The sequence below is a fragment of the Hordeum vulgare genome, chromosome 1H (assembly GCF_904849725.1).
Source record: "Hordeum vulgare subsp. vulgare chromosome 1H, MorexV3_pseudomolecules_assembly, whole genome shotgun sequence".
NCBI classification, from domain to species: domain Eukaryota; kingdom Viridiplantae; phylum Streptophyta; class Magnoliopsida; order Poales; family Poaceae; genus Hordeum; species Hordeum vulgare.
This window is the reverse complement of record NC_058518.1, coordinates 15042484-15114572: the sequence shown is the minus strand read 5'-3', so window position 1 is coordinate 15114572 and position 72089 is coordinate 15042484. Positions and strand designations below refer to the sequence as shown.

The 72089-nt window shown below is 42.7% G+C and overlaps 3 protein-coding genes across 4 annotated transcripts; 1 reads left to right on the top strand and 2 right to left on the bottom strand.

The window, feature by feature from the left end:
* The first annotated feature begins 13095 nt into the window (after nucleotides 1-13095).
* LOC123449558 lies at nucleotides 13096-13777 on the top strand. Its single transcript, XM_045126855.1, has 2 exons — nucleotides 13096-13389; nucleotides 13497-13777. The coding sequence occupies exons 1-2, from the start codon at nucleotides 13122-13124 to the stop codon at nucleotides 13541-13543; spliced, it is 315 nt and encodes a 104-aa protein (XP_044982790.1). The 5' UTR covers nucleotides 13096-13121; the 3' UTR covers nucleotides 13544-13777.
* Nucleotides 13778-20058: 6281 nt separating this feature from the next.
* On the bottom strand, nucleotides 20059-23941 carry LOC123449325. Of its 2 annotated transcripts, none has more exons than XM_045126622.1 (8): nucleotides 23663-23941; nucleotides 23290-23419; nucleotides 22269-22935; nucleotides 21619-21786; nucleotides 21278-21512; nucleotides 21107-21190; nucleotides 20812-21020; nucleotides 20059-20694 (listed from the first exon to the last, which is right to left on the bottom strand). In XM_045126622.1, exons 1-8 carry the CDS (start codon nucleotides 23808-23810, stop codon nucleotides 20350-20352), a joined length of 1986 nt encoding a protein of 661 aa, XP_044982557.1. In that variant the 5' UTR covers nucleotides 23811-23941; the 3' UTR covers nucleotides 20059-20349. The 2 variants fall into 2 exon arrangements, with proteins under 2 accessions (XP_044982557.1, XP_044982485.1); XM_045126550.1 differs by having other exon boundaries at nucleotides 21107-21202; nucleotides 23663-23940.
* A 5524-nt stretch (nucleotides 23942-29465) lies between these two features.
* Nucleotides 29466-34978, bottom strand: LOC123449465 (type I inositol polyphosphate 5-phosphatase 8-like). The gene is made up of 10 exons (XM_045126740.1): nucleotides 34847-34978; nucleotides 34027-34083; nucleotides 33818-33911; nucleotides 33613-33708; nucleotides 33214-33328; nucleotides 32677-32799; nucleotides 31575-32064; nucleotides 31221-31438; nucleotides 30818-31132; nucleotides 29466-30266 (listed from the first exon to the last, which is right to left on the bottom strand). Exons 2-10 carry the CDS (start codon nucleotides 34054-34056, stop codon nucleotides 29993-29995), a joined length of 1755 nt encoding a protein of 584 aa, XP_044982675.1. The 5' UTR covers nucleotides 34057-34083; nucleotides 34847-34978; the 3' UTR covers nucleotides 29466-29992.
* Nucleotides 34979-72089: the final 37111 nt, after the last annotated feature.

Below are 72089 nucleotides of genomic sequence, written 5' to 3'. Positions count from 1 at the left end.
AGAAAACAAAACCTCACCTTCATCTCAAAATAAAAAATAAACTTTCTCACATGAGCCAATCAACTCACCAGGGACATGTCAAAAATAAAAATAAAAAGTTTACTTCCATGCCGGGGGCAGGGGAGTGCAACATGTGCGCTCGTACAGGGCATCCACTTCTTAGGGAATATCCTATTTGACGCATATTGTGTCAAATTGTCGACCTTTCGCACACGATGTCGATCGAAGAGCTAAGTTGGGCCCGCCCGTTCATCTATTGCAGCGATTCCGGTTTTAGGAACCTTCCAGAGATTTCTAGCTGGTTTTTATCCGTTTTAGGAACATTTCAGACTTTCCCAGGCGGTTTTCCAGTTTTGGGAACTTTCTAGAAGATTCACTGAACTGGTTTTTTTTTCTTTTTTGTTTTTTTCTTTATTTGTTTTGTTTCAAAAATGTTCCGGATTTTTCAAAAATGTTTCCGAATTTAAAAGATGCTCCAAATTTGGAAAAATGTTCTGGAATTTGAATTTTTTTGGAAATTTCAAAAATGTTACGGAAAATAAAAAAATGTTCTGGAATTCTCAAAAATTTCCGGAATTTGGAAAATGTTACTGGAATTTGAAAAACTTTGGAAATTTGAAAAAATGTTCCAGAATATAAAACAATGTTCCGGAATTTATAAAAAAATTCCAGAATTAAAAAATGTTCCGGAATTCGGAATTTGAAAAATGTTTCCGCAATTTAAAAATTGTTCAGGAATTTTAAAAATGTTCCGTAATTTAAAAAATGTTTCGGAATTTGAAAAAATGTTCTGCAATTTAGAAAAATGTTTTGGATCTTTAAACAATCTTCCTGAATTTGAAAAATTGTTCCGGAATTTGAAAAAATGTTTCAGAATTCGAACAAATGTTACAGAATTTGGAAAAAGTAATCTGGAATTTTAGAAAACAAATCTGAAATTTTTATCAAAATCCTTCGTAATTTTCATAAAAATGTTTGGAAATTTCAAAAAATGTTCCGAAATATGAAGAATGTTCCGGAAATTGGAAAATATTCCGGCATTTTAAAAAAGGTTCTAGAATTTGAAAAAAATAGAAAAATAATTATTCGAATTATTTCAAACAAAAAAATAAGCTGGGTCAGAATGTTATTGTTTTCACATTTGTATAAAATAAATCCTGTTTTACGAAAAATCTATTTTTTTAAATTGTTCACAAATGGAAAACTTGTTCAAATTTTGTTCACCAATTCTAAGAATATTCAAGATTTAAAAATGTTCGGGGATTTTAGAAAAATTTCTTAATTTTCTCAAAAAGGTTTTCCTTTCAAAAAATGTACGTATGTTAAAACATGTTCCGTTTCAAAAAGTGTATGTAAGTTCAATTAATGTTCCCGCTTGAATAATTATTACTTTTCAGAAATGTCCATGTTTCCGAAAAAAAATCTCTTATTAAAAAACTACACAACTTTTCAAAAAATGTTCTCGTTTGCAAAAATGTACATTTTTTGCAAAGATGAATGTTTTCCAAAAGAATGGTCGAAAATGTTTTAAACAATAGTCTCATTCTCAAAATAATTCGTTTATTTTCCAAAACAGCACATTTTTTAAAATTCTAAATATTTTTCGAAATGTTGATTTTTTTTTAGTTCTGAAGAACAAGAAACAAAGGAATAAGTAAATAAAATAAATAGCATAAAAACTGAAAAAGAAAAGGAGAAAAAGAATCAAAAAAATAAAAAGAAACAAAATAAATTAATAAATTTAAAAAACAGAAAAAACAAAAAGAAATAGTAAAACCCTATAAATAGTAGTTTAAGATCATTCTAGAAGGTTTCCAAAACCGGTTAGGAACCTTCTAGAAGGGTCCAAAACCAGACACTGTAACTTGTGAGTTCTCACGCAATTGGGCCGGACCATTTCGATCACCAATTGTTTCTCTCTGTGTGAATGGTTGACACCGTGCCGCAATGAGCGGCGCATAGGACCTCCCCACTTCTTGGGGTCCCCTGATTTCCAAAACATTAATACAACGTACTGCTAAGAAGCAGCCCAGTTGCAGGCATACAGTCTACCCCCTCTGTTCTTGAATATAAGTCTTTTTAAAGATTTCTTTATATACTACATGTGAATGTATATAAATATGTTTTAGAATGCAAACTCACTCATTTTGGTTCGTGTAGTTTGTAATGAAATGTTTAAAAACACTTGTATTTAGAAACCTAGGGAGTAGTTTTTTTAATGTTCCAATTAATCAATTCGGTTGGGACCCCTGAGGTGGGCCTCTGGGCTGCACGTACGACGTGGGAGGAAGCAGCAGCCGCTCCATTGCTCGATGTCAAACAGCCCGTCTCTCGAGCACACCAGTTGCTCGATCCATGCCATATCTTTTTATCTTCTATGTTTGTGTCTCTTCACCCCCAACGCTGAAGCAGTGGTTGTGCACAAGCAAGAAGGCATGAGCAATTTAAGTTCGGCAAAAGATATTACTCGTTTTTCATTGGACAATGAGAGGTGGCTTTGACCGTAATCTCAAGTAATTTTATTTAATTTTATATTTTAGTTCTAACTTTTGATTTTGTGTTTTACTTATACCTTGTAGCTAACCTATTCTTTTTATTTTTTGAAAAAGTTATTTTCCGAACGTTTGGGAAAGTGTAACAGACCCGAACTCAGGCGATGTCGTTCATTTTAAGATCGCACGATCCATGCGCGTTGGTGGTTTAGTTCGGGGAAGACGCGATGCGATGTTTTGAGATCGTGGGCCACGCCTTTTTTTACTCACGCTATCCATCTCCCTTTTTTTGGGTGACCATCTTTCGATCCACTTCTCCCGCCTCTCGATCCACTTCTCCGGTTTGTTTGCTTCCTGAGTATTTTTTTTCTCGATCAACTTGTTTTATTTTTCTCGCACTGCAAAAAAACATTTCAAGGAAGTGGGAGTCAAACTTCACACTTCCTTGTAGAAAACTGTGCCAGGAAACCACATGGCCTACACTAGGCTTGTGTTTACGAATAAGCTGGTAGTGCTTTGTACATGTATGTAACATAAAGTGAAACATAACCCTTTTTCTTTTCCTTTTTTGCACCGATCTTTTCCTTACCACTTTGGCTTTTTTCCTTTTTCTTTTCTATTCCGATGACTCATGTACTCTGTTATTATGGTTATATACACACCGTCTAGCTGATTATTTATGAACAAACATCGCGATAACTTTTTGCCCGATGAAAAAAGTTGATAAATACATAGATCAAAAACTTCAAGGTAAATATCGTGGTAATATACAAATAACAGGTCATTAACATAGGCACATACAAGCAATAGCTTTGACCGGAGAAAAAATATATTAAAAATATACCCCAGTAAGTTATGTGTATTTTAACATGGTAATATACGTACCACTTACCTAATAACTTTGGTACAAACACCAAGATAATTGTTACCCGGGAAAAATATTGAAGATATAATCGTGATAACTTTTGTATAAATAGCATGGTAATATATGCACAACATACCTGATAACTTATGTTCAAACAACATGGTAACTCTAACCAAAGGAAATAAAAACTTGTTAAAAACGTAATCCCGGTAACTTTTGTGGAAATAGCATGCTAATATATGCATCGTATACCTGATAATTCACGTTCAAACACTCGTGGTAACTTTGGCTTGGTATTTTTTTGAACATATACCCAGGTAACTTGTCTATTAATAGCATGGTAATATACACAAGGCAATGTTGGTAACTCACTGTTAAACACCATGATAACTTTTGACTCCGGAAAAACTTTGTTGAAAACCTACACCTGATAACCTATGTGTAAATAGCATGGTAAGTTACCTATCGTAGTGTTGATAACCCATATACAAACATCATGGTAACTTTTTGATTAGGGGACAAATTGAAAGCTTACACCCCGGTAATTTCTAAGTAAATACCATGGTAATATATGTGGGGTGAAAATTGTTGAAAATAATAATTCGGTCAATACTATGTAAATATCATGGTAATGTGGGCATTGGGTAATGATGACTCAATACAAACACCGCATTAGTTTTTTGACAAGGAAAAAAGTTGTTGAAGACATACCCCGATAACCTGTCTATACGGGGCATGGCGATATACACATAATAGAGCTGATAAATCACATAGAAACACCACATAAATTTTTTGGACGAGACAAAGGTTGTTGAAAAAGAGGTCATGATAACTTGTGTGTAAGTAGCATGATGATATGCACATAATAGAGGTGATAACTCACATACAAACCACGCTAACTTTTTGACTCGGGAAAAAAGGTATTGAAATACAAATATCCAATAACTTATGTGTGAATAACATGGTTATATATGCACAACAAGGTTGATAACTCATGTACAAACACCAAAGTCCGACACACACGTCTAAATGAGACTGACCCGGCATGACCCCCAAAGTTCCATTTATAAGCTAGATCCATTCATATGGTATATTTCAACCCAGGCAAAAAATATAGTTGAAACATACTCCGGTAATCTCATTGTAAACAACATGATAAGTTTTGTATTGTAGGCGTGATAGTTTATATAGACGAGACGTGATAATTTTTGATCTAAAGAAATCGTCAAATATGTCAATATGGGATCTAGTTTTGAAGGTGCAAAATATTTTATTTATTTAGTTTTTAAAAAGAATCTGCTAATGTCACCATTTTTTGTTTTTTCAACATCTAATTAGGTACTTTTGAGCCGCATACATGCAAAACTATCAAGTATCAAGCTTTTGGTACAGGCTGCATGCAGCCACGAGTTTTGCTACACCTACGTAATTTACCTAGTAAACTTACGTGTTAGCTGATTTGGCCTAATTTGGTTGGACAAAAAATTAGGCCCAGGCCCACACCGCCCTGAAAATCAGGGGGGCTGATTTGTTTAGAAAGAACCTCACGTAGGATTACGTAGGTTTAGCATTATTGATGCAGCCACATATGGGCGACCAAGGAAGCCTTTTTATCCTTTGCGGGAGAGACACGGGCGTGCCTTTCGCGGAAGCAAAACCGTGTCTCTCGCAAAAGAAAAAAACGCATTTTTCGACTTTCGGGCGTGCCTCTTGCGAAGTCAAAATCGTGCCTTTCGTGGAAGAAAAACTGTGCCTCTTGCAAAAAAACAAAAAACGTGTTTTTTCCCTTTTCGGGCGTGCCTCTCGCGAATGCAAATATGTGCCTTTTGTGGAAGCAAAACCGTGTCTCTCGCAAAAAAACACATTTTTTCTCTTTCCAAGAGGCACGGCCGCGAAAGCAAAATCATGTCTCTCACAAAAAAAATAGAAAACGTGTTTTCCCTAAAAAAAATTGAAAACGCGGTTTTTTCGCGAAATTTTTTGATTTGTTTCCTTTACAAAAGTTACGAAACACCGGTGAAAAACCGAAACACCAAAAGAATCTAGAAAAAAACCACTCTAAAAACCCGAAAACACGTGCGAAAAAATAAAAAAAATACGAAGGAAACGTTCAGAACGCAACACGTGACGGCGGCTGAGAACGCGGTGTTGGTGGAACACGTTACGATCTGCTTTTGTTAACGCTCCTAAAAAAAGCACAACCCAAGCACCTGCTCGTTGCAGCATGGTTAGTGTAGTACTATTGTACCTCAAGATTTTCTAAACCACATGGTGTTGTTGGTGGAGCACTTGTGCTTGTAAGGTTTTCCCGTGTAGTATTGTAGTATTTTATTTCTGTCTTGTCTTCCACGTTACTCTAAATATTTTCGGGACACTTATGGATGATGTTTTCCGCTTTTTGTCAAAAAACCGTAGGGTTTTCCTTATGGTTTTTTATTTCTATTTTGCATCCATGGTTATTCCCACATACTTTCGGGACATTTATGGATGATACATGTCTCCCTCTTTTTGTCCATGAAACCGTAGTGTTTACCCTATGGTATTTTTTCCTCTCTTACTTTATATCTTGAAAGATTAGTTGTATTCTTCCTTTTAAACTTTTACTACTGGTTGGGGTGCCATCCTGTCGCGCCGTCTGAGTTGAAGCTGACTGGTGCCAGGTGGGAGGAACCCCTTTTATTTCCATATCTGAACGATGCCCCTATTACTGTATCAGACCCCTTCACTTTTTGTTTGTACTATGTACTCGTATTGCATCAAACTGGGAGTACAAGAAATGAAAGAACCTTTAAGTGCAAGTTCTTCACTGAAACAATAAGATAGAGGAGTGCAAATGCCAGAGAATCGATCAGCCTTGGAGGAAAGATAGTGAGATAATAGATACTAAGAACATCTTCAATAGCCGCGCTAAAACAGCTCTGCGCGGAAAATTTACCTTTTTAATGCGCACGCGCAATAGCAAAAGGTGCTCCAGCGGACGCGTGATAAACGCGCGCGCGGGATATAGAGTACAACGCCCTGTCCGAATCGCCATTGCGCGTTGCTTATTTGGTGCCGCTTCCGCGCGCTGCACGCTCGAGGGCTCGCGCCGCACTCTCTCCACCGTGCCATGTTCGCCCCACCGCGCGCCGCCGCCAGCGAACTGACCTGATGGATGCCCCCGCCGGCACCCCCTCATCCTTCCTACACCCGCGACCCCTTCGCTGCGGTGGCCGCCGCCACTGCCGCAAACCCTAGCGCGGGGAGCTTTGGCTTCACCTCCGCCGGCGCTCCTCCAAGCACCGGTGTAGCGCGCGGCCTTTTCATGCCGCCACAGATTACCTCGGCGGCGGGTGGCCTCGCGCCGGCGCCCGCCGTGAACACAGGTGCCCCCTCTCAGAGCTTGCCATGTCTTTGTTTAAATTATGTGTGATTTAAATTATGTCATGTCTTTGTTTTGATGTTTGAAATTCATTTTATGTTTAAAATGTGTCCAAAATGCAACATCTGGCAAGCGTCGGCTGCTCGCTCGCGCTGCATTTTAGTACTTGCTGAAGCTACGTGCGGGCTCTGCATTTTAGCGCGTCTGCTGGAGCCAACGCTGGCCGCCGCGCCAAAACAGGCAAAAGGCGCGCTGCAAACTGTTTTTTAGCGCGTCGCGGGTTGGACGGTTTTGGAGATGCTCTAATATGTGCATATTAAACGACACATCAATCTTTAGCACGTTAGAGGTTACATAAGTTAGGAAATAGATGATAGTGTTTGAAAAGCAACAAATGACAGCTTCCAAAAGTAGTGATCTCATCAACAGCCTCTTGGTTGATCATCACCTTAATTTCCATCATATATTTTTTAGTGTAATTTACACATTTTAAACTCATAGCCAATGCAACTTAGTAGCCCAGGCGACGACGAGCTAGAGCCGTCGCGGCAAGGATCTTGGAGCGCCGTCACCTAGCCTACTCGATCTAGATGTGTCGGCCTCATAGACAAGAGAAAATGGCGGCGGCAGTGCTGACCATCGGATCCGGTTCGGGATGTTGCTTCGTCCCGGTCGCGGCCTCTCATGGTAGTTGTTCTTCTGCCTGTGGCTTCCCGGGATCTGGTGACTGTGACAAAAACAAACAGAGGAGGTGGAGGCTGTGTTGGCATGCAGAACGAGAGGAGGTCACGTGCATGAGGGAGAATGCAAGAGACGACGAGCCTTATCTTTTTATCTCTCTCTTTTCTGCCCACCAAATCGCTAACTTGTTTTTTTCGTCTTCTTGTGATGACGTGTATAGTGATATGTTACCACTTCGTGTACGGTTGTCACACTGCCCAAAATCTACATGGTTCTGCCGTTCATCAAAGTGGACCCGTGCAGAGTTCTGCCACTCGAAGGCAGCAAGTATTTCTGATTCCTCTCATTCTAATGGTCAAGACTCTAGACTTGTATCATCTTCGGCTTGCTTTCTCTCTCATATTTCTGCTTCCTAGCTTTTGTATTATAAGGATGGATATGAGGAGTGACAGGAGGAGAGCAGTGCTGCTGCCTCTTATATCATGACTTCATGAGCTTTTGAGTAAATGTCCAGTGATATTAATTCAATGCAAGATTCCTGCTCTACCTACTATTGAAGATATATCACAAGTTTTTGTTAGGAGTCATGGGACTAAAACGTATCCAAGCACCCTCTTATTTGTTTTTTAGATGTCGTGGGAGAATTTACTTGGCCTGCTCCGGCAAGGCGGCAACAGCCTCCAGATGACAAAAGAACCAGGCTCCCGTAAAAGCACAAGTACATCACAGCTAGAAAAAATTATCTTGAAATATTCATCCGGCGAAACGAACAAAGTCTCAACCTGGATATTTGCCATGTACACAAAACTGCCACCAAACTTAGCACAGCCATACAGGATGGATATATAGGCGACATGATCAGAGAGATGGCCATGGCTTCATTTCAGAGTACAAAACATCACAAAGGCAACCATGGTGGTACCATCAGGGGGAGCACGCAGGTGCTAGCAGCCATCATTCTACTCTATTACAAACCAGAACCAATCTCTCGAAATGATATGGGACAACCATGGCACATGTCCCCAAAACACAGACCGTTGCCGTGGACGAACTTGTTCCAACCATTCACGAGTGCATCCGTCGCTTGCCATTCCTAAACGACATCTGGATTTGCCATTCCTTCCCCACTAACGGGGGAATCATGGGTTGAACGAATCCTTCTAACACCCCTATGATGAGTAGCTTCTGCGCGGACTATATGGACCGTGAATGTGGACCTTTCCCCACCCTTAAGGCCTTAACCGGTACAAAGATGCAGATGTCACCAGCCTGCACTTGTTGTTGCATACAAAGTCCAACCAGTTGCCCGCAAGCATGCACATGTCTTTTTCTATGAAGAATCTCGGACGCCACTTCTCGTCCTTGCCCAGCATCTCAAGTGTGACAGCCCCATTTTCATGTGAAAAGTGTGCAGCTGCAGCTAACGCATGTTCCTTTGAAATGATCTGGTTACATGGAAGAACTGTATGTGAAACAACCCATCGGCTATGAAAAGAAAGGCGAAGAAGGAAAAGTTTACAAGCTCAATAAGACACTTTACGGGTTGAACCAACAGCCAAGAGCTTGGAACTCAAAGTTTGAACGAAGTTTGGTCCCGCTCGTGTTCAAAAGATGTCTCCTCGGGGATACAAAAAACAATTTACCAAGCACCAAAGAACAGGTGAAGTTTGAAGATACAATCAAGAAGTGTTGTCGTCAATCTACGGATGAGCGGACGGTAGCAAAGTCGGTAACTAGGTTGCTATGAGGAATGACGAAGTCAGCGCCAAGGGTAGAGCCTGCGAGCAGTCGCATCTGGGTCCAGGTCGATAGTGTGGACCACCTCGTGTTTAAGCAATGTTTAAAATAACGGGCTATAGCAAATAACCGCGGACCTCTAAATCAGCAGAACTATAGCGGGATCTAGCGGTCTATTTATATATGATACATTTTAGCGGCACACTACTAAAATGGCTGTAGCAAGGCTATAACGGAGCTATAGCCGGCTATTTAAAACTATGTATTTAAGACAGTGAATGTTAGAGATAAACACGGCCGTATAGTAGAAACTACTAAACCGAGTAGGCTCCGATGTAATCACCAAGATCAGAGAAAAGCAAAACAAAGTATTACAGGCTCGACACAAGCATGTGCCCATCAACTAGATTCGCTGTGTTTGTGCAAAGAGTCTGCTGAGACGTTCCCGTTTCCATCAGAGATCAATCGATCTGATCCTAGCCGGCGGAAGCAAGGACGTACGTCTACGCAAGCTAGATACAGAATTCATCCAGTTGCTTGCTAGCTTGTTTGCTACGTGAAGCTGGGATGATTTGATCTAGGGTTTAAAACCAACATGACTTCCAAAACACTGCTGCACTATGATCCTTTAAACTCTAACTGATGGTGCAGACCGGTTATCAAACAAAGTGACCTATTACTAGTTCGTTGACAACAGCAGCAGCATATGTGTTTCTGATTCCTCCCATTCCAATTTACACGGCTCTAAAGTGGAATCATCTTCAGCTTGATTTCTCTCTCTTGCGTATCTGCTTGCTAGTTATATGGACTGGTATGATATTGCCTCTTATATCATGACTTCATGAGCTTTTGAGTAAGTACTGAATGATGCCAATTCAATGCAAGAATCCTGCTCTACCACAAGTTCTTGTTGCGAGTTATATTTATTAGTTCAGACATTTGTTGGGAGAATTTACTAATCTTACAGCCGTTGTGGCAATGACATTTTGCTGCATATATTCTGATTGTAGGTTCTTCTCTCAGGCAACAGCCTCCAGATGACAAAAGAATCAAGCTCCCATAAAAGCACAGGCACAGCACAGCTAGAAAAAAAAAACTTGCAATATTCATCCTGCGAAACAAACAAACTCTCAACCTGGATATTCGCCATGTACACAAAGCTGCCACCAAACTTAGAAAATTTCAACTTAGCAGCGCCATTCAGGATGGATATATAGGAGCACATGATCAGATATATATATATAGCCATGGCTTGGTTTCAGAGTACAAAACACCCCAAAGGCAAGCATGGTGGTACCTGTTAGGTTGATCTCTTCCGCGTGGGCCCAACGGCCCACCGGGCCCTTGATCTATGCGCCCTGGTCGGGGGCGCCCAACCCGTTATGGTTGGTGGGCCCCTGTGACCTGCGCTATATATAAAGTGGTGGGGGCCGGGGCGCACGGTACGAGGTTCACCGCGCCGCCATACACCCCACCTAAATCCCCTTCCGATCTAGGGTTTACGCAGTGCTCACGGGAAGCACCACCCACGACCACACCTTCTCCCTCACGCCACCGACGACTACACCGGCACCGATGGCCGGAGCAGGGAGTTCATCGGGCTCGGGATTAGGTGAGTACATGGTAACACCGGATCTATCTATGCCTAGTCGGTCTACGGCTTCAACATTGGTATCAGAGCCACTAGGTAGAGATTTATTCGGTACAAAGAAAAGAAAGCATGTTTCCCCACCCCTACGAACCCTAGATGGGCATGGCACCGAGTATGGCTACGGCCTCGTCGGAAAAGAAGCGCCGCCGCAAGGCCGCGCCTGTTCCTCTCGATCCCCACACGCATCGGCAAGCCGAGGTGTGGGGAAGAAGAACCTACCCCCTCGGGGGCTAAGTACGGATCAAGATCCGAAAGGAAAAACAAAAAGAAAGGGGGAACGATGCAAAACAAGGACAAAAGAAAACATGTCGGATCAAGATCCGAAAAGGCAAAAGATAGAGAGAATGGCAACGAGGCACCACGGCCAACCCACTCGACGGCGACGCGCTCCCCGCAAAGGAACGCGCCACCGGCGAAACGGGAGGCCACGGCGCCATGTTCCTTTTCTCTGTAAAGTAAAACATATGAGCCAAAGGCAGGGTGGATGGCACCCCAACGCCCCCCTTGACGGCGGCGCACTCTCCCTCGGGAGAGGGCGCGCACCGGCAAGAGGAGCGGAGGGGGCCGCCGCTGCGTGACATGGTGTAAAGGCCGCCCGAGAGGTATGACGCGGGGCTCAAGGACCTCCTCGGCGGGGCATGCATGCCACCGACGCGAGGGAAGGCCACGGCCGCCGCGGACAGCAAAGGGAAGAGGAGCGGCGCCATCTGCTCCCCTCCAAAGCACCTCGCGGGAGGAAGATAGAGGGTGCGCTCGGCAGGAGAGTTGAATCTCACCACCGGCGGCCGGCTCCACCCCTGGCCACGGGATGCTTGGGAGAGAAGGGGTCGGCGCCGAGAGGTACCGCCGCTCAAAAAGAAGAAAAGAGGCCGATGGCCGGCGCCGAGATGTACTACGCCGAGAGGAGCCGTCGGGCAAGAAAGGTTAGAGCGGCGCGGGGGAAAATGGGGGGTAGGGTTCCCCTCCCCACCGGCTCACTGGTTTTGATCCTCCGAGCGGCGCGCTGCGCCGTTGGATCTACCCGGACGGCTGAGATGCCCTCAGGGGAAACCCTAGCGCCAGGAGGGGCGGCTGGGCCTAACAGGCCGCGGGCTGCACCAGGCCAAGGCCCACCCGGGGCCGAGGCAATGCCTCTGGCCAGCGGGAGCAAGCCGGCCCAAGAAAGAAAAGGCCTCGGCCATTATCCTTTTTTTAAGGAATTTTCATTCTCTGTCTATCTAGACAAATATAAAAATGTTTTCTAGACATTTTTTCTATGAAAATATGTTTAGAAAAATAGAAAGTAAAAATGTTCAAAGTTTCTGTAATTTTATACAGAATTGTTATATTTTTTCTGTAAAGAAAAGTAAAAGGGTTTTTTGAGAATAAAATAGCTTTCTCAGAAAAGGAATAGTTCATGAATTTTATGAAAGCATTAATAACGTTCATGAATTTTATTTTAAATGTCAGAATTATTTTCTGTTAAGCTAAGAGGCACATGAAATTTTATTTCACGTTTTCCGCTGCTAAAAGCAATATGGAATATGATCATGTTGTTATTCTGACACGGTCATATTGCATATTGCAAAATGATGCATTTATTTCTAACATTTGCCCAACGGTAATGTAGATTAATATGCATAGGCAATTATATGATTATGTTAACCAACGTTACTTAATGCATATGATTGTCGTACTGACTTTGCTTATTTGGTGATTTCAGGAGGTTTCCATCTTATGAGCTGCCTCAAGGAAATTCCGACACTCAGGGGAGACAACTACTCTGAGTGGAGGAAGAAGGTGGACATGGCCCTCTGCATCGCAGAGGTAGACTGGGTGCTCGAGGAACCACGGCCAGCTGCACCTGCAGACCCAGTCAGAAAGGCTGGTGAGGATGATGAGAGCTGGGACAAAAAGAAAGGAAATTATGAAAAGGAGGTGATGTCCCACTCCATCAGCAACAGGCTATGGTTGAATGCCAACAAGAAATGCTTGGCGTTCATAAAGAACACCATTGGGACCACTATCGTGGGATCAATTGCTGATTGCCCTACGGCAAAAGAAATGCTGAATAAGATAAAGAGTGAGTTTACTGGCTCTTCTAAGACGTATGCCACCCAGCTGATCAAACAGCTGGTGACAGAGAGCTACCATGGTGGTGGCCATGGCATAAGGGAGCACATCCTTAGGATGAGCCACACGGCGGCTAAGCTCAAACCTATGGATGCGGACTTGGAGATAAAACCAGCTCTCCTTGTCCACCTGGTGATGGCATCTTTGCCCAAGGAGTTCGAGACTTTTGTTGTCAATTACAATATGCAGCCCGAGACTTGGGACATAGAGAAAGTCATCGCAATGTGCACTCAGGAGGAGGAGAGGATTAAGGCCTCACATGGTGGATCTATCAACTATGTGAAGGATAAGAAGAAGGGCTTTCCGCCCAACAAGGCTTCTCCCTCCAAGCCACAGGGCAATGGCAATGGCAATGGCAATGGCAAAGCTCCTGTCTATTTTCAGCATAGGCACATTCCAGTGGACAGGGAAACTTGCGTCCACTGTAAGGAGAAAGGGCACTACAAGAAGGATTGCCCTGTTTTTCTAAAGACCTTCATGGCGAAGAGAGGTAAAGATATAGTTTCTTTTGTTAATGAATCCTTGTATACAAAGTTTATGAAATCTACTTGGTGGATTGACTCAGGAGCAACTGTTCATGTTGCAAATTCTTTACAGGGATTCAGTTCGACGATAACTTTGCCAAGAAATTCAAGAGGAATTGAAGTTGCGAACGGTGTCCAAGCCGAAGTTGAAGCTGTGGGTGACGTCTCCTTGGAGCTAGCCGGTGGTTTCAAACTTCTGCTTAGGGATGTGATTTTCGTACCTTCATGTAATAGGAACTTAATAAGTGTTTCCTGTTTAGACAAAGATGATTATCAATGTTTCTTTGGACATGGCAAATGCGCCATTTGGTCTCATAATGATTATGTTGGGGATGCATTTCTTCATGATGAGCTTTATTTATTATAGCTATGTGAAAAAGCGTCCTATGTGTTGAATGTGAATGAACAAAGTACTTCGTCGAACAACGATCAAAAGAAAAGAAAAAGAACTCACGACTCCTCGAAACTATGGCACTGTCGATTAGGCCATATTTCCAGGGGGAGAATAGAAAGATTAATCAAAAACGAAATTCTTCCAAAGTTGGAGTTCTCTGACTTAGAACAATGCGTGGATTGCATTAAAGGGAAATGTGTAAAACAGATAAAGAAAGGAGCAAACAGAAGCACATGAACACTGGAAATTGTCCATACTGATATTTGTGGACCGTTTTCGGTGAAAAGTGTGGACGGTTATGATTCATTCATAACGTTCACAGACGATTACTCCCGCTTCGGTTACATTTATCCAATCAAAGACCGACATGACGCATTGGATAAATTCAAGATATTCAAAGTTGAAGTTGAAAATCAGCTTGATAAAAAGATTAAGATAGTGAGGTCTGACCGTGGGGGGAGTACTACGGTCGACACACTCCATATGGCCAAGTCCTTGGACCTTTTGCAAAATTCTTGCAAGAGACTGGCATTGTTGCCCAGTATTCCATGCCGGGCGAGCCTCAGCAAAATGGAGTAGCTGAAAGGCGTAACCGTACTCTCATGGATATGGTACGCAACATGATGAGCTACTCAGACCTTCCGTTGGGATTGTGGATGGAGGCGCTTAAAACCGCCATTCACATTCTCAACAGAGTTCCAAGCAAGTCGGTGCCCAAAACACCGCACGAGCTCTGGACAGGAAGAGTGCCATCCCTACAACACTTAAGAGTGTGGGGATGCCCTGCGGAGGCCAAAATGTTTAATCCAAATCTTGGAAAGTTAGACCCGAAGACAGTGAGTTGCCATTTCATTGGCTACCCTGATAGGTCAAAAGGTTTTCATTTCTACTGTCCAGAAAGATACACAAAGTTTGTGGAAACGAGACATGCTGTCTTCTTAGAGGACGAGATGATGAGGGGGAGCCGGGTAGCTCGGACAATTGATCTTGAGGAGAAAAGGGTGCATGCACCCATTCCGATGATTCAAGAGCCATTTTTTTCACTACCCGACGTAACTCCAACCATAACAACTGCGGGAGAAGACCCAGAACCTGTCCTTCAGGAGCCGACTGAACCCGTTGTTGATCATGAATTGGAAGTGCGGCAAGAAATAGTAGAAAGTGTGCCCGACAATGAGGCACTTAGAAGGTCTAGTAGAACAAGAAGACCCGCTATTTCTACTGATTATAAAGTATACAATATAGAAATGGCCCACATGGAAGGTGATCCCACCACATATGAGGAGGCCGTTAAAATCCCTCTCATCAAAATGGATAGAGGCAATGGAAGATGAGATGAAATCGATGAGTTCCAATCATGTTTGGGACTTAGAGATTATTCCTAAAGGAGCAAAGACAGTAGGCTGCAAATGGGTCTACAAAACAAAGTATGACTCTAATGGGAATGTAGACAAGTATAAAGCCCGACTTGTCGCAAAAGGATTTACACAAAGAGAAGGGATAGATTACAACGAGACCTTTTCTCCGGTCTCTTGTAAGGATTCCTTCAGAATCATAATGGCACTAGTTGCTCATTTTGATTTAGAGCTGCATCAAATGGATGTAAAGACGGCGTTTCTAAACGGTGATTTAGAAGAAGATGTCTACATGAAACAACCCAAGGGTTTTATCATGGAAGGCAAGGAAGATCTAGGTTGCCGTCTAAAGAAATCCATTTATGGGCTAAGGCAAGCCTCTAGACAGTGGTACATCAAGTTCAATGATACCATTAAAAGATTTGGATTCCAAGAAAATGTTGAGGATAATTGCATTTATGCTAAGTTTAAACATGGGAAATATATTTTCCTAATCTTGTATGTGGATGATATCTTGCTTGCAAGCAATGGTATTGGTCTACTACAAGAGACAAAGAAGTTTTTATCCTCACATTTCGACATGAAAGACCTTGGTGAAGCCTCATATGTTTTGGGCATTGAAATTCACCGAGACAGGAAGAATGGAGTCTTATGACTCTCACAGAAAGCATATTTAGAGAAAGTTCTCCAAAAGTATAATATGCATAAGAGCAAAGCCACACCTGCTCCCATAGTCAAGGGCGATAGTTTTGGGAAGTATCAATGTCCCAAGAACCAGTATGAGCTCAATGAAATGAAATCAGTACCGTATACTTCGGCTGTTGGAAGTTTACAGTACGCACAAGTGTGCACACGCCCTGACTTAGCTTTTATCACCGGAGTACTCGGTAGATATCAAGCAAATCCAGGCCAAGAGCACTGGAAGATGGCAAAGAAAGCTTTGCGTTATGTGCAAGGCACAAAGGAAATCATGCTGACATATAGGCGATCTGATTCCCTAGAGATAAAAGGGTACTCCGACGCTGATTTTGCGGGAGATAGAGATGATAGAAAATTCACGTCTGGGTACGTGTTCACTCTCGCAGGGGGAGTTATTTCATGGAAAAGCTCTAAACAGACCATAGTTGCATCGTCTACGATGCAAGCAGAGTTCATAGCATGTTTTGAAGCCACCGGGCAGGTGATATGGCTAAAGAAATTTATACCTGACTTGAAAGTGGTAGATTGTATCCACAAGCCACTAAAGATATACTACGACAACCAGCCCGCAGTATTCGATGCTCACAACAACAAGTCCAGCAATGCTGCCAAAACAATAGATATAAAGTATTATGTTGTGAAAGATAAAATCCAGGATCAAACTATAAGTCTCGAGCATATACGTACGAAGTATATGCTTGCGGATCCGCTAACGAAAGGCTTACCACCCAGTGTGTTCAAGGAACACTTAGCCGACATGGGTTTGATGGAAAGCCTATGATCCCTGGATAATAAGAGGCCCAAAAGTAAATGAATTTATTTCAAAACAAAAGGTGTGTTGTGGCTGTATGATTCTATCGGCAATCAAGCTGTGACGATGAGACATGCTCTGCACGCCTATATGTGATGGAATAAATAAAAGTATAAAGTGAAAGTGAAAGTTGAGATCAAGGGGGAGAATGTTAGGTTGATCTCTTCCGCGTGGGCCCAACGGCCCACCGGGCCCTTGATCTATGCACCCTGATCGGGGGCGCCCAACCCGTTATGGTTGGTGGGCCCCTGTGACCTGCGCTATATATAAAGTGGTGGGGGCCGGGGCGCACGGTACGAGGTTCATCGCGCCGCCAGACTCCCCACCTAAATCCCCTTCCGATCTAGGGTTTGCGCAGTGCTCACGGGAAGCACCACCCACGACCACATCTTCTTCCTCACGCCACCGACGACTACACCGGCACCGATGGCCGGAGCAGGGAGTTCATCGGGCTCGGGGTTAAGTGAGTACATGGTAACACCGGATCTATCTATGCCTAGTCGATCTACGGCTTCAACAGTACCATCTAGGAGAGCACACAGGTGCTAGCAGCCATCATTCTGCTCTATTACAAACCAGAGCTAATCTCTGAAAATGGTATGGGATAACCATGGTACATGTCCCCAGAATACAGACCATTGCCGTGGACAAACTTGCTTCCAACCATTTACGAGTGCATCTTGCCATTCCTAAACGACATCTGGATTTGTCATTCCTTCCCCACTAACCGGAGAATCATGGGTTGACTGAACCCTTTTAACACCCTAATGGGAAGTGAGCCTAGCTCAACTGGTTAGGGGAGTGGATGTACAAACCCAACACCTGAGTTCAAATTCTCGTGAAGGTAAATTTAGGTTCCTATTTATTCTTGAGGACCAGGCTTTCCTGACAGAGGTGAATTTAGGTTCCTACTTATTCTTGAGGACCAGGCTTTCCTAGTACTCACTCATTTATTGAGGACTAAGCTTGGTTCGTAATCGAGAATTAAAATCCTAGTACTCATATTTAAAAAGGATGTGTCCATCAATTTTTAGATCCTGACCACGCCTCCGGGTCGCACGCGCGTGCGGCTCCAGGGCAAACACGCCTCCACCAAAAAAAACCTAATCACCAAGCATCTCTGGCCGCCACCACCGCCTGGCGGCACGCTGGCCGTCGAAGGCGGTGAGGTCGAGGAAGACGCACCTCTGTTCTTCTTGTTCGGCGGAGAGGACGAGCTGATGGGTCGTGTACAGTTTGGCGTGGCACCCGATCCGGCGAGGCGGCGGGTTCTTGCGGTGGTGGAGCGGCGGATCGGGGCGGTGGCGTGGCTGGTGATGGACTGGGTCTGACTGGGCCGCGGCTGCGGCGCTCGTGCGGCCGTCTCGTGTTCCTCTCCGCCGCAGCGTGGCTCGTCGTGGTGCTTGCGAGCATGGCAGCCGGGGTCGCCTTCTTTCTATCGGCCTCTTCCGGTGGGACGGGCGGTCGGTGATAGCCGGTAGTGTGGCGGTCGTTGGCCAGGTTTCGATTATATGGGGTCCGACCCTGCAGAGTTTCGGCCTGGCTTCATGTCGACCACCTCGATCTGGCCGCCGACCAGTTCCGGTCTTCTTTTCAGTGATCTCCGCAGTGGCACATGATACTACTCGAGATCCAAAGAGAAATCGATGCGGTCGTGCGCACCCTTCCGGGGCGCCGTGTGAAGCTTCGTCTACCGTTCGGTGATATGGGACATAGATTTCCATGGATCTGACAGAGTTGGAGAAAGTCATGGTGGCTGTGATTGGTGGTTGGTTGGTTGTGTTGAAGACAACGCGGCACAGGTTCTTCCTGTGTGTCGGGTGTGCGGTGACTCGCAGCAGCAGCCTGGGCAAGCGGGTGTGGCAACACAGGTGGACTGCATCTTTGGTGGTGCTCGTCGAGTACTGAGCCTTGATTTCCAGGGTGAAAACCCAAGGTCTGGCCATCATTGGTTGTACCTGGCAATGGCCTTGTTGAAGACATTGTTTTGGAAACTCGGTCTTTCTCCGGGGTGAAAACCCAAGATCTTCGATCGAGCGACAACAACGCTTGTGCATTGTTTTCTTCTTTGAGGTGTTGCTTTTGGAGAGCCTAGGTTGTAGTACTGGTGTTGTATTCGATGACGGTTAGAGTGCTTGTGTTGCGAGGTGTTGTACACCGCGACGGAGTCTTTGTTTTTATTTTCTCTCTTGTTTATTTTGTTCTTCGTTGTGTGCATCCCTGGTGTCTTTGGATGTCTTATTGGTGCAGAGGCTAGGTGTAATTGGTATCTTCACGATATTAATGTATTCCCTTTATCAAAAAAATGATGAGTAGCTTCTGCACGGATTATATGGACCGTGAATGAGTAGCTTCTGCGTGGATTAAAAAAGTATGCGATCACACACCTACAAAATCGCTCGGACAATGTATTCTTCTTTATTGCGTGTAGAGTGCACGAGGATGTTCATCTTTTAACCATACTCTGGAGTAGGGTGTTCCAAAAAAAAATCTTAATATCATATGCCTACTATGAAAGCAGATTATTCAGTTTATATATTATATCATGTACTCCCTCTGTAAACTAATATAAGAGTGTTTAGATTACTAAAGTAGTATTCTAAATGCTCTTATAATAGTTTACGGAGAGAGTGCATATGACTAAGAATTCCCTCGGCAAAGCGCGGGGTGTCATCTATTTATTGTTTACAGTACCTCCCAATTCAAACCCAACTACTCTATGGAGGTTTGCTCAATAAAGGCTCCATCAAATTTGCAGTGGTTGTTCCGGTAAAAAAAAAATCTTGCTTGTTATCCTGAGAAGATTGACTTCAAGAACAGTGATGTACTACGATCCTTTAAACTCTAATTGATGGTGCAGACCGGCTGTCAAACAAAGTGATCTATTACCAGTTCATTGATAACAGCAGCAACATATGTGTTTGCTTTCTCTCATTCCAATTTAGAAGACTCTAAAGTTGAATCATCTTCAGTTTGCTTTCTCTCTCTTGCATATTTGCTTGCTGGATATTGCATTATATGGATGAACATGAGAAGTGACAGGAAAAAAGCAATGCTACTGCCTCTTATATCATGACTTCGTGAGCTTTTGAGTAAGTGCTGAATGATTTCAATTCAATGCAAGATTCCTGCTCTATCACAAGTTCTTGTTGGGAGTTTAATTTATTTGTTGAGATGTTGTTGGGAGAATTTACTAATCTTAAAGACGCTGTGGCAACAAAATTTAGTTGCACAAATTCTGATTTTAGGATCTTCTCTCAGGCAACAGCCTCCAGATGACAAAAGAACCAAGATCCCTTAAAGCACCAGCACAGCAAAACACAGCTAGCTGTACCACAAGCCTCGGCGTACATGCTGATGAAACAAACACTAGACAAAAATGAACTTGCAATATTCATCCTGCGAAACGAACAAAGTCTCAACATGGCTCATTTCAACTTAGCAGCTCCTTTCAGGATGGATATATAGGAGTACAACCAGACAACCATGGTAGTACAACCAGAAAGAGCACGCAGGTGCTAGCAGCATCATTCTGCCCCGCTAGAAGCCAGAGCCGATCTCTGGAAATGATATGGGACAAGCATGGTACATGTCCCCAGAATACAGATCATTGCCGTGGACAAACTTGCTTCCAACCATGTACGAGTGCATCCATCGTTTGCCATTTCTAAATGACATCTGGATTTGCCATTCCTTTCCCACTAACGGGAGAATCATGGGTTGAGCGAATCCTTTTAACACCCCTATGATGAGTAGCTTCTGCACGGACTACATGGACCGTGAATGTGTACCTTTCCCCACCCTTAACCGGTACAAAGATGCAGATGTCACCAGCCTGCACATGGTTGTCGCATACAAAGTCCAACCAGTTACCCGCAAGCATGCACATGTCTTTTTCTATGAAGAATCTCGGACGCCACTTCTCGTCCTTGCCCGGCATCTCAAGTGTGACAACCCCATTTTCATGTGGAAAGTGTGCAGCTGCAGCTAACGCCTGTTCCTTTGAAATGATCTGGTTACATGTGGACAAGATGAGACGTCATCACAAAGCAAACAAGAAAAGAAAAGTCGGGCTGGATGGAAAAGGCACAGCTTCAATTGTAAAGCAAGGAAACGAACAGAAATTTACCAGAAGAGGACTAGGTAGTTGAACATCACACTTCCTCATGGTAGCCACAAATACGGTAGTTTCAGGTTTAATTTCTTGGATAAGCGTATTTACTCTCTCCATTTGTGGTCCAGATAGACAACTCCTGAATATAACCACATAATCAGCTTCTGGAGGTGTCGGATGATCATCTGACTCAGAAGATTCGTATTCACGAGCATTGTCTTCTTCTGTATAAAATTTCACAGGTACAAAACATATATATATAAGTCATTCAAGGTTTAACGCATATGTGCATGTAAGTTGACCATATAACCTGATTTCTCAGATGAACAGGGTGTCACAGCCACCTTTGCAGTATTCTTACAATGGCTAGAACTGCCCCTTTCACACCTCGCAGCTTTTTTAGTTCCTGATAATCGTGTAGGTATCATGATGGAGCTCCTTGAAATGTGAAAATAATCTATACTCGTTTCTTCAGCTTTACCTTGATTTGAGCCAATGTCAGTTCGTCCAAAAGGGGAATGATCGAAGCTCGCTTCCGCAAACCCAAGGATTTCAGGTTGAGCTTCTTTTACAAATTCATCTATTTTTTCGTCATGAACTTCAATAAGCTCCCATTGCCCTGATAAGGCTTGATCCTTCGACACAATATTAGGAGCATCTTCTGCTACCTCTGTCTCAGTTACTGGATTATCAGTGTACGGTGTTCTATCACGGAACTGTATAATACCCACAATAATAAGGACGGAAAAAGATCAAACACTATTAAAACGTTGTATGTTGCAAACAGAAACTAGAGTAAAAAAGGTGGAGAAAACGACATACAGGAAGTATCCCGAATGTGGCAAAGTTGAAATGTTGACGATGCAGGTCGGCAATCGCGGCAAATTGGAAATCGTCCTTAGAAACATGGCAGATCCTAGGCAACGAGTAGTTAATTTCACGGTCTACAATTCGCCCTCTAGGGAGATCCAGGTGATCCATGTAAGCAATCTACAAAAAAAAAGATAGGAAGAAGATCCATACATATAAAATTATAAACATTGTTCGGGAAAAAAGGTGACACTGAAAAGGATGGCATGAATAATTCCATAAACTATGTATTTAAACAAGAGCACGAGCCGAAGAAAGTATGTATACAGTCTGCAGTATGAAGTATGAACTGAAAATAACAGCAGCATCCCCTGTATAATAAATGTGGCATTAACAAAAAAAATGCCAAGTTGCCAACAATAAAATCAGATTGCAATATTAACTGCTTATAAGTTTAATTGCAGCACTCCATTTCCATAACTGTGGCATCAACAAAATCAAACAAACTGCAAAATGAAGCACTTATAAGTTAGAACTGCAAAGAAATGCCACTACAAAATGGCAACATCAGAAAAAGAAATGCTAGCCGCAACATCAAAGACATGTCATCAGTGCACTATATGTCAACAGGACGGGAAATAGAAGAGCTGGAGATGCCATACCGTGAGCAAAGGCAAGCACCCACCAACCCAGATGTCTCTCATCTTTTCCTCCCTAGCCTTGTACTGAAATTTCTGAACCTCATCCATCAGATGCTCGGTGATATGGCCAGCCCAATCCAGGTCCTGCACCTTTGACATGTCTTCAAAGGCCCACAGGTAGTCAAGGTCTATTGTATTCCCAGTGGTGGGGGTGAGGACTGCCGCAAGTGCAATAAGTAGGAATGTCCTCATGAAGGACTCCTCGTCCTCGTTGTTCTTAAGCAAACTGACGCAATGTGGGATGGTCGCCCTTAGTCCGTAATTTAAGTACAGATCTCGTAGTTCTTTGATTTTGTCCGACTTCTGCCCATGCAGTACAAAGGGTCTTCCCCCTGTAGGTACACCTAAAATTTTCTGAACAAGGGGCTTGGTGAAAACTATTGTCTTGTCCGCATTAATTCTGAACTCAGAGAACGGAGGGTTAATTTTTCCCATGATCCACTCGGTCAGCGGCTCATGGACAGAGAATGCCCCGATACGATTGAAATGCTCGAATCCATACTTTGCGACATACCCCTGCTGCCGGGGTGTCAGACCACGCATGATCTCTCGAATCCTCCCAGCACTGAAACGACTCCTGATGCCCACTTCACCATGTAATACTTCATCCAGGGATCCAAATCCTCCCCTGATAATCAAAAGAAACGAGCAAATTTAACTTTACGTATAAAGCAAACAAGAGCAAAAGGCAGAGCAAAAAACAGAGATAGCTCAGCCGCAACACATGTACGATAACTAACTGCAACATGACAATCCATGTCGCATGAAAAAACAGTCGAAAAAAGCCATGGAACAAAAAAATGCAAGCGCTAATGCTTTAAGCCTTTAACATGTTATATTATCAACTGCAACATTGGATGCAATAACCCACATACATTAAACAGAAGCAACACATTCGGCCTTATATCCCATGATCTATTTACATTTTGTTGGACAATTGAACAAACTTATGTGGTAATACATGGGATTGACTAGGGGTAACCTCATGGCCGACCGGCGATTCTTAGTCTCCACCGCGCCAGCATCGCTGCCAAGGAAGCCCCACTTCCGCTTCGCCTTACGCTTTATCCGCGCCCCTCGCCCGAAATAGTTCCCATCTTGGTTGTCAGTTTCTGCTTCCCAGCACACACGAATTAGTTCTTGCTGCTTCCCCAACGCATGCTCAACTCAAGAGTAAAAAATCTAGGATCTAAAAAAAGAGGTGTTTTTCCTCGTGATTTCAGCTGGTTCGGTTCAGATCTCGCGACGGACTCCAGCGAGAGATGCAGGAGCCTGACTCGCATTTCGATATTGCGGGGAAAAGAAATGAACTTTCTTTTTGCGGGGGAAGAGGAAAGAAGCTTCGGGGCGCCCACCTGGCAGTGCTGGAGGAGGGAGGTGGAGGGAGGCCAGCGCCGCCGCCGCTTGAATCGAGCTCGCCGCGGCCGCCTCGTCCGCCATCAGGATGAGCTTCCGCCCGCCGCCTGCAGCTCGCCGCCGCCCAGATCCCTTCGAAGCCCGCATGCCTCGGTGGGTCGTCCCCGGTGGTGCCGCACGAGGCTCGCCGCCGACGCGGCGTTGTTGCGAGGTCGGCCGACGGGGAGAAGCCGATAATGGGAGGAGGGGAAAAGGGACGGGAATGTTGCAGTGGGAGGACGGAAGGGCTTGTGTTGTGATGTTCTATTTTTGTTTCTTCTTTTTATTCCAAGAAATAATCCGGGAAAAAAATTGTTTTCAAGGATTGGATCAATCAAAAATACTCCCTCCATCTCAAAATAAGTGTATCAACTTTATACTAGTTCTAGTATAAAATTATATTAAGGTTGTGATACTTATTTTGAGACGGAGTGAGTATTATATTGCTACTGTATTTTTTTTTAAACTAGCAGGAGCTCTACCTTTTCGTATAGAAAAAGAAAAAAATTGTGTTGCTACTGTATTTTTTAAAAAAAACAACAGGAGCTCTACCTTTTCGTATAGAAAAAGAAAAAAATTGTATTGCTATTGTATTTCACATCTAGATGTGATGTACTATCTCACGTCTAACCGTAGAGACTTCCCATCTTGTGTATCTTCAAAATTCATGTAGCCTGATCTCTGGGGCTGGTCGTTGTTGGTTTTTGTTTTTGTGTTCGGTTACATTTTATTTATTAATTTCCTTTTTATTTTATCTTTCATTTTTTCCTTCTCTTTTCATATTCATGAATAAGATTTTTTGTCAACATTTTTATAAATTTGGAAACAAATAAGTATGTGAACAGCTTCTTAATTCGTAAATATATTTCTGCATACAAAACAATGTCTCATTTAAGTTTGCGATTGTTTGATTTTTAGTTTTATTTAGTTTTGATGCAAGCGCTCAATCTCCCGCCTAGCTGGTCACAAGTTGTGTGTCGCGCATCCTTTTGTAGTTGGCTTCTTTCTTTTTGGCCCATTAACGCGGTATGCTGACAGACGCTTTCGCCGTGTTATTGCTATGTTATTTTGACACGGCATTCCATTCGAAAAGATTTATCGCAGTCGTTGCCTTTCTAGTTTATTTTGACACGGCCTCCCATTCCTTCTAACTTTTATCAAGCTGAGATTTTGGACCGTCTCACCTAAATTGCCGTTCATTGGATCTTTGCTACTATATTTTTTACGCAAACTCTTAATCTTGCGTCCACAGTTGATGTACCCTCATGCCGTCTTGTTTCGTTTTATCCATTTGTCAGCACGTTCATGCTACACATTTGTCAGGCTTTTTTTTGCTCGTACTTTTGTGACCCATTTTCATCTAACATGCATTGTACAGGTAGAAGGGGCGGCCTATTTTGCTGGTTCTTGCATATTTCTATTTTCCTTTTAAAGTTCGATGACGAACAGACATGCTCTGTGGAATAATAGACATAGTCAGATGTGTGCTCGGTACTCCTTGCTGTGTGGAAGTCCAACCTCGAGAAGCAACCAACAACCCACTCCTTTTCTGTCCTAATTGTAAATTCATCCTTACCTTACAATTTGGGACAACACTATGCAGCGACGCGGCACCTGCGGCTTGCCGTGCGGCGGCCAGCTAATCACCATTCTAATAAAAAAAATAGAATTGCTTTACTAATCAGATTACTTTAAAAAAGCATTGCATGCTTCGGTCAAATCCCTCTCTCTTCCTCATGCATGTATGCATGGAATGATGTTATCCAGATTCCCTTTGATGTTTGAAATTTAAAAAAGTTTTATCTACAAAACTATTAATTCAATCGATGATCCGCTTTCATCATTGACTTTCTCGCGACGAGTTCTTCGAAACTAGATCCCATGTCGACATGTTCTGTCAACTATTTTTTTCTGTTCATACTTACCACATTTTTTGACCCACTTGTCATATTATTAACCACTTACTTGCCTGAGAAAAATAACTTAATTGTCACTTTTTAATGTTGATTCGTACAAAAGCCCTGTAGCAATTTTCGTTATACATGATATAAAAGCATGTCATAGGTTGTGTTTTCCAATTTAAATATGCCAACTTGTCATATTTATATATAACTTTACCAGAAAAATATTTTGTGTGCTTGTTAGTTTAACTATGCCGAGTTGTCATATTTACAAACGATGATCAAAAAAGACTTATTGTGGTCACCGGTTTTAAATATGTTGAGTTGTCATATTTTTGCGTGCAATCTTCTAAAAAAAGTTGTTTGTGCTTGCCAGTTTGATTATGTCGAGATGTCATATTTATACACAATTTCAAAAAATATGACGATTAAGTTATTTTTATCACACAATTAAGTTCTTACTAATATGACAAGTAAGTGCAACAAATGTGGTAAGTATGAGCAAAAAAAAATTGTCGAAACAGGTCGACATGGGATCTAGTTTTGAAGATTTCGTCGAAACAAAGTCAATGGCGAAAACAGATCATCGATCGAATTAACGGTTTAAGAGATAAAAGTTTTTGAATTTCGGTCATTTAGAGAAAATCTGATGACATCATTGCATGCATGCATGATAAAGAGAGATGAGTTTGGCTTCAGTGTAGCACTGTGTTGTTTCGGGGATAGAAAAAATTACATCACTAATCACGCGTCAAGAAATCATGTATGGCTTCAAAAAAAATCAAAAATGGGTGGAGAGCCGCCGCATGGGAAAGCAGCGGTGCACACGCTGCTGATTAGATTTTCCCTACAATTTTTTGTCCGAGTTGTATATCTAGTTAAATTCGACTCACAATTCGGGCTCATAGTAGTTCCCCGGTTGCAAGTCCATCATTGACTCGCAGCTAGGGGGCTTGTTGTAGTGGAATTATCCGCGTTGCAAGTCCGACATTGACACACAACCACTGGTTTTTATGTAGCTATAGTTGCCCCAGTTGCAAGCCCTCCATCAGCTTGCAACTGGGGCTTGTGGTGTTGTGGTTGACCCAGTTGCAAGTCCATCATCGACACGCAACTGGAGGCTTATAATGGTTGTAGTTGCCTCAGTTGCAATTCCACTGTGGACTCACAACTTGGGTTCATAGTAGTCTAGTTGCCCATGTTGCAAGTCCATACTTGACTCACAAATGTTTTTGTTGTTCTTGCCCTAGTTGCAAGTCTACCATCGACTCATAAGTTGGGGCTTTTTCGTAGTTTGTAGTTGCCTCAATTGCAAGTCCACCCTTGGCTCGTAATTGGAGTCTTTTTTGTTGTTGCAAGTCCATACTTGACCCGCAAATTGATTTTCTTTATAGTTGCAGTTGTCCTGGTTGCAACTCCATCATCGACGCACAACTAGGGGACTCGCAACTTACAAATTTGATTTTTGGCAGCTGCAGTTGCATCTGTTGCAAGTTAACCCTCGAACTCTCAACATGGGAGCTATTGTAATTGCAATTTTCCAAGTTGCAAGTTCATCTTCGACTCACAACTTTTTTATTTGCACATGCCCAGTTGCAAGTCTACACTCAACTCGCAACTGGGAGCTTTTTTGTACTTGTAGGCGCCCAGGTGCCCCACGTTTCCTAGTTTCAAGCCAGCTATCAAATCGCAACTAGGCTCTTAATTTTTTCATCCAATTGTAAACTCACTCTTGACTCGCACCTCAACATGTATTCTGTTTTTCATCCCACTTGCGGGTCTACTCTTAACTCGCAACTAGTTATGTAGTTTGTTTTATCAAGTTGAAAGTTGAACCCTAAGTCGCAACTAGGATCGTAGTGTTATAATTGTCATAGTTGCAAGTTCATCCTCGACTCGCAACTAGGTTCGTAATTATTTTAGTTGCAAGCCCATCCTCAACTCGCAACAGGAGCCTATGTTTTTATTTTTTTCATAATAGTTGCAAATCCACCCTTGGTTTGTAATTGAATGCATATTTTTTCCATCCCAGTTTAAATTCGATCCTTCACTCGTAACTAGGCTTATAGTTTCGTAGTTGTCCTCATTGGAAGTCCACCATCGACCCACAAAATGGGCTCATAGTTGTCTCGTTGCAAGTACCCCCTCGACTCGCAACTGGGCATGTGTTTTGTTTTTCATCCTTTTTACAAATTCACAGTCGACTCGTTTTATTCGTTTTACTTCGGTTTTGTTTGTTTCTTTCTCATTTTCCATTATTATTATTTTGTTTTTTATCGGATTTCAATAGTTTCCTATAGAAATTTTGGTATATATCTAATACATTTTTTAATATATTTTTAACATCTTTTAAATGCTTGATTAACATTCTTGAAATACCAGATTAACATTTTTCAGATACATGGTCATCATTTTTTTCTATATACATATAACATTTTTCCAAATGCTTGGCTAACATTTTCCTTTTTTTTAATACATGATCAACATTTTTCTCTATACACATTTAAGGATTTTCAAATACAAGCTTTAGCTTTTTCTAATACATGGTCAACAATTTTTGGAGACGCATTTAACATATTTCAAATACAAGATTAACATTTTTAATACATCAACATTTTTCTCTATACACATTTAAGGATTTTCAAATATAAGCTTTAACTTTTTCTAATACATGGTCAATAATTTTTTGAGACACATTTAACATATTTCAAATACAAGATTAACATTTTTAATACATCAACATTTTTCTCTATACACATTTAAGGATTTTCAAATACAAGCTTTAACTTTTTCTAATACATGGTCAACAATTTTTGGAGACACATTTAACATATTTGAAATACAAGATTAACATTTTTATACATCAACATTTTTCATATCCATATTTAACTTTTTTAAATGCTTGATTGACAATTTTTCCCAATTACAAGATTAGCATTCTTTAATACATGGTCAACACTTTTTATACACATTTAACATTTGTCGAACACAAAATAAATGTTGTTAATTGCACGATCAACATTTTTACTATACACATTAAATATTTTCAAATGATTGATTAATTTGTTTTGAAAAGCATGATTAACTATTTTTTCAAAAAAAAATATTAACATTTTTAAGATACATGATAAACTTTTTTCATACACATTATACTTTTTTTGTATACATGATCAACATTTTTATATAACATTTAGCATATTTCAAATGCAAAATTAACATTCTTTAAAACATTATGTAAATTGTATTTTTTGTAACATGTATGTTTAGAAATTTAAGAAATGTAAACAGAAATAAAAAATGAAAAAAAAGAGGTTGTGGTCTCCAGCACGGCTGGGCCAGCCCATCTAACGCTGCCTTTATGAGAGGCTTCCCAGACGCAACCATGTCAGCTGCAAAAAAAAGCTACAAAAAGCAAAAAAAACAAAACTAATATCATGAATCTTAGATCGTTTGATCCAACGGTATAAGATTTATACTCCGATTTGATCAGTTACTTTCCGATTGCGTGTATCTCTAATTTTATCAAAAAAAGAAACTATATCTCTCTCGATTGCGTGTATTTCTTACTTTCCGAGACCCATTGATTTAGTTTTCACTAACCAATAAATTTTTTAAGGGTAATTTTGTCCTAACACCTTTATAATTATGTGTTTTGATCACCGTGCTGAAAATTATACACCTTACATAAAGGAATGAAGGGAGTATATGACATGGCTAATGCTGGTCTGAATGAGAATTAGTAAATCCCGAAAAGATATCCTGAAAGCCGAATGTATTCAGCATGATGCGGAGGAACATGTTGAACTGGAACCCATGCGGCATTCCACAGAAATTCCGCAACAACGTCAATGCACAACCCATCTCCTTATATATAGGTATATATTTATGAACCGAAGAATATTTCGAGATCACAGTTTTTCGTTCTTTATCTACGTCTCAAAAAATAGAGAAGAGAGAGAGAGAGAGAATGCATCCCTAAGTTCCTATCCTAAACTACTCCAGGAGTACTGCAAGTTTTAGACACGAAGGGGAATTACTACTTTCTCCGTCTCAAAATAAGCATCTTAAGCTTAGTATAATTTTATATTAAAGCTAGTATAAAGTTGAGACAGTTATTTTGAGACGAAGCGGGCTACTCTACTAAAGAAGAAGAAGATTCCTCTGAAGAAGAAGAAGAAGGCATCCATTCTGAAAAGCTTGCGCGTTCCCGAGGAGAATGTTCTCCTCTCAGAGTGAAAATTGGTGCCAGCTCCGTGGCCTCGGCAGGCCGGCCGGGCTCGCCTCTGTTCCAGCGCCCGAAAGCCCGCCGGCACGCGTGCGCCCGGCCACCTTTTGAGGCCGCTGCCGTTGCTGTCGATGATGGCCACCTGTGTCTGTATGCACGACGTGTCAGAATCTGGAAGACTGGAGGCACCGGCAGTGGCGCGGCGGCGCGACCAGCATCTCCTCGGCCTCGATCACCGCGCTGCCGCTGCGCGGCTGCCGGCAGCACGCCTTGTTAGCGGTGGCCTGCTGCATGCTGCTGCCGTGGTCGTCGGCGTGGTGGTGACGCAGGCGGATGGAGAAGAGGGAGTTGACGGGGCGGTGGTCGGAGAAGCGCGACTCGCCGCGCTCGTACCACGCCTGCTCCATCCCCTCGCCCCGCCACAGGATGCGGTCGCACCTGCAACGCCACCCACATAAGTTAATCACCGGCGACAGACATGGTCGATGGAATTAGCAGGCTAGTTTAGCCAGCAGTAGATTAAATAATCAGCGATGGATGGATATCGATCGATCATGGCGGCGAGTGGCCATTTGAGTTTAATTAACTATGATCGACGTGCAGTGCATGCATAAACCTTGCATCTGCCACACTGCTACCGCTAGCTAGCTAGGTAGGTAGATTCTCTATGCTCGTGGTCACCATGGAGACTAGCTTGGCGCGACCGACAAGGACTGGTCACCATGGAGTCTACGCTACACTAGCCTCATTAGTTAATCAACCCTGAGCTAAACGCGGAGCATGCATGTGCCTAAGCTCAAATGATGCAGATGCAGTGTGCAGTGACTGGCTGAGTGCTCCGCCATGATCTTCTCATGTCTCGCCTGAGCACGCACGCACCGCGCCGTGCCATGTGAGACCTCTGAATCTCTGATTGATCTCGCATGATCCTTGTGTCAATTGTAAATTTTAACGGTGTGTGTGTGTGTGTGTGTTTAGTCAGCAATTACCATGCGGGCGTGCGCTTCTTCTTCTCCCGCGACGGCCTCCCGGCGGCGGCGGAGGAGGAGGTCAGGGCGGCCATGGCGTAGGTGTCGGACTCGGCCAGGTACTTGTACGTGGGCGGGAACCGGATCTCCCCTTCCTCCCACCCGCCGCCGAACACGCGCCCGGCCCTCTGCTCCGCGCGCAGCTGGTCCCTCTCCAGCAGCGCCCGCCACTCGTTCCGCTCCAGCAACCCCCGCGTCTCGCCGTCGCCGCCGCCGCCGCCGCCGCCGCCCGTGGACGACAGACGGTAGTTCAGGTCGCCGAGCCAGATGACCTTGCTGCCGTTCCAAAACGACAGAGTCAGAAACCAGAGCCCACCGCGTTCAAGATATCACAGGAAGACAGTGGCTCCGGTGCCGTACGTACTCGTGATCCAAGATGGTCTCCGGCGACGACGGCAGTCTGGAGAACCGGTGAGGGCGCGGGAACCTCGTGCGCTTGAGGATCTCGGCGACGTCGCAGTTCCGGCGAACCTCGTCGCCGTCCTTCTCGCCGGAGGCCAGGTGCGTGCACACGAAGCACAGGCTCGTCGACGCCGCCGCCTCGCTGCCACCTTGCAGCGTCAGGCTGATCGAGATGGACCCCTGTCACATATTATCCACAAACATTTCAGCAACAGTTCATTTGAATCAAGTGCAACAAATTAAAATGTGCCACTGTAGCAGTAATTTCTCTTACAATCTGCAAGGAATTTGCAACAGTTCTTTTAGTTGAAATTACCTTGTTTCCCATGTAGCCCATGATGCCCCTGCCAACGCAGGAGACCCTGAGGCTGGTGACACGTGGCATGACATCCGCCTGGACCCACACGCAGAGGAAGATGCCCACCATCTGCTTGCTGGCAGCCAGACGGTACCCGTGCCTCGCCCTCTCTCGCATCATCGTCGCAAACTCACCCGTCTCCTCCTCGCTGCTCGACTCTGGATTCGACGTCGAAGGCTCGCTGTCCTCGTCCTCGTCCTCCTCCTCGGGCTCTGATACTGTATCGTCCATCACCGGTATCTCCAGGAAGGTGGCCTTGGCCTTATGACCGCTTTCAGGGTTCGCATCCTCGACGGTGGCACACCGGTAACTACGATGACAATCGTTTCTTTCGTCCAAGGATGAAGGGTTCAAGGCTTCACCAATAAGGCCAAGCCACTTGGAAGCGGGGCCCCTATCCTCCGAACCGAGAACATTCCCAGCATTCAGCGGCACAATTTCCTGGAAGCTGTGACATGACAAATTAAACTTAATCAAACTTCAGAATCACTCCTATCCTATGTACTCCATCATTATGTCACCGTTCCACACGACATCATGGCTTTGTTTATGGTGATCCAGGCAGTAAATTTAGCTACATCAACATCTCTCATACCCTCCTGCCTTGCTTGGACTACATCAATAATGTTTCTTCTGGGTAGTGATGGTATAGCTAAAACCATGATTAGGTGCATAAGTCCAACACTGAAACCCATGACAAAATAGATGCATGGGTAAACTACTCAATCCTATGCAAGTACTAAGGCAAGGTATACACGACGTGCTGTCATGATTCTGGCCGGCATATGGGTTCGCACTCTACACTGAAACCCAGACAAAGTTCACTCCTACCAATCCCTTTCAGGGAGTGTTTGAAGTATTCACTCGACGGCATTCCTTCGAGTCAGTAGCAATTTCAGCTACACTTTCCAAGCAACCCAATGTGTAGAGATGACTAGTTCATTACGCTATGTTATTTTCATCAGTGATAGCTGAAGATTACATTCACCTACAAAGCTAGAGACAGAAAAGGGAGCTCAAAACATGTGTGGATCGGCACGATCGAGCGGTATGTACATACCCGAGAACATATATGTGAGGAGAGGAGGAGGCATGTTGGTCATGTTGGTCGAGGAGCCAGCCGGAGAGGTCGAGCCCTTGGTGCGGCGATCTCCCGCCCACGTTCCACGTCCCCACCAGCACCCTGTATTATACAACACACAAATACATAAAATACAGTTAATTACAGTACGGTATAAACCATCGATAAATGAATCCACATGGTTTCATCAATCATTCACTAAGCGCAACTCCATCGTCTCAGCTCAACTCCTATGGGATGCTGACTTTCTGTATATATATACATATCTATGCTAGTGGCACTTTTTTCCTCTGAAATCAGTGACAGAAAAAGATGCCCGGACTTTCAGAGAACAGCCTGTATTTTTGTTCGTTGGTATCACTAGGTTTGTAGCCTGTTCCGTAGTATGTGCATGCATGATGCACGCAGATTTATATGCGTTGACAAGTGACATGATAAGAGAAGGAAAAGTTGGAATGCAGAGACTTGGAGACGCATGCATGAGGATCAGGGTGTGTGTGTGTGTGAGTCACTGACCTGAGCTCCTTGGGAGGCCGCCACGACGAGCTCCGCCCATACCGCGGGTGGGGCGGCATCAGATTCTCGCGGCCCTCCTCCACCAACCACCCTGCTGCTGCTGCTGCTGCTGCACCTACGCGCGCACAAACAAAAATTCAGACCAACAAGATATTCAGACCACGTTCCTTCGTTCGTTCATTCGGCTGGGCGACAAAACTGCTCCATCTCGTGTGATGAAACCGTTGCTGCGATGTGTGTCTGTGCGTGTGTGTCTCATCTGATGGTTTTTTCTGGGGACAGACATGTGCAGAGCTGCTTGTTCTTGTTGTTGCTGCTGCTGTTCTTGTTGCAGCTAACAGCACCAGCAGTTGCTTGGGGTGTTGCGGTGACAGTAAAAGTTTGTTAAGCGGTGGGTACCTGACGGACCCCGGCGGCTGCCATCTCTGTCCCTGTCGGAGCAGCTCTTGCGCCTCCCCTGCTCCTGCCCTCCTCTGCCGACGCCGGACCTGTCACCTGATCGATCAAACCACACATGCGTGCAGGATTAGTTGCTGCCGCGCTGGAGATTTCTCAGCTGGAAGACTGATAAGCTGGCAATTTTTTCAGTTTCTTGATTGCTTACCGGTGCAGTCCGAATGGAAGGACGGCTCGGCGTTGCTCTTGAGGCTCAGCCACCTCCTCACCGCCGTCCTCGTCCTCCTCGGCCACGACGAAGACTGCGCAAACAAGGAAACCATCTTAAGCGTTTTTGTAAAGGAAAAAAGTCGTAGAAAATCGAAGGAGAAGGGATGATCCTGATTCCGGACTTATTCGTATTCGAACCAAACTAACCTTTGGGATTCTTGCATTGTCCGTCGTCATGATTCGATCCGTCGAACAATCGTCAATCTGTAAAGAGATGATATATGTGTGATGAGGGACTGACTAGTACTCCAGGACGGAATCGAATATGTATACAGCAGCTCTGGTTGATGAGGCTCTTTGATTAGGTGTAAAGAATGTCGCGCAAAAAGTGATAAATCTCAAGCAGCAGCAGCAGCAGCAGCAGTACTGATTACTGATCTATTAAAAATGTAGCCATGTAGGGGGGTGAGGGAGGGAGGTGCTAGTAATTAAACTACTCCTATGTACTAGTACAACACTAAACTAAACTAAAATTAGTAGATTAACAGCTGCTCAGCTGGAGGAGGAAGAGTAAAGTAAACGAGGCTCGAGCTGCAGAGCGGACCGGGGAAGAAGAAAGAATAAAGCGAAACCATCCAAGTGGAGGGACGGTGCCAATCTGCTAGCTGCTGCTACCAAATAAACTAACCATGTTTGGTCGATCTGGTTCAGAAATCATCACGCAAGCAAGAATATGAAGCACATGCATCTGCGGCATGGATCGTTATGCCACCGGTATGCACGCATTGATCCCCAAAAATCCAAACGGCAGAAAGCAGGGATGCAAGAACCGAAAACCCACTAATCTCCACTCTCTGCGCGCGGCAACGCATGCACGATCCTAAATTGGTTAGAGCATCTCATGGCCCTGTGGTCAGGTACGGGGAAGAAGAAAGCTGCCAAAATGTTGGTGAAGGCAGAGCAGGGCGAATGAAGCTATGCAAGAAATCGATGGGGGGATCGAAGGGGGGCCTTACGGAGCGGTTACCTTGACTTGGTGGAGCAATCTGCGGCGGGAGGGGAAGGAAGGGAATGGAGTTGACGTGCGGCGCGCGGGCGAGGGAGAGGGAGAGGTGGGCGGTTTGCTGGGTATAAAATAACGGAACCGCCGGGAGGAGGAAGAAGCATGGGGCTGGTGGTGGTGCCGCTGCCTGCTCTGCATTTATAGGTGCGCGCTGCCATGTGGGCCACCGGGTTGAAAACCGCTGGTCGTCGCGCCCTGCAGCGTCTCTGCTTGTGGGACAACAATATTTTGACAACTCAGGTGTTTCTTTGTACTGTACACTAATATAAGAGCGTTTAGATAATTAGTTTACGGAGAGAGTAGAAAAAAAAGGAAAATCGTTCCAAGAAGAAATACAATCTCTGAATTATTCATTTTGTCTTTACCTCCTTGTCTCCTCGAGGGCATCTATAGCCGGACCCCTCAAATCCGTCTTAAACGGACGGGGCAGGCCACCTGGACACTGATCGGTAATGAAAAGCTGACCCGGCCGGACATCTCAAACAGGCCTCAAATGTTTGGACTGAGCGACACCCTTGGTATCCAGGGCAAATATTAGGCGGAGCATCGACCCCATATATATTTGTCCCCATCCGCTCACCGGACCAAACCTTAGCCACTTCATCCTACTCCCCTTCACTCCCGTCCGCCACTGAAGCTCACCTCCGACGATCTTCGGCCTTCTCCGGCATGGCGAACAGCAGATCCAAGTCCTTCACCTCCAGATCCGTCGACCACGAGCTCATCCCACGCGGCCCCAAGAAGGAGATGGCTGCCCGGCTTGCACTCCACAGCTCTCGGGAGGCGGCTGCCCTTCGGCAGCGCGGGGACTCGCAACACCTGGAATCCAGTGGGACGGCCTCACCGGAGGCGGCGCGGTCCGTCTGGCGTCCGAACGTCGTGGCGGACGCACAACCCCTCCGTTGGCGCGCCGAGGATGCACCTTGGGTGTCCTCGGGCGGTAACATGGCGCGGCGTGCCTGTCGTGCGAGGCAGCGGGCACGGGAGGCGGCAGAGGCCCTAGCGGCGGTTGACGTTGGAGAGGCGGAGTCGCACACTCAGACGCCACGTATAATGCACGGGTGCGGGCGCCGCAACCGTATCGATCGTGGTCGAAATTGTCTCCTTCGATGAAATATCCATCATCGACGTAACATTCACCGGCACCGTACATGTCATGGGCTTCGACGAGGAAGGGTAGGGCATGGGAGTCGGCGGGAGCTCGACTCCCGTGAGCCGGCTAGTGTAACATGCCATACTCTACCTTGCCGACGACCAGACTGACACTGCGAGGGCGCAGCCGGCCGTCGGACATGGATACGGTGGAGCCGCACGAGCTCCGCTTAATATTAGATTTACGTTGCATGTAATAATAGGGATTTAAGGTTTTTAATTCAAAATGTCCGGTTGTACAATGCATAAGAAATGACTAGTCAGTGTCCGCAAACACGCACGGACGCATCCACTAACGTTTGAGCTTACAAGTTGCGTTTGTAGCTGCTCTGACCATATCTACTTTGCATGGTCAATATCACGGTAGTAAAAAATCTTCTGAACTTTCTTTTAGCATAATGTATCCACCGGCCGTGGAGCATAGCTCGAGGTCGTCTTGGCGGAGCAAAAAATGTTTAAACCCGGGAGATTTGACAAAATAGCGGACAGAAATTTGTCGATGTAGACGAGGAAACGCCGACGACTGTGACCGTCCCGAATAAAAAAAAAGATCAATAAGGACTTGTAGAAAATCTGGAAACCATTTTTTTTTTACGATAATGCATTACTTATGACGTTTGAAATGTTCCTTTTGTTTGTACCTTCTGTTTTTGAAGGGAAAACTTATCTACTCACTATCAATCACGACAGTACAACAAACTTCTGAATAATAAAAATTACATTCAGATCAACAATTTATCTAGCGATGACTATAAACACAGAAGTGAGCTGAAGGCGCGTCGTCGTCCTCATTCCATCCTCATCAGAGTCGGGTAATATTTGTTGTAGTAGATAGTCAAAAATTCATCGTGATAAGGTTTCATAGAACCAACGCACAAAGCAACAACCATCACTGATTAAGTGGTGCGTAGATCAGAAGAAACTAATCAGAAGACACATTGACATAGGTAAATGAAGAATGAATCCGAGTGGATCCACCAAACACAACCACGGATCGAATAATGCGAGAACCCTCGAAGATACACCTTTACACGCTCCCTGACGATGCTAGACGCACCATCGGGACAGGGGCTAGGCGAAGAAAACCTTATTCCATGTTCAAGAAGCCGCCATCGTCTTGTCTTCTCGAACATGACATAAACCCTAACAAACAAAATTTGAAGAAACATATAAAAACAGAACCCACCCATCGACAATGGCTGGGATCTACCACGCCCCATGGTCCTAAGACCACATGAGATGAAGCAGACGACGAGGTCGCCGTCGGGAGACAGAAACCCTAGATGTATGTTATTCGGAGGAGAAGCGAAAGGGTAAGTTGTAGAGGCCCGTTTTGTTTGTACTTACTTGTGCACTTAACCGACTTTGCCAAGGTAATAATTCGATCGTTCGTTTGACAATATGATTTGTCTCCAGCATGGCCGGAGTTGAGAAGTTATAACTTATAGAACCACATGCAGAAAAGATACGAAAAATGCTTAGGACATCTCCAACACCGACTTTCAAATCACTTGCATACATCCGGATCATATGGTTCAGACGTATTTGGACATCTAACAGGGTCCTGTATCGGTCCGTCGACCGGTGTGCACACAATTTTTTTCCACAAATTGCAAACAAAGTGGGGCGAGGGGGAGTGGGGGGGGGGAGGGGGGATATGCGGAGTCCGGACATCCGCAACTCGCACTGACGTGCCCGTTCGCCTTTTGCAATGGTGCCGTCCACCAAGGACACATCCGTAGCCATGTATATCCGCCCCTGCCAACAACATCCGTGCTCGACGCCACGCCAAGTATATATTCGGTCAAATGCTAATGAACCTATTTTCGAACTACGTGTCATTTTTTAGACTACAAAAAATGGCACGATACTCAACCATAGAGGATGAATTATTGTGTGATGCATGATTGGTCGTGTCCGCACAAATCGTAGGCCAAAGTAGAAATGAGATCTTTTGGCAACACGCGCATGTTTTGTGTCATGTGCAAAAATACAGTACGTCCTACGACATGCACATCATCCAACAATGCAATCTGAAGTCGTTACCGTACGAGTGATACACCATCCAGACCACCATCACCAAGTTTTATGATGCAATTGCTCAGCTAGAGGCAAGATGAAAATTGGGAGCAGCAGCGATGGAGATCGTAAGTTTTGCTTTTTCTTGCTCAACTTATTGATTGAACCATTCATTCACTTAATATTGCTCTACACATTGTGTAGCCCGTACGTGATGCCATGATGTACCAAAGGATAAAGGGACGGTCATTAACGTACATACAGTGTTGGATGAAGCTGAAGGGGGCAATATGTGTGGGCCGGCATGAACCGTTCATGAAAAGCTTATTGAACATCCGATTAATCTCGTTGAATTCATACTATATTATACTAGACTTATTTGCATGCTATTTATAGATAATTCCAAATGCATGCAGATAGTGTTGGAATGCCGGCTCGCGCATCCATATTCTCACACTAGTTTTCCTATCTGCGGACGGATGCTTGAGGATATCTTTAGTTTGGTGTTGGAGACGTCCTTATTAGAACCACTGAGCTCTTGACACGGAACACGCTGCCGATAGTATTGCTTAGTTTTCTGGAGGTGTTGTGGAGGTCGATCGGTGGTGCCTTGGGTTGTTATCGACTCAACGCTTTTGAGTTTCTTTTCTGGCAACAGAGCCTAGGGGCCCTACGCGTACGTGAACTATATGCATTCACTCCCGGCCGTGTCACATGCACACGTAGGCATGCAGAGCGTTGACTGGTCGGCAGTCCATCTTGGAAGGGTTAGAGCATCTATCCCCACCCACACACCTCAAATGACCTTATAGATGTAGTAACATATATGTCTTCGTTTATTGCTTTGTAGTGTCATTTTGCATTAGAAAACGCTATGTTAGAGCTTCTACAGTCGGACCTCTCATATTAGGAGGACGGACGCAGAGACCACTAACCGGATTGGAGGAAGAAGGAAAAAAGCTGAACCAATCGGACCCCTCAAAACCTCCTTAAATGTCCGGATTGTCTGACAACCCTCATATTCATCTTATATATGAGATGAGTATAAGAAATGCCTGACATGTCTGGTCAATGGTCCTACATCCGTCACATAGGATTGGACCCATCACAGAGCATTTTTTTTCTTCTTTTTTTATTATTTCTTTTCTCTCTCTCTCCTTCTACATTAGTTACATGCATTTGACCGGACATATAAGGTAAAAAAATAAGGATATGGCTGCATGAACGAAAAAGTAGGGAGTTAAAGTGGACACATGTCCGCGGACATTTGGGACGTTAAATTTGGTCAGTCCTACCGTAGATGCTGTTATGATAACGTATTATGTTACTCTACTTGACTCTCTTCTCATTATTTTATTTTATGTAACATCTATGTTATTATTTATGTTATTCTCATTATGATCAGTCTTACAGATAAAAGAAAATTGGAAAGGAGGTGGCGTGCTGAACTGCTGACTCAACTTCCAGTGCAGCCACCGTGGCATACATACAAAGATCAGTGAGTTGAGCTAAACTCTGACTAATTAGTGGCTCGGCGAAAGCTAATCGCCTGGCTGCATAAGTATATGTCACTTGGTGCGTCATGCACTGCCTACTTGCATTGGCTAGTAGCTTAGCAGCGACGTGCTCCGTGATAAATTTGTTAACCGTACCAGTACAACCTACATAGCCGTCCCCTAATACAATAGCAATACACTCTCGTATATATTTGAATAAATATTTAGCTTTTTTTCCGAGTAAAACTTGTATTACTCGCATCACAGAAAATTACAATCAATGTTGTTCAGCTCAATAGCTTCAGGTGGTCCTGACCCGGTCATAGTCCTACCTTCTAAACGTGCAAATTTCACCAAAGAATTATTAACTTTATTTTGAGACCGACTAATGTGAGTAATACTAGTTCTTCGAAGACTCAAAAGATACTTTATCTTCTTCAACAAGGAAGAGTACATTGATCTATCAACGTCGCTGGTGGCTTGAATCATCTTTACTGCTACTGAAGAATCCATTTCAATTGCGGCTGGCAAATCCATGTGTGACAAGGCTAGAGAGAGTCCTTTCATACACGCATCAAGTTTCTCGCTTCCAATGCGTCCCGGCAAGAGAAAAGTTGCCTGCACGAAGAGAAAATGATCGTTCCCGACCTAGTTCTATCATCCGGAGAGAAAGAACAGTCGTAATTCACAGACCATCCTTGCAATGGAAGATACCATCTCAAGGGCACAACAGGAGACTTAATTTTAAGTGGCTTGGAAAGAGTATGTACGTACGGGGGCTGTCGCTGACTTACCTGTGCATGGATCATCAAAGGGTTCATGTGTGATGCACAACAACGAATTAAAGTAACTGCATAAGAATCTCTTCGACACATCAACCAGGGGCGGATCTTTGTTATGCACTAATTAATTTGTAATATGCCAGCACCTCCACATTGTCATCAGCAGCATGTAACGTTCAACTTGAAGGAGAGAATCAAGAGTATTCAGCAGCCATTCCTTACCTTAATGTGTAATGGATTTTAGATCAGACATGCGCCATACTTCTGACATTGTACACCATAGTTCTACAGCTCTCGGACACATGCAAAACTGATGAAAATTGTCTTCTATACCTTTATTAAATATTGGGCATGTAGCTGAAGTTTCCAACCCTCGTTTATGTCTGTTTTCCCATGTAGGCAGGGAATTGGTCGCACATCGCATGCAAAATTACACACTGTGGGGGGCACATCATAAGACCAAATAAGATTCCATACTTTCCTACTACCATCAGGTAATGAACTCGATGCACCATCTGTTTCTCCAGCAACAAGCTTCAGCGCAAAGTTATATGCACTTTTGACTAAGAAACAACCATGTATACCCGGTCCCCTAGCCAATATATCATCCTCAAGTCGCGGCGAAGCTTGGATTTTAAGTATTTCCACGACATCACAGGGTAAAAAGTAGGTCTATAGAACCTGAACATTCCAGGAACCATTTGTATTCAAGAACTCTGCAACGAAACGAATCCTACATCTCCCTTGCGAAGAAACTAGCTTGTAAGAAAATGATCTAGGACTCCAATTGTCTCTCTACACCCAAATACTTTGTCCATTACCCACCCTCCATATCAACCCTTTTTCAGCAAGTGACATATAGCAGTCCAACTGACTTGATAGAGGATCTTCGAATAGATCTGAGCGAAAACCTTGCGCTCAGCTAGATGCCAAGGCCGGCGATAGCGGCACTATTATGTGTTTCTCTCTTCTTGAAGACATCGCCGTGGAGAAGTTCCAAACCTCTATCTGACACCTTCGGGAGAAACCCTAGATCAGTAGATCGGATGACGGTGGCGCTCTTGCGTAGTTTTCTCCTTGGGGCGTCAGTCTTGGAGGTGTGCATGGGTCGAGGGACCAGAGGACACCATCTTTGGTGGAGCGGTGTTCCATCTTACGTACCAACGACTATGGATCTCGACATCGGGGTGCAGTGGAGTCTCGCCTTTTGATCTGTGTGGACAGACTCACGTAGGAGGATGGCACTATCTGGTGTCATGGTGGCGTTGATGGCAGACCTGACAAGGTCGTGGCATCAGTATCTTCTCTTGAGGATGGATCGGTGGTAGACGGGGCCGGCGGCCTCTGAGAGTGCGTCAGACTGGTGTGTGCTCCAGACCAGGTATATGACTTGGACGGGTCCTCCGATTTTAGATGTTAGGCTTAGGTGCGAGGTCTGTTTGGTATTAGGCTCGAACTATCGGCACCCCTTCATCAATTGGATAGAAGTAGCGACAAATGTTGTCAAGATGGTGGCTTCAGACTTACTGATGTACTACTTTGTAAGATCTTTGTGAATAATTAATAAAATGACTGTATGCATCGTCCAGATGCAGAAGTCGGGGGTCTTCGTACTTTTCTAAAAAAAGAGGCATTGCTCGAGAAAACATTATCTTCTATCTTACCATTTGGATAATAACAAGACTTCAAAAGACGGGCACAAAGACTGTCCGGTTGAAACCTAGTCCACCCTTACACTTAGGTTGTTGCAAACGCTCCCAAGCTTTCCAATGAACTTTACATTTGCCCTTCTCAGAACCCTAGTAAAAAAATTCGAAGCATCGTCGTCAAGTCATCGCACACTGAGAACGGGATCTGGATCAACTACCGCCACTTCCGGTAATACGGACGTGATATGGCTCAAATGTGACGGATGAGATGGTCAAGTTTCGTATGGTGGAATCAACACACTAGAGTTTAAGTCTTAGACTTAACACTGATGTCTGCGTTTTCCTGGGTTATTTTTTGGACTTTATGGCAACTCCATTATTTTCAAAATATTGTGGCGGTCCAATATCTCAAAGATGCAAATATGGATACGGTCCGTGTATGTGTTCATAGGAGTGAGCATAAATGTAGGTTACCATGTTACTACTGTAGTAAAAACAGTGTTAAGTAGCGAAGTTAGCTTCCTCGTGGCCAACACACCGGGTTTCAAGTTCTGGAGTCTCACATTTGTGTGGATTTATTTCAGACTTTCCGACGATGTTTGTTCGGTGGGAGGATGCGCAAGACATCTATGATGATTTCGTTAATCTCAAGATGCAATGGTGGCACAGTATCTCACAGGAGCTCATAAGGATATTATTTACGTGTGTGTGCGTTTATATGAATGAGTGTAAGGATGCATATGTGACCACCTCTTATTGTACTGTCTAAAAAAACAGGTTACGAGACTAGCTAGGTGCACCCGTGCAAGTTGTGCGTTGTCTTTTGAGAGAAGACCACCGGTACAAGTTGCAAGTAAAACAGAAAAAATGAATCTAGAAAGGATCGTTATCCTTTGGTAATCATGTCAGGCGCTTTCGCCTGGTTCACTTTTGTACCTTTGTTAACGTACGTACACGCTTAGCGCATGGGAGATTGGGAGCTAGTACTACTAGCCTCTTCTTCTTGAGCCTTCGTTCTAAAAAAATACAGTACTGGCGTGCACGTACGGCCTCCCGGGCAACCAAGTAAACTTGGATATCGATGGATTTGAGATCAGAATACATCATCCTTCCAAAATCACTTTTGCTTTGATACACCCTCTTCTCAATTCCAAAATCACTTTTGCTTTGATACACCCTCTTCTCAACAAAACATAGAAGGAAAAACGTATACCCACTTATATTGTGTATTATTATACATTACAGACAAACATACGTATACCCACCTCGTATTGCATATGTACGGCGGTCTGTAGAGTACAATATAAGGTGGGTATATGTTCTTCTTTATACGTTTTATGGAGGAGGTTGTACCGAAGCATACCTCTTCCAAAATATCAATAATAATTAGAGCACACCAACGTTGTCATAGTCATTCACATGCAGAAAACACACAAGGCTATAACCTTTTTACATGAGGTATGACCTACTGTACAAGAGTGTCGTGTTTGCTACTACTTTCTCCGTTCGTAAATATAAATCTTTTAAGAGATTTCATTAGGAGTCTACATCCGAAGTAACATAAATATATTCATATTCTTAAATATGTGTATGTACATTCATGTATGGTTTACTAGTGAAACCTTTAGAAAGATTTATATTCCTCCCTTCCAAAATTACTATCTTAGGTTTGTCTAGATATGAATATATCTAGTCAAATTCTTGTCTTAGGTTTGTCTAATATGAATATATCTAGTCAAATTCTTGTCTTAGGTTTGTCTAGATATGAATATATCTAGTCACATTTTAATATTTAGATACATCTATTTCTAGACAAACTTAAGACAAGAATTTTGAGACGGAGAAAGTACTTTGCTAGTAGGGTATTTGTGACGAGCATGCATGGCCGGTGTTGACAAGTTAGAACCACTGGAAGAATGAAAAAGAAAACCTTACGGCCACCGAGCTTTCGACACCGAACCAAACCAAAAGACCCCTGTTTGCTTAGTTTTCTCGAGGTAGGGTGAAGGTCGGCGATGCGTACGTGCGTGGCTGCTTGTTTTGACTACCTTTGCCGACGCTTTTTAGTTTGTTTACTGGCACCAGCACCAGTACCGCCGTTGCTCCGCTTGTGAAATTGCTGGCAATGGAATGCAGGGTTGACTGCTCAGCAGCGACTCTCAGCTAGCGCGTTACTTCAGAAAATGAGTTGGCATGCATGCTGACTCGACTTACATGCAAAGAGAGAAAGGGCCATGCATGCTTTACAAGTTTGGATCTTTTTTAAAATCTGATATTTTAAAATTTTGTATTTGTGTCTAAAAAGTTTGGCCAACAAACTATACCAGACTACTTCAGGACAGAAAAGAAAAATTCCTCACAACAGTAAAACATGAATGGTAGTTGTATATATATAGTAGCATTTTTATGTGAGTCTCTTTGACCCATGAGATAATGAAAGTTATTCCATATACGGGATGCAATGAAAGTCACCCCCAGCGAATGTTCTTATACGAGTGCAATACTTGACCATATTTGACATAAAAAAGATTCTTTTGATTTTTTTCGAATTGCTAAATTAATTTTGTATATAGGATGCGGTGGGACCCGAGAGCACCAGTGTACTTCTCATCGGTGCTAGCACTACTTGGGAGAGTTGAGCTAAACTGACTAGTAGGTTTTTTAACGTGGGTGCAACGGTTTGGCGACAGCTAATCGCATGAATCCAATTAGTAAATACTCCCTTCTTTCCAATTTATAGGGCACTAATATGCAATTTCATCTATTAAGGTGAATTATAAGTGAATGACACTAGCTTTTACTAGCCAATGAAATATTTCTTACTTCCTCCGTTCCTAAATATAAGTCTTTCTAGAGATTTCACTAGTGGACTACATACGGATGTATATAGACATATTATAACTTACAGATTCACTCATTTTGCTCCGTATGTAGACCACTAGTGAAATCCCTTAAAAGACTTATATTTAGGAACGGAGGGAGTACATATTTAATTTCTGAAGCAATAAATATAGCATCCTTCCTTTCATTCGACTTGCATGGTACGTGTAGAAAAAGATGCATGCATTACCCATAAACTTGACCGTTGGATGAAGATCTAGTGGCAAAGAATTAATTACAATATTTTTTAGACGACTTGCATATGGTCGGTCCCTTCAAATCGTCAAAACGGGCACCATCGGTGAGTTATCTAATTAAATGTAGCAGTTCCCGTCCAGCGTCCATGGCTTTCATCTCATGTAGTAATGCATTTCAATATGCTTCCCTCTTGGTCGATGGGTATGCAACGACGAGACTAGATATGTAAGGTTCCTCGAACCGATTCAAGAATTCAACGGCGATGACTCCCACTTCAGATCGACAGTCCTTAGGGACACTTGTACGAAGACTTTTCCACATGTCATTGAGAAGTCCATGCTGGCTCCAGTACGGGAGCAGCAACAACGGTGCGTCGGTGGCTCATTCCAGTGACGGAAGCAGTCGTACGAGGGTCTGTGGACTTTGATGTAATTTTTATTGTGCTCGAGATATTTCATACTTCCGGTGAATTTTCTAACAATGGATTCGATCTTTTTCGTACAGGATAGAAAAGGAAAATCACAAGCATTTGGTCCTAGGAGTGTTACGAGAAAAGTATAGTATCCGTTACGAAAGAGCTTTGCTAGTAGGACATTATTTCCCACAAGCATGGCCCGGGGTTGACAACTTATTAGAAACACGGAAAATAAATAAGAAACGTAGAGCCACTGAGCTCTTGACACCGAGCCAAACGAAAAGACTTCTCTAGCTTAATTTTCAGTTGTAGGTTGTGGCGTGGTGAAGGTCGGCGGTGGCTAGCTGACTAGCTCGTTGCTGACTACCTTTACCAACGCTTTTGAGCTTCTTTTCTTTTTGGCATCGGCACCGGCACCGGCACCGGCACTGAGAGGAGGGCCCTACGCGCGCGCACACAGCGGTAGCTCCGGGAGTCAGTGATCTACTCCCTCCGTTCCTTTCTAAATATGAGTCTTTTTAAACGTTTACTAAGGAACTACATAAAAAATATATATAGACATATTTTATGATATAGATTCATTTATTTTGTTTTATATGTAGTCTTTAAAAAAATATTATAAAAGACTTATATTAAGGAACAGAGGGAGTATATATATATACGCGCATGATGCACTCCCGGCCCACTCAACGTGCAGTGTTGACCGGTCAGCAATTCATTCTCAGCGCGTTACACAAAATGAGTTGGCAAGCATATATATGCGGACTCGGCTTCCGGTACGTCCAGCGTGGCATACATGCAAAGAAAGAGCAAAATGGGTCGGTGTTTTGAGTAATCTTAGCTTCAGCCGCAGACCGCATTCTTCTGAGTAGAATGCTCATCGGCCGCTCAGACGGAGGGAGCATATATATGACTAAGAAGGATATATATTGCCACATTGTTGTAATGAAAGTTATCTTACATATACGACGTACGCACCATATTTCGATCGTCGTCTTATGCATGCTACGCACGTATCATTTGTTTTCTAGATTCACCAGATCATGAGAGGACGTCAAATGAGACGGACATCAACGATTTTTATCTTACCCGCACCGCTCAGATACGGCTTCTCCCAGATGATACCATAGTAGTACCACACTAATATACGCGTCTAATCCAACAAAGAAATGTACACTTAATAATCTACACAAATCTGCTCGCTACTTTCAGTATTGCGGCTCAGGATATCATCAAAAGGTGATGGGATCATCACGGTTGCTTACTAACCAGAGTAAGGACGACCCAACAAAATATGATGATATCTCCCAAGTAAAAATAATTATCTTTTGCTCATCATTTGACTTTTTCCTTATCACCTTTCGCAGCACTCTCACATTAGTTTTTTCCCCATGGAACCACACTTTTACACTACTTTATACATGGGCCAGGGTCAACAAAGGTAAAACACCACTTACGTATGCAATGTATCCCTATTTAAGAGCATCTACAGGCGGACACCTTAAATAATCCCTTATATGTCAATGAACGTGTCCAGTCAACTACCGGATAGAAAAAAGAAGGAAAAAAGTGACCCAACCGAAGTTCTCAAATCGTTCCTATATGTCTGAGTTGTCCGCAAACTCTCGTATCCATCTCATTGACGCATTCGATCCACACACTCTCGTGTCCAGTCAACTACCGGATAGAAAAAAGAAGGAAAAAAGGCGCACGCATTCGATCAGTCCGCCACATAAGACGCGACCCCATGCGAACGCACCCTGTCGTGAGTGTGTTCGTGATATCCACGAATGTATTTTCTTTTGTGGTAGTTGGTAAGAGAGTCGTGGACCCATGGCACATGTATATGGATGCAGTAAGTTGTACTTTTTGGTCCAGTTGTAACTTGTACTTTTCCAGTCCGTTGCACTTTTCTTTGTAGGTAAGTATACATGCTACATTTTTCGGTGAACTGAAGTTGCACCTTCCTAAATAAATTGACACTTTTAGAAAACTCATTTGATTCGCACACTTCATATATACGTTAGGATAAAAAATTTATCCAAGTCCTACTGGAATGTTTTAGGCCCAGTTCTTTTGCCAGCATATGGAGATTTTTCCAGAATCTGACCCCTCCCAGCTTCTTCCAGAATCTTTGAGCCCCATTTATTTTACAATCATATCTAGTTAGGGTCTAATTAGCTAGGATTGTAAAATAAATGAGGGTCAAAGATTCTGGAAGAAGCTGGAAGGGGTCGGATTCTGAAAGAATTCCGAGATTCTGGCAAAAGAACTGGGCCATATCCTAGGGTATGTATGTGTATTCTTGTGTGCCTATACAGTTTGGACTTATGAAAGTAAATCGGAGCTGAGCTAGACAAACTAACAATCCAACGCAGCATATACATACATGTAAATACACATATGTGGAAGTAGTTAGAATTGAGCTAAACAAAATATGGAGTTAGCTTGACGCAATGGTTTGGCGACAGCTAATCGTCCGGCTATATAAGTAAATATCACATGTGAGGTCACTGATTGTGGTGCCATTAGCAGCGACCTGTGCATGCTTTATATTTTCGCCGCTAATGCGGTGACTAGAAATTAATTAGAGGAAAGTCGATCGACCTCGAGGATTTATATATATGTTTACTGTAACGCTCAGATGGCCGGCTTGATACAATACTATCAGTTATTGTCATACAATACCTGCTGCCTCTTTCGGTGATACGGTGCAGGATACCACTCAATCAGTCAAATGTGACGGGTGATATACATTGTGTGTGCTAATTAATAATAATGAAAGCAAGGGTTATACGCTAATACATCTTGGAAGTTAAAAATGATGCTTATCTGTTGGTAATGGTTTCAGACGCTTTCGTCCAAGTCACTTTACTCGTCTGAGTCACTTTACGACACTAATAGGTTAATTAACGCCTGTGCACACTCACCATGCATGCACGCGAGCTAGCAGTACTGTTCGGCAGGTCAACGGCAACACATTCTGATCAAGCGGGCGCTCCATCAGTTAATTAGTATGGCGGCCAGTGTTCAGTTAGGCCTTGTTTGGAGTACTAGGGTTTATGAGGGGATTGGTGGGCATAAACCTCACAGGAATTGGATGAAATTTCAACCTTCATCTAATCCCTTTAGATCTCTATTTATCCCCAATCCACTAGCTTGGGGTAATGTATTGGGTATTAAGAAAAGCATTAGAATTTGAGAATTTGTGAAGAAATATGAAAATGAAACATATCAAATACACTAGAACCAAATGATGTTTTGGGATATATGGGGATCTAAGAGTTTGATCGGGATAATTCCCACCAATTTCGTAAAATACACTAGTACCAAACAAGGTGTTAATTAAAGGCTTACTATTTTTTAAGAAATAAGTAAAAGTAAAGCAGTATATGAAATTCTGCATGCATGAAGAATGTGAATAATCAAGCAATCACATAGTAATAGACAACGAATCAACGTGCCAAATGGAGGAGGAAGAAAAGGAAGGTGTTCACGGTCGTACTTGTGCACCAATGGTAGGGCTGCCTACTGGCTTTATATAGTTACACAATGTATGTCGACAAAAAATGTTTCAACGATCTTACCATCCAGATGTAGTCATGAAAAATTGTAGAGATGGGTGGTGTGCAAAGAGATGTCCTTATGGATGAAGGTGACAAAATGATCTTACCTAGGTTTAGGGCTTCAGGCCTTTGGATGTGAAATAGCCGTATGTCCTCCTGCCTTTTTTTCTAGAAAAGAAGGATGATCCCCGGTCTCTGCATCTAGGAGATGCATGCGATCATTTTATTGATTATTTTCGAGTATCTTATAAAGTAGTATAATAATATGTCTGAATACGTCATCTTGGCAACATTTGCCGCTACTCCTATCCATATGATGAAGGGGTGCAAGCTGAGCCAAATACCCAGACCTCTCACCTAAGCCTAACATCTAAAGACCCTCGACCGAGCTACATACCGGGTTAGGGACACAAACCGGTCTGACGCACTCACATGTGTCGCCGCCATCATCTTCCACTAGTTCATCTTTAGAGCAGATTGAGGTACCAGCCTTGGCAGGTGCCTCCACCATGACGCCAAACGACGACCTTCACCTACGCGAGTCCATCTCCAAGCAGCGGACGTAGATCCATGCTAGGATAGGGCTGCACCACCGCCGTCGCCCACCACCCACAAGCACCACCCACCCCCAAGGTTCCCAAAGCGGTGCCTTCAAGAAGAGAACGACGCCGTGAGCGCCGTCGCCACCCAACAAAGTTAGGGCTTGATCCCGCCTCCCACTACTAGGGAAAACTCTAGTAGTAGGGCTACTACTATCGCGCTACAGCTAAACTCTAGTAGTAGCGCCCTCCCGACCGCCAACGACCACTGGATCCCGCCTCAGCACTTGCCGGTCACCCATCCTGTCACTGCTTCAGCCCGAGCACGCTTAACTTCATGGTTCTATCGCCCCTAGTTTCCAAGTCTGCACTTGTTGTTTTCCTGACAATAGTAAGCTATCAATCCTATTAACCCTTAGGTCTTGATCGCACATGATTTAATTGTTCGAAATCCAAATAATTATTAAAATAGACAAACTAAGTAATAATAATATTGAATTTTAATTGAAAATAAAATAAGTAATAAAATTTATTTTTTATTTTTTATTTTTTTGTAAAAAAATCTTCTTTTTACCATAACTTTTTATACATTTAGAATTTTGAGCATTTGAGAAAAGTTCACCGGGCAAGCCCCGATGAAATCGAGTCCCAATTTTTCTCTATTTTTTTTATATATTAAACTTTTATTCGACGTCGTATGCAAAAGTTATGGCCGTTTTACATTTTCCCCCTTTTTTGGAAAAAGGTCAAACTTCATATTTCAAAATTTGTTTACCAACTAGGCACTAAAACCTAACTACATCTCAAAGGATTCTTTTTAAAGATTTTATCATTTTTTTTATTTTCTGCAAAATTTAAAAAGACGGTCCAGGGGTGGTGTTAAAAAGGTGGCACCAGTCGCAACTAGCAGTAGCGCTGCATACCAGAAAGCGCTACTACTAAATGGGACACTAGCAGCATCGGTGCTGCAAAACAAAGCGCTACCGCTAAACACTTAGCAGTAGCGCTCGATTTTGGGCAACTCTGCTACTACAACTACCGTCGGTGGCCTCGTCTGGTCCCACATAATAGTAGCGTGTTTTTGGTAAGCAGCGCTACTGCTAAGGTGTTAGTAGTAGCGCTTAACTGGATCAGCGCTACTGCTAATTAGCAACAACGTTTTCTTTTTTCCAGCTCTACTACTGAGGACCTGCCTATAAGGTTTTTCCTAATAGTGGCCCGCGCGGCTCGGACGTCAGATCCACCGCCCGCACGGCTGCTAGCTTATCGTGCCTCATCCATGGAGCCGCCGCTCCAGATCCGGAGTTCCCCACGCAGAGGCGGGGTAGCCAAGGCCCCACCGCCACGATCCTTGGCGCCCCGGGCTTCCTCGGCGGCTGCCTCACGCGGCGGCGAGGAAGGGAGGGGGAGGGAGTTGGGCGGCTAGGGTCGTCCTGCCTACATATCTTTAGTAATCAACAAGAGAATTAAATGGAGTTTACCTATCTAGTGAGCTAGGTTTACGGGTATGTGCTTCTGCATAGAATTGCCCCTAATTCATCTAACTAATGTATATTTCTTCTAGTTTCGTTACGTTATTGCAAAGATCCGTGTGCCACCTGTGGTGCTTCATTCATACCCTCCTCTCGAACGATGTACCATCACACAAGTCAAACTATTATGCTGGCATCCACAATGTTTATATCTTTCTCAAAAAAGGATAGTATAATAATATAAATATGTTATTTGTTACACCTGGCCTCTACAATGATGCATCGTTACATCGTTCGAGCTAGACAAACTCTACTATATAAACTCGCGCATTAACACTCTGGACTCCACAATGCTTAACAAACCAATCTAGTGACTGATACAACATAAACTTCCCACCGTCTCGCTGCCAGTGGGCCGACCTTGAGTCAACCGATCTTACCACTTTACTATTCAACTCACATGATCATCGAAAAGAAGATAAATAAACAAGCGAGCATATCAAATCGGCACATGAACACAAACATCAGGCAAGCATATAGACAATCAACCCATGATGACCAATCCCCTTTAATCTGCTCGACGATTCATTGTAGATTAAGAAATATATTTGCCCGTGACACGCGTCAAACACCGTGCTTACCGGACAGATTAGGTGACTAATGAATGAATTAGTGACCTTCTAACCGAATCACTAGCTAGCTAGTTAGCTAGGAGCTAAACTATCTTTTGGTGAGGGGTAGTCACACAATGTAGACACCCATGCATGCTAATTACTTCCAAATTCCAATCAGCAAGTTCTTGTTAGTTTGCTAACTACTATATTACTTTGTTCATGATGATAACTATGTATATCATCACATGTACCATAGCTAGCTAATGACAGGATTAATTTGCACAAGGCGTACGTGCACCTATCAGTTTAATTGTGACACAAATCTGCAGAGACAAGGATGTTTTGAGGCAGACATGATGACATGCAACTTGTTGTGTTCGCACACGAGTGATTAGTTGTCAACTGATGGCACATAAAGGCAGCTAGTGATGCACCAAAACCCACCATGAATCATGTCTTTTTCTGGCGTGGTGTTGATGGTTTGCTTCCTTCATCCAATGATCATCAACTGACATTTTGAGTGGAGAAAGAGAACTTCACATGGAAAGCTAACCAAAGTACTTCCTATAACGGTAGTTGTTTAGTTACAAATGTGTGGAACATAAGAATCACATTGAAAAAAAAAGGAAATAAGAATCTCAAGTTGCAGTAATTAGGATTGACCTCCCATTAATTCATTTGATTTTTTTTTTTAGAAAAGGAGGATTACCCCCGGCCTCTTAATTCATTTGATGAATATGCAGAAGAAATACGAAGAGAATCCCAGCTTTTGGGAGGTGCATGCGTTGTGGTGGTTGGCCTCCAAGAAACCAGCAACAGTTGATGAACTGATTAATGATGGTGATGCAATGCCTTTAGTTCACATGCTGATCAACTTTTGTGATGGCGATGTCCCACAGCGATCAGAGCTTTTGAGTAAGTATAAGTAAGCGCGGCAGGAAGGAAAGAAACAAACTTAGCTTGCTCGCTCAAGCCATACACACACATGACGATGATTGTCCAATCGATTGTCATTGGCTCGACGGCTATATGTAAGTACCTTAGCTGGTTTGTTAATTACTCAGTGCGCGTGGACGGTGCTATATTAGTAAAAACTATCTCCGTTGCTCTCGTTTCTTCGTTACTTAGTGCCGGTCCGTGCAAAGCTTTCTCTAAATATTTCTTCTGATACGAGACGCTGACTCGGCAGACAAAGAAATCTAGTTGATTCTTCAGTTTCCTTGAACTAGAACTAGAGCTTAATACATGTAGATTTATTTTTCGTGGGAAAACATGTGCTTTTTCTACGAAATACACTCTCTTATTTTTAGCAGAGCCAGGCAGGATCACTACACAGATCCATTGGACACAAGGACTGCACATTGTGATGAAAATACATGTCACGTGACTGAGGGTGTCTAGCTGGTGCAGCCAGCAGCGCATGGCTGGAGAAATCAATCTGCATCTTTTTAATCTGGCAGGATCTTATCTCCAGATATGTTGTTTCCCAGTTCGTTAGGATTCAAGGCATGTGCTCATAGTCTCAGATCGTGCAAACAATTAAAGAAACAATTATCCCTAGGCAACGGATGCAACACGATGCACAGATGATGCGGCTCAAGTGTTCCTTCCGATATTTCACCCCACAATGCGCTGGAGGACCAAAAGCGATGTGTTGACAGGGTGTTTGTGTGGATAACAAAAGTGCATTGGCGAAATATCAGGCTGCATCGCGAAATATCAATCCCAAGGTTCAAGCTACCAACTGTGTATTATACAACGATACGCAACCAACAAAGATGAGCACGTGAATTTAGCCAAGGTGTTCGCCTGGTCTTTTGGAATCACCATGTTCCCATGTGCCACACGAATGCTCGATCAGAACTTGACAATAATGTGCTTTAGCGGTCATCTGGTATGAAAGTGATTTTTTTTTACTTATATAATGCCTGATGAGGACATAAATCGTGCATGAAGTAAACCATAAACCTATCTTAGAATTTCACGTTAAAAATCCACTCTGACACCAACATAAAAATATACAATTCCACCTGAAAGTTGCAACTCCATATGTAGTTTAACGCTCTCTTCTAAAGGGAAGGGACTTAAAACATGCATGTATGGGGGCAGGCCTCCTCCATTTTCTTTTGGTTTTTCGGTTTCAAGCTTTCCTATTTTTTGAACCAAAAATCCAAAGTAAGTTCTATTTCCATATTTGTGTTTCTAGTGACGAGGCCATCCAAATGTGATCCATTTTGAATATGTTTTGATGAGTTCATAAAACTTCGTTTAGTTTTAACTTCTAAAAACTTGGTAAGTGCAACCAAAAAAATCATGAGTTTCAGAACTTGCGACCAAGATCACAAGTTTTAAGTTTGAAATATGAAACTAGGTGCAATCGACCGATAAAATCATAAGTTTCAAAAGTTGCGACCGACAAAGTCTTAAGTTTCAGAAACTAAAACCTAGAACATGTTGTGCCTTCGTGCAGGATCTAACTACTTCGCGGACCGCATAGCAACCGGGTGGCTGACATGGCTAGGCAGGTGCGTGCCCCCGCAAATTTCGATCTACTAAATTTGCTAAAGTCACTTATATTATTGACTTGGGAAATGCTAGTATTCAAACTTTGTGGGAAGAGCTTAGTACTCGATGTGACTTCCTAGTTGTTCAAGGTGAGGAGGGATCACAGGGCAGCTGGCAACTTCTTCTCTTCTCGTCTTCTCGGTGGCGGATCTCCATGCGACTTCCTAGTTGTTCAAGGTGAGGAGGGATCACAGGGCAGCTGGCAACTTCTTCTCTTCTCGTCTTCTCGGTGGCGGATTTCCATTCGACCGAACGAACAAAGCTAGCTCCCACGGGTCTGCCTAGTGGTGTTGGCTGCTAAATTCTTATTGTTGGCTTCTTGTTCGTAGCTCGCCTTTGGTCTACTTCTATTGTTTCTTGTTCCTGATTTTGTTCTTCTTGTAATGTTCCTTGTTTCTTCTTTTGTGGGCTGCTATCTGTTCTACCTGATATGTTGTATCTCACTCTTATTTATAATAAAAATGATTCATGACGGCGTAACCCCGTCGTAGCCCGTCAATAAAACATGTAACTTAGCAGTTACTGTACTTCCTATGTAAACTAATACAAAAATGTTTAGAACACTAAAATAGTAAGCTAAACGTTTTTATATTAGTTTACGGAGGGAGTACATGCTAGACATGTCACTTAGTCAGTTTTTTGTTTCTTTGCACTCTCAGTTAGAAATATAACTTATGTGTCCATCCAAGAACCAACGTTAACTTTCAACCTATCGAATAAAATGTTTAAGAGCAACTCTATTAGAATCGCCTTATCCATGGTGTCCAAAACACGCGTATGAAGGGTGCTCCGTAATATTTTGAAGGCTGCAGAGGAAACTCGCAAACTCAAAATCGGCAAAAGCAGATCCTCCAAAATTTCCCTCCATGTGGGACCCATATGTCATAGACTACAACTATTTGTTCTATGATTCTTCACCCACGCAGCATACATATTGCGTACACACATTGACACATAGGCAGGGAGAAATGAGTTCTAAATGAGCAACTCTATTAGAATCGCCTTATCCACTTATGTTATACTTTCTCGCCGCATTAGAGAAAAATGAGTTGGCGTGCATGCTGGCTCGGCTGGCTTCCAGTAGTCCCACCATGCATGCTGACTCAGTTTTGGCTTACAAAGTGAGGAAGGGATTGGTACTACTAGGGGGTTGAGCTAAACTGGCTAAACTAAACTTTAGCTTGCTCGCAGGAAATAAAAAAGAGCTTGATTAGCTTGCTGCGAGCAATGGTTTCGCAACAGCTAATCGTCGTGGGTGCAATATAACAGCTTCCAAAACAAATCACGGGTGAGCTCACTTGGTGCAGCATGCACTAGCTACACCTGTCGTCCCACAAAATAAGGTGATTTTTCAAGCTAAAACAACTTATGAAAACATCTTATATTAGAGGGTGAAGGGAGTGTATATGGTAATCGTACCATTTCCATGGCCGGCCGTCCCATGCATAATCCAATAGCAATACACTTTCATCTTATTCACCTCGTAGGAGTAGTAATATAACACAATATTTTCTAAAGGTCCAAGTGCATAATTAAGTATCACCGAGTCTTTACGAATACACCTTTACAGAAAACTAAAATTACGTCCAATTCTTTAGACGTGTCAAAATCTTCATCATTCTGCATTCATCGACGGCCCGCCATGAGCAAAACTTGATGTCGCCTTCGTGCCTCCACCACAGCAGAGCAAGCTTGTTTCAAACCAGAAACTCGTAGAAGCAACGTCCGAAAAGTCATCAAACCAGAAAACGCGGGCGGCCACGATTTACGTAGCAAATCACCCTCTCTTGGATAAGTATAAGTGCATGCCCCACTTTCTTCAGTGATACGGTTGGATGAACAGGAATCCATCCATCAAAAGTGACTTGACTTCATATATAAATAATGTGTGTGTTACTTGAGTCAAACAGGGGTTAGACGAAACTAGGCACACCAGTACAAGTTCTTGCAAGTAAAACAAAAGAGTGTGTTATCCTTTGGTAATCTACTGCGACACTTTCGTCCATATCACTAGATTTTACCTTTATTAACGTAGTTCCTAAGAGGTTGATTACAAGATATCGATGAGGCCACTTGGTGCGGTAACTAGCAGAGACATGGCTCTGTGCTCGTGCACCGTCAGAGCTTCTGCAATGGCCAGGGTGCCATTTTCTTGCGTGGACATGACTACAACTTGCGTGGATCCGAGCATTAACCCTATAACTCGGATACGGCACGACACTTTCCATGACTAAAAGTAATGGGACTAAAACTTGTTAGCCTAACCCATGCTTGACCAAATACTAAAAAGACTAAAATCGAGTTAATGAGCATTTATTATCCTCCAATTCATCCAATCTAGAACTCGTCTATGTTAAAGGAGAGGAGTTAAATGAGGAGAGAGAGAACTAATCCATATTTTAGTAGGGGTATCCCTGACTAAAAAAATGTAGTCTCAAGATTAGTTTTAGCCCCTCTTTATTCAGGGGTGCTGGGAACTTTATCCTCTTAAAGAGACTATTTTTAATCAAACTAAAATAAGTTCCTTGAATCCAAGCACCCTCTAATCTTAGTTGCATATTTAAGAAGCATGTTGCTGTAATTAAAGTTATCTTAATTACACTATATATATATATATATATATATATATATATATATATATATATATATATATATATATATATATATATATATATAGACACACACGCACCTACTCCCTCCGTTCCTAAATATAAGTCTTTTAAGAGATTCCACTAGGGGATTACGTACGGATGTATATAGACATACTTTAGAGTATAAATTCACTCATTTTGCTCTGTATGTAGCCTCTTAGTGAAATCTCTAAAAAGACTTATATTTAAGAACGTACTGCGACACCCTCGTCCATGTCACTAGATTTTATCTTTATTAACGTAGTTCCTAAAAGGTTGATTAGAAGATATCGATGAGGCCACTTGGTGCGGTAACTACTAGCAGAGACATGGCTCTGTGCTTGTGCACCGTCAGAGCTTCTGCAATGGCCAGGGTGCCATTTTCTTGCTGGACATGACTACGGCTTGCGTGGATCCGAGCATTAACCCTATAACTCGGATATGGCACGACACTTCCCACGATTCCTCTTTCACGCGCCCTTGCTCTACCTATAACTCGGAAGCTGTAAAACCGTCTAATCTTAGTTGTATATTTAAGAAGCATGTTGCTGTAATTAAAGTTATCTTAATTACACTATAACATATACAGTATTGATATCTCAAGAGATGTACGCTTGATAATCCATGCATACATGCTAGTTTTGATATTGTGCTGCAGTATATCTTAGTTTTGATATTGTGCTGCAGTATATCGTCCAAATGTGATGGGCCATCATGGCTGGCTACTAGCCAGAGTAAGAGAGAATGAGAGATGTACCCACTACAACTTGATATCTCAAGAGTAAAATTGATTATCTTTTGCCATTATTTGACACTTTCCGTGTCACCTTTCGTTGCACTTTTAAAGTAGTTTCTCTATGGATCACAATTTTACATTAGTTAATATATGCAAGTAATAATTATCATTATTAACAAAAATAGAACACCCCTTATGCATATGAGTGTATTCTTGTACTCCCTCTGTCCCAAAATAACTGTCTCAACTTTATACTAACTCTAGTACAAAGTTATACTAAGCTTAAGACAGTTATTTTGGGACGGAGGAAGTACCTACGTGTGGCTGCCCCATTCATAATGGTCCCGTTATTTGTGCAAACAAGTATGCGTTTTCATGATATCTACGAATGCATTATTTTATTTGTTTGTTTGGCAGGAGAGCCCTAGGCTCATGGCATATATGTACATGCATGCAGTAAGTTGTGTAGTTTTATGGTTTTCAGATCGGTTGTAACTTTTAACTTTTCACTTACTTGCATTTTCAAAGTTGTGATATAAATGCTCCTATATTTATTTACAGAGGGAGTGCAAGTTAAATTTTTTTGGTGAGCTAAATTTGCATTTTTCTGAATGGGTTGGCATTTCCAAAAAATTCAGCCGATTCTGACTTAACATGATGTATGTTGGACTTGTATTTTTTATCTAAGTGTTAGAGGAATGTCTTCATATCCGAGTCTATGTATGTGCATTCCCATTGTAACTCTATGCCTATGTAGGTTGAACCCTGCTTATTGAATGAAGAAATAACCAAAACATTGCTACACACATAACTTTGGCTTCACATGTGTACTATCCACGTAGAAGCGGGCAAATAGCTCCTGTGCGACATCACTGAGGTGAATTGGATGGACAACGACATCGTTGGCTGAAATGACTCACGTGCGACGTTTTCATGAGTGGCAATAGCTCAGATAGGAATAACTGATAAAACGGCCGTCTGGCTGTTAACGGACGACGAGGTTAGGTTAGGACAGCCCGTTAGGACAGGGGTTATGTGCTCCGCCAGGTGGGACCTACTTTAGTTGCTACGCCCGCGAGTTGACCCCTTCCGCTTGATTCTCCCCTGTTCGACGGCTCCCGCCTCCCTGTGCCTCTTCTCCGGCGGCGGCGGCGATTTTCTTCTGGGGGTAGTCGATAGCCTTCTCGGCAGCGGAGGAGCTATCTCTGGTGAGTAATTTCGCAACCTAGCTCCATTCCCCACAATTTTGCAAGGATTTGTGGCCTCACGCTCTGTTTCCCCCGCCGATTTGCAATGTAGATTCGTGTGTCGTGGACGGATTGAATGAGATGGAGGGAGGAGAGAATACTTCTAATCGGTAATGCACCCTTCTTTAGCTGTTCTTGAACTCGATTTGTGTGTCGTCCCCTGCAGTACCTCACTCCACTACCGCTTCCCCCTTCCCGCCATTGACAAACAGGGGCAGGGGAGATTCTGCGCCTACCTTCGCAATTACAGTAGAATTATTTCCTTGTAAAGCCAAGCTAGTTGATGGTAGCTTCCAAGACATTCAGAGAGATACATTTGTTCGGTGGGATGTCCATTGCAGAGATATTGATCCACATGAGTTGCAGGGCGTGGAGGAGAAGGCCGTGAAGAATTTGGTGGAGAGAATTGGCGAGAGTATTGTTTGGGGTCCAGATCAAGAGGTATCACTGCTACGGTTCGACAATTGGAAGAGTTGTTATGTGAGAATAGAGGATGGGGAAGATATGGTAGCTGAAATTGATCGACAAGAAGGTTGGACAAGCAAAGCTGCAACTTTTTATGCAGAGTTAATTGATCTGAAATGTGATTCCAAAGTTGGTTAAGTGCAATCAAAAGTGGCTTCACAGATGGCAGATGCTGAGTGGATTGCACAAAAGCAGATGTTGTTGCCGGTGATTTCTGAACTGACAATAATAGGGGAAGAAAGAAGGGATGATGCTGATGAACAAGAGGGACACAATGGTGCTGGAACATTTGTTTCTATTGATTGGAATGATGTAGATTTAGAGGAACGTACATATTTGGTCATTGCACCTATAGCTGACATTAAGACGGGCAAATTATTTGGCATTCCAGTTGATGACAGAGATAAGGAGAAAGATGACACTAGTGTGCCTGCTGGTGCTAACCGAAATTCAAACCCTCAAGATGATGTTGATATCCTCAAGCATATGATGGAAATGGGTGCAGATGCTGTGGATGATGCAGATGACAATGAGCTGGTAATTTGTATGATAAAGAGAATCATGTTATTGAAGTGGGGAAGTTGTGGCCAAACATGGATGAGTTTAGGATGTGTTTCAAGACCTATGCAGTGAATCATGAGTTTGAGGCCAAGACTTTTTGGACTGATCGAAAGAAATTTTATGCTAGGTGCCAAGGTTATGATGGAGGTGCCAATCCTTGTAAGTGGTACATATCTGCTAGACGACAACCTGATGGAAGTACAATCAGGGTAAATCAAATCCCAAATCAGCATACTTGTATTACCAGTTCACAGACAGTTTCAAGGATGACATCACAACTTTGGATTACAGAAAAGATTACTCCAATTTTAGCCAAGACACCAAACACTACATCAAAGAGACTTAAAGTTGACTTCGAAAAGCAATACCCTATTGTGCTGAAATATACCACAGTGTGGAAGGCAAAATAAAGGGCAATGAAAGCATTATACGGTGATTGGGAAAATACATTTAGGATGTTGTATAACTTTAAAGCAGAGGTGGAGAAGAGGTCACGTGGAAGTGTTGTGGAGATAGATACTGAGGTAAAAGAGGATGGCAAGGTTTATTTCAGCAAGTTTTTTATGTGTCTAAAGTCTTGCATCGATGGATTTAAAGCGGGGTGCCATCCATATTTGAGCATAGACTCATCTTTTTTGACTGGAAAGTGGAATGGTCAGTTAGCAGCATGCAATGCTCTAGATGGACACAACTGGATGTTTCCTGTTGCCATTGGAATGTTCCAATCAGAGACAGAGGCATCATGGACATGGTTCATGATGCAGCTGAAAAGATGCATAGGGCCAGTATCACCTTTGGCCATCCACACAGATGCATGCAAAGGGCTAGAAAATGCATTCAAGATTGTTTTCCCCCATGTTGAGCAGAGGGAGTGCTTTGACCATATGTGGATGAATTTGATTAAAAATTCAAAGGGGGAGAATTTGGGAGCAAGTGGCCAGCCGCAAGATCCTACACCACACAGACCTATTCCTATCACCTTGGTAAGATAATGGCAGCATGTGGTGAGAATGATTTTTCTACATGGTTGAACACATACCATTCTCTTTTATGGTATATGTCAGGTTTTAATACTGCCATCAAGTGTGATCATATCAACAATATCTTGGTAGAAAGTTTCAACAACAAGGTGAAGGAGTTGAAAGATTTGCCTGTGCATGACATGGTGGACCGAATTAGGATCATGATCATGCGTATGTGGGAGTTGAGAAGAAGAATTGATGAGCTTTTACAAGGGGATAAGCTACCAGTAGTGCTACAATAGGTGGTCAACAGGAGTCGAAAGCTTTCACATCTAGCTGTTGAGAAATCTTCATTGTGGTGTGCTGAAGTTAGAGATACAAAGACTAGCAAGAGGCATGTTGTCAACACTGATTTGCATGAATGCACTTGCCAAGAGTGGCAACACACTGGGAAACCATGTGAGCACGCCTTACTCTTTTTAGCATCTAGACCCAAGTTAAATATGCACCCATACTTGCATGACTATTACTCAGTACAGAGATTCATGGATGCATATGCTACTCCAATTCTAGCATTGATAGACCAATCATAGTGGCCTGAGCTGGACTTTGAATTTTTCATGTGTCCACCCATCACTAGACGAAATGCTGGAAGGCCCAAACAGAGCAGATTCAAAGCTCAAGAAGGGGAAACAAGATAAGGATGTGAAGCCAAAAAGGGCTCAAGAAGGTAACAAAAACAGATGCAAGTTATATGAGGAACTTGGGCATAGAATTGGTTCACCAAAATGCCGTTATACTCCGGAAAGACCAAAGTATGTTAATGTTACTGTTTATATTGTTTTTTGTTGTTCATGCTTTTTTCAGTCTCTAACCAAGTGATATGATTTATTTTTCAGGAGAAAGCGTGCAGAAAAAATGCCACCTCTTGTTGTTGAACAGTGCTGGCCAGTGAAAAAGGCAAGACTCAATGGGTGTACAAAGAAGAGAAGGTTTAATCCAGTAAGAGAACCTATTTTGGATGCACCGGAGCAAACTGAACATGTTGTGGATGCAGCAGAGCAAACTGAACCCGTTTTCGATTCACCGGAGCAGTGTGAACCTGTTTTCGATGCACCGGAGCAGTGTGAACCTGTTTTCGATGCACATGAACCAATTCTGCAAACTGAACCTGTTCTGGAGCTTGTTGTGCAAACTGAACCTGTTCTTGAGCTTGTTGTCCAAACTGAACCTGTTCTGGAGCTTGTTGTGCAAAGTGAAATTGTTGCTGAAGTTGAGGAGGTGCATCAGGTGAAGCATGCTGAGGTGCTTGGCCGTGCCGTGGGGAGGCCTAGTTGTAGCAAGAAAACCAGGAGCATCAACAAGTTGTCCGGCGGAGAAGTTGAGAATTCGAAGAAATTGTGTGGTAAGAAGAGGCAAAATAAATAGATTTGGCAATTGTGTTTTGAAGTGAAGACTTGTTATTTGAATTCAAAATTTGAGAGTTGAACCAAAATTTGTAATAATTATGTGATTGGCAATTGTGTTCTGAAGTGAAGACTTGTTATTTGAATTCAAAATTTGAAAGTTGAACCAACATTTGTAATAATGATGTGATGCTATTTGTAATAATCTATTGTTTTAATGATGTGATGCTATTTGCAATGCTTTTACTTGTTTTGTTTTAACTTGGTCATCAATCCGAGCATTTATACCAAGTCGTGAAAAATGTGCCTCAAATGAGCCCCGAAGGTAGGGTAAACGACCCTTTTCTAAGCAAGTATATTTTTTCACCTTGCCTAAATAAGCCAAATAAATTTCGTAGACTTGTATTCGACCTATATAATGTCATTCCGAAGCCTCACTATTTATTGGATGAATATTCATATTATTTATTTTCTTTTGAATAATAATGGTTTTAATCGAAAATCGTAAATAAAACAAGTTTAAAACATCAAAATGAAAAAATAAGTTTGGATCTTTCTTAGTCACTCCAAAATGAAGCTTTGGTGAGGTTTTGACTATTTTCATTTTCAAAATTTCAAAACCCACCTCATCTCCCTTGAAATCTGAGTACTATGTTCGAGGTATCACATTTCAGTGAAGGCTTTAGTTCCAATGTTTATAAGACAGGTTTATATTTTTTTCTAGACTTGTATTCGACCTATATAATGTTATTCCGAAGCCTCACTATTTATTGGATGAATATTCATATTATTTATTTTCTTTTGAATAATAATGGTTTTAATCGAAAATCGTAAATAAAACAAGTTTAAAACATCAAAAATGGAAAAAAAATAAGTTTGGATTTTTCTTAGTCACTCCAAAATGAAGCTTTGGTGAGGTTTTGACTATTTTCATTTTCAAAATTTTCAAAACCCACCTCATATCCCTTGAAATCTCAGTACTATGTTCGAGGTATCACATTTCAGTGAAGGCTTTCGTTCCAATGTTTATAAGACAAGTTTATATTTTTTCTAGACTTGTATTCGACCTATATAATGGCATTCTGAAGCCTCACTATTTATTGGATGAATATTCATATTATTTATTTTCTTTTGAATACTAATGGTTTTAATCAAAAATCGTAAATAAAATAAGTTTGAAACATCAAAATGAAAAAAATAAGTTTGGATCTTTCTTAGTCACTCCAAAATGAAGCTTTGGTGAGGTTTTGACTATTTTCATTTTCAAAGTTTTCAAAACCCACCTCATCTCCCTTGAAATCTCTACTACTATGTTCGAGGTATCACATATTAGTGAAGGATTTTTCGTTCCATTGTTTATAAAACAGGTTTATATTTTTTTTCTCGTTACTATATGACATAACAACACTATGTGCGTCGGTTATATATTTTTTCGATTTTGTTTAATTATGTATGCTCATTTCAAACTTGGTCAACCCTCACAGAACCATGTTGACCCAGCCGAAAAGCTTGTAGAAGGAAACCGAGAAATTCGACCTGGGCTGTTGGATCGAGGCCTTGTAGAAGGAATCTTGCGTCGGACGGTTGCGATCGGCCCCTCAGCCACAGCGATACGCGAGACGGTCGTTCTGCGCTCATATTGGTTGGTCTGCAAGACTCCCATTGGCCCGTTGTGCAACGCATCCGTGTAGTCTTTGGGTTGCTTTCGCAGGGCGCCCGCTTTTGCATGCATGCGTGGCCCGCATCCAGGCTGCTTCCACGTCAGAACACATGCGAACTGCATCGATCCGGACGTTGCACCGCAAGAATTAAACCACATCACCTGATTCAAACTACATCGATTCAATGGGCGCTCTGACTCGTCTCACACGTCGCACCAGAGCAATTAACCACGTTTCAGACTCGGTTGCAATGGGCAAAAACAGGGCACGCATGCTCGATTCAACTTCAAGTACACACACGTCCGACGCGTTGGCCTTTACTCGCACGCCTCTCTTCGCCTTCATCTTCTCCAACCGGCTATATAACCAGCACCTCTCTTCCTCTCCTCTCTCCACCGAAACCACAGATCCAATTCATCCCCCTCTCGCCCCTCCAGTTCTAGCGCCCCCTCGAAGCACACCAACAGTCGCCAAGATGCAGTTCGTCGGAATGACGTTCAAATCGCCGTCTACCGTGCTGGAGAGGCGCTACCCGGCTGACGTGGTCGTGGAGGACACCCTCCACGTGTGGGCCATATCAAGGTGGAGGGGGCCGGTTGAACTCACCCGCGACTTCCTCAACCTCGGCTACGCCCACCTCAACCTCCCACCCGGCACGTGACCCATGTTCCGCCTGAACGTGAATCCGGTCGATGGTGGCATCCCCCTGGTGATGCTCACCGTCACCTTCAGAAACGGGCTCGATGCGCATGCGCTCCTCGGGCGAATTTTCTGGTGTGGATGTGAGTTCATCGTCTTCACAGCCTACAACATCTTCACCAACTACGAGAGCATCTTCCCCGTGCAGAACCAGATGCACTCCCTCCCCTACAACTTCGACGAGCAGTGAAGATGCCGGAGAAGGAGAAGGCGATGGTACCCGGGGTTTAGGGTTTAGGGGCGACGTTCCCCCGTTCTATTTTCATTTTACTTTCCTTATCGTGTCATGCAGGAAACTATGTTCTAGGAGGCCCAAGTTATATGTGCGGCCTAATATAAATATATATCTATGTATTGTGCGTCCTACTATCTATGTATTGTGCGTCCTACTATATACTCTATATCTATAGTTACTAGCACAAATGCCCGTCCGTTGCTACGGGAGAAAATAATCCTTCCTCTCTCCACCTCCTCTACGTACATACTTGACGGCATCACAAATTATTTGAAATCCATCATTCTGCAACATGAGAAACAACATGATAAGTTCATCTTAAAAGACATGATAAGTGTTGTGCAAAAACATAAACATGAGAGGATTTCTTAGTTGTATAGAAGGAATATACATCACTATAGCACCCATGGACAAATCATATGGATTGTAAATACTTAGTATCAAGATTGAATCTTTACATAGTATCACAGAACATACCTCTCTCAATGACGCATATAAAACATACAGGTAGTCCAAGTGAACACTACATAATTCGACACTATGTAAACACATGCAAAGAAATATTTACATGCGCCTCTATCACATGTATGTACTTATACACGTCCACATCTCTACAACTCGTTGTTACTCTAGGCTAATCATCGACGCATATAAATCAGTGAGACCTAATGACAAAAAGCGACGCGGGATGATTTAATAAGGAAACGAATCGTCTATTAGGTTGTAGGGATGAGTCACTGAACCTGAGTTCGTTCCCAAGTCGTGCCAATATTTTTCTTCTTTGTAGAAGGCCTAAGGCATATGCCCCGAAAGCCCATGAAAGTGGTAATTGGGCCATAAGTTCAATTTACAAGGGTTGCGTGGCTTAGTCTCTTTCGATGGTCGCGGGTTAATTGTTAAAAAGGCAGGGATATATTGAGTTGTCATATAAAAGGGTGCCCCTACGCATGTGGGCTTTTTTTGGGTTATTTACTCAGGGGCCCATTTACTCAACGTCATTATCACGGCCCAACAATCTATTGGGTACCCCATTGAGTTTTTTTAACATGAGCTGAATTTTGGTCGGCTGTTCTGTTAACTGAATAACTAACAGCGTATACAAGTGTTGGACTTCAGACTGACAGCAACAAGTTGACTGAAGAAATTGCCATGGCAAATCAATCCACAAACTTGGCATGGCGTACAGATCACGTCATCTGCCCTCAAGCTGACTAGAAATTCTATCCACACCCTTCTAGCGACGGATGAACAACAAGTAAAAAAAACAGAGCAATGATACAACCATAAAATCCTCCTGCCATTGTATTTGCTTGCTTCTGCAAATCAACCATCTGCTTGAGATGTTTATTGATCTTCTTCAGTTCCTCCCCGTACAATTCGGACTCCGCAGGCATATCAGCATTGCACGCATTCCTCGTCGTCGTCACGGCTCTGTCCCCCCCCCCCCCAATTCTCCATAACATTCGGCAGGAAGCCCAAATTCAGCTCCCAGGTTGCCGCCCCATTCGAATCAATGTAGCCCTCAAATTGAAGCCTCTCAATATACGCATCTATACACTCGAAATGGTCACATTTCTTCAGGATCTGGAAAAAGCAACACGAACCCTAAATCCCAAATTCAACTACAAAAATCGAAATGGGGAGAAACTAGAGCAAATCGCTGCGAAATAAGTGAAATCTAACCTTCCCATCCCGTCCTACCAGTGTCTTGCTCGAGCATCTCACAAACTCGCGCCCAAGATTGACATTCTGATCCGTCTTACTGACCCACCGCTTCAGAGGATCTAGGCGTAGGCAATCAGGACACCTTGTCAGTGGCACTGCACCATACCATTGCCATCTTGACTGCGAGGTGGAGGAGGAGGTAGACATCTCTCTCTCGTTGTCGCGCTTCGTCGTCGCAGAAGAGGAAGATAGAGAAAAGGGGGAAGAAATTGCACGGGGGCGGGCGGCCGGGCACGGGCGCGGTTCTGGCATAGCTGCGGTGAGGTGGGTCCCATGCTGACATGGATAAGTGGTGGGTCTAGCTGCGGTGAGGTGGGTCCTGCGCTGACAGGTGGGTCTAGCTACGGTGAGGTGGGTCCAGCGCGGTCAGTTGGATATGTCCCACGCTGACGTGGATACGTGGTGGTGGGTCCAACGTTCCGTGGTCTCACATAATCCCAACATCATACATCAGTTGTGTTTAAACAGCATGTTCCACCTGGGCTATTTGTGCTCTAAAAAACGTCACACTTGAGCCATTCGAGCGAAAAACGTCGTTGTCCATCAATTGAACCTCAACGATGTCGCACATGAGCTATTTGCCCCGTAGAAGCCGGAGGAGTATCTTTTTTGTACTATCTTTGCATTCTCCATGACTACCCATAGTGAGAAGTAACTTAGACCATAACATAAATATGTCACTAGTCTATGTTTTTACCTCTCTAATGGGGAGTAACATATGTGGTGTCATGCAACACTTTATAAAGCTATAAACTTATCTTGTCTTCATATGTGTGATGTTCCCTATAGTGTGAGTAACTAGCTATGTTACTCAAATCATCTCTCCCATTAAATCATTGTCACTTAAGAAAATTTGCTGAGTTAGACCTTATGTTATTGTGAGTGGCGGAGGACCCGGTAGGGCAAGGCCTGGCGGCCTCCCTACCTTGATTTCGCAGGCTGTGTGCAAGACAATGCATCGGCGCAGCGGCGTTGTTGGTGGCGAGTGACCAAAGTCTGCATTACCTTAACTTTTGTCCGTCCTCCACCACCGGTTACTGTCGAAGTTCTTCCCACTATGGATAGTCTAAACTCCGCAGAAAGGGATACCCCACGTTGTTCTAGGGTGTGAGGCACGTGTGGGACCAGCCTATCAGCCAATTGGAGAAATCTAATGTGGTTATTGTCTGGGTCCGCATTCCTCAATACAATCCAACGCATATACATACTAGAGACATATAAAAGTATATGTGTTTGGCGACTGCTGGTCCTGGTTGCATAAGTAAATACTCTGGCAGCACCGTGTGTGAGGTCGCTGCCTGCGGCACTGCAGCACCCACTTACTCATGCTTTACATTTCCGCTCCTAATGTGATGATTACATAATTAGACAAAGCACGATCAACCTTGAGAAAATAATTGCGGAAGAGGATTTATATGCTTATCGTATCACTCAGATTGCCGTCCCTGATACAATAGTATCGGTTTTTTTATACAATACATGTTGCCTCTTTCGGTGATACGGCATAGGATATGTTGCTAAATCGATCTAAAGTGACTGATCATATACAATGCGTGTGTTGATTAATATAGTGAAAGCGGGTGTTGTACGACACTAGACATCGGTACATCTTGGAAGTTAAAAGAAGATGTTTATCTGTTGGTAATTATTCGAGACACTTTCATCCGACTCATTTCACAACACTTTTACATTACTTACACGCTCAGCATCCGGCAAGTCAATGGTAACATTGTCAACATTAATATAGAAACACTGAGAACGGGAGAATCATCATCCACCATGTACGGGAGGTATATTCTTATGAAGTATGTGCTCCATTAGTTAATTAGTGATGTGGTAATGAATCAAGGGTTTACTTAAAAAAATAAGTAAGAGTAGAGCACCATACAAAATTCTGCATGCATGAAGGATATATGAATAATCTAGCAATCACATAATAGAAAGCGCAACAACATGCGACAAAGAGCAGGAAAAACGGAGGTGAACGGAATAGTACATGCTCACCAGTAGTCTCGATAGCCACTAGCTTTATATAGTTGTATTGTAAGTTGATGAATAATGTTTCGTAGATCTTACGATCCAGATGTACTCGTCAAACATTGTAGAGAGAGATTTATAGTGTCTGAAGGGGTCTTGTTAGCGATGAAAGTGATGTGACGATTTTATCGAGGTCTCACATTGTGCATTGTGGGTGGTATGTGGGATAGAGGAATATGAATAATCAAGCAATCACTCATTTTCTAAGAGGAGTATGGAGTATGTAAGGTGGCTTATATTCCCTAAATATTCATAAATAATCCCTAAAAAGGTTTAGATATTATTCATAAATATTCACACACTTTGATTAACTTAAGATATTTTTCACATAAATCTCATTTTAATTCAGTTGATTAATTGTTATTTTTGTATCCACCTGAAAATAATTTAAATAATTAAATTTATGTGTAACAGCTGTATTTTTTTCTGAAATTTATGACCTTACTTACAAAATATATTTGTCAATTTTTGTAAGAGGATGGACACCACTGAAATAATTCCAAAAATATGAATAAATTGAGTTATTTTGAAGTGTCGCTGATATTACTAAAGGAATTTGATAAAAAAAATCATATTTTTCAAATAGTAAAATGTTTGGATCTGCATGACATATTTATGAAACTGAGTTGCAATATGATTGAAACAATAAGGTCTATAGTAATTAAAATGTATCCAAGAATTGTCTGGCTCTAAAGGTCTTTTTGTGAGAAATTTTAATATATGTAAAAATATCACAAATAGACTTTTGGGTTAATGCTCTCCGTCCCAAAATATTAGGAATACTAATTTTGACCCTAATTCAACTTTTTGTAGGTTTCACGAAGTTTATACAGGAATATACCAACATCTACCACACTAAAATATTAATGAGTATGTATAAATGAATCCACGTATAGGCAGTGCGGTTAATGACTACTCCCTCTGTAAAATAATATAAGATGTTTTAGATCACTATTTTATTTCAGGGAGTACTTGCTTACTAGCAATCGGTGTTCGACAGCGAACCTCTCCTCCATCGCGCACTACATGAGTAAACTAGTAGTGCTAGTTACTGAGGTCACTTGGTGCCACAGCAAGTAGCAACAATGTAGTAGAACAAGCACTTCGCAAGAGTATATTAACATTAGTTACTGTACTTAACTACTGATTATTAGACTGGCCCAAGGACATCGTCGTCAATGATGTTTATGTTAAGCATACAATATGTACCCACCCACATGACCGTCCGAATACGTCCTCATATCATTTGTTCACGAATTAGATAGTAACCGTTTACATATATATACCCCGCTGCCACTTTCAGTAAGACGGCACATAGTATATATCAATCAAAAACCGACGGACCATAATGGCGTCTTACTAATCAAAGCAGGGCGGGGCACAATAAACTTCGCGGTATCTCAAGAGTAAAAATTGTTATCTCCTGACCATCATTTGACACTTTCTTGAGTCACTTTTGAATTTCTCTTTTGTTTTCTTTTCCGGGTCACAACTCACATTAGTTATCTTTTGCCTGGTCGCTTTTGGATTAGTTAACCTAGGGATACTAGTAGAAAAAAACCTTTAGTTCCAGTTCGTAAGGGCCTTCCCGGTTGTGTGACCGGGACTAAGTAATTGGGACTAAAGACTCTCATTTTTAATTCCAGTCATGTTAGAAACCGGGGCTAAAAGGGCTCCACGTGGCTGCTGTGTAGGTCTCGGGTCAGTGGACGTTTAGTCATGGTTGGTAACACCAACCGGAACAAAAAGGAGCGCTGGGGTTTAGGTTTTTTTTTAGAGGATGGGTTTTGGATGGTTTAGGGGTTTCATTTTGTGTTTCCCTTTTCTTTTTGTGTTTACCATTCAATTCTTTTCCATTTAGGATTTTCACTTTTATTTTATATTTTCCATTCAACTCGATGAGAGCTACTAATAACAATGAAGGAACTCTTACACGACATCATCATGAATATAGAGAAGTGACATCTTTCTCCGTGCTTGGTCTAATTATATGTCATATATCAACTAATCATCATCTTAATCAACTCCTCGTCATTCTAGTTGTTATCATATACTAGCTAGTTAAACAACTCTTCATTAATGTAGGTAAAATAGCATAAAAAGATGAACTCCTCATCATTCTAGTTGTTATCATACTAGCAAGTGACCAAGTTATCACAAGTTAGAAACACTAACTACTGCTCTCTCCTAGATAAAATAGCATTAAAAAGGTAAACTCCCGCAATCTCCCCACTGAAGAATACAGATCAACCTATCTCTAACTTTTGGCCTACGCAAGGTATCCATATCGCCTCCAAGTGGTTGCGTGGATGCTATTATTGCCTTGCTCCATCCATTGGTTTTCACGGTATTTTCACTTCGAGATATTATGTATTTACTAGGGTAACCCATCCAAAGTGGACATAAGCTAACCATTATCAAATCACCATTGATAGACATCCATTTAGGCACGGTCCCTGGCGGGAGTACCTATTGAAGAACATAAGTAATAATAACATAGTTAGCAAACTTGTTTTGCTTAAGAACAATGTATGAAAAATATAGACTAGTGACACAATGGTAAAACAATTCTTACAAAGTTGTCTGAAGTGATGTTATAAGGGTTCAACTAGTGCACGAGTGGCACATATCCATGATAAATGTTGCCAATCATGTTATATTTACCATGATACTGAACATCGAGAATAAATGAGATCAGATGATTTTCTTTCCATCCTAGTAAGCTCGGAGCCATAACTATAGTTGGTCCGATCTACTATCTGCCGTGTAGTTCTTGCATGAGAGAAATAAGCTGATAATTTAAAATAAAGAAGTTTAGTCGGGATGAGTACCAAGTACTTTTCAAAAATCAATATACATTACCGAATAAATCTGTTAACAAACACATCTGGATGTAGAACTGGAATCAGGCCATCCGCATGAACCCAAATTTCTATATTATTATCACGAACATTGTCATTACTAAGATCGAAGGTAATGTGCATGTCCTCATCCAACCTATATGCCTTGCAAAATACTCTCCAATTAGAACAATCAAAATATGTGTGATCTTCTTCATTTTTGCGTTAACAACAAAAATGTAATGCTCCGTTCTTAGGTGAGTTGTCTTAGACTCTGTACTATCTTTCTCTTTGAAATGGAACTTGTCCAAGACAGCGAATCTTGCATGGAAGAGAACGCACTAGTCGAATTGAACAAAATAAATTAAAGGTTAATTAAATCCAAAAGGCACACATCATACGTCATTGACAAAAAATATAGGCCGTCTTTACATACCATAATAATCTCAAAGTCATCCTGTAGCTTTACGATGAAGGACATACCGTTGTCTAGGTGTGGATAACGGTCGCATATACCCCTGTCATCCCAGCACAAATGGCACTCAGGGATCCCCTCGTCATCATTTCCTGTGTTCATGATTCTAAGGTTAAACATCGACGGCAGTTATACAAAAACTATTCAGCATGGCATAAACATAGGAACAACAGGTTAATAT

Excerpts from the sequence above, each read along its gene's own strand:
- LOC123449558 (XM_045126855.1), top strand. The coding sequence starts at position 13,122 with ATGTGCACTCAGGAGGAGGAGAGGATTAAGGCCTCACATGGTGGATCT. Across the intron at positions 13,390-13,496 it reads GACCTTCATGGCGAAGAGAG|GGATTCAGTTCGACGATAAC; the intron begins GTAAAGATATAG and ends AATTCTTTACAG.
- LOC123449325 (XM_045126550.1), bottom strand. The coding sequence starts at position 23,810 with ATGCGGGCTTCGAAGGGATCTGGGCGGCGGCGAGCTGCAGGCGGCGGG. Across the intron at positions 23,420-23,662 it reads CCCTCCTCCAGCACTGCCAG|AAACTGACAACCAAGATGGG; the intron begins GTGGGCGCCCCG and ends GCTGGGAAGCAG. Across the intron at positions 20,695-20,811 it reads AACTACCTAGTCCTCTTCTG|ATCATTTCAAAGGAACAGGC; the intron begins GTAAATTTCTGT and ends ACATGTAACCAG.
- LOC123449465 (XM_045126740.1), bottom strand. The coding sequence starts at position 34,056 with ATGACGACGGACAATGCAAGAATCCCAAAG. Across the intron at positions 33,912-34,026 it reads ACAATGCAAGAATCCCAAAG|TCTTCGTCGTGGCCGAGGAG; the intron begins GTTAGTTTGGTT and ends TTGTTTGCGCAG. Across the intron at positions 31,133-31,220 it reads GAGACCATCTTGGATCACGA|CAAGGTCATCTGGCTCGGCG; the intron begins GTACGTACGGCA and ends TTGGAACGGCAG.